The sequence below is a fragment of the Pristiophorus japonicus genome, chromosome 4 (assembly GCF_044704955.1).
Source record: "Pristiophorus japonicus isolate sPriJap1 chromosome 4, sPriJap1.hap1, whole genome shotgun sequence".
Taxonomy (NCBI): domain Eukaryota; kingdom Metazoa; phylum Chordata; class Chondrichthyes; family Pristiophoridae; genus Pristiophorus; species Pristiophorus japonicus.
In genome coordinates, this window is record NC_091980.1 from 66,812,412 (window position 1) to 66,884,500 (window position 72,089).

The window sequence follows — 72,089 nt, forward strand, 5'->3', positions numbered from 1 at the left end:
CTCTCTGGGGCAGAGAATTCCATAGATTTACAACTCTCCGAAGAAATTCCTCCTCATCTCAGTTTTAAATGGATGGCCCCTTATTCAAAGACTATATTCCCTGGTTTTAGCTTCCCCTATGTGGAAATATCCTCTTTGCATCCACCTTGTCGAGCCCCATCATTATCTTATTAAGTTTCGATAAGATCACCTCTCATTCTTCTGAACTTCAATGAGTAGAGACCCAACCTACTCAATCTATCTTCATAAGTCAACCCCGTCATCTCCGGAATCAACCTAGTGAACCTTCTCTGAACAACCTCCAATGCAAGTATATCCTTCCTTAAATACGGAGACCAAAACTGTACGAGTACTCCAGGTGTGGCCTCACCAATACCCTGTACAGTTGTAGCAGGACTTCCCTGCTTTTATACTCTATCCTCCTTGCAATAAAGGCCAACATTCCATTTGCCTTCCTAATTACTTGCTGTACCTGCATACTAACTTTGTGTTTCATGCACAAGGACCCCCAAGTCCCTCTGTACTGCAGCACTTTGCAATTTTTCTCTATTTAAATTATAATTTGCTTTTCTATTATTTGTCAAAGTGGATAACCTCACATTTTCCCACATTATACTTCTAATGTCAAATTTTTGCCCACTCACTTAGCTTGTCTATATCCCTTTGCAGATTTTTTGTGTCCTCCTCACAATTTGCTTTCCACCCATCTTTGTATCAGCAAACTTGGCTACATTACACTCGGTCCCTTCATCCAAGTCATTAATATAGATTGTAAATCGTTGATGACCCAGCACTGATCCCTGCGGCACCCCACTAGTCACTGTTTGCCAACTGGAAAATGATCCATTTATCCCGATTCTGTTTTCTGTTAGTTAGCCAATCCTCTGTCCATGCTAATATATTACTCCCAACCCCGTGAGCTTTTATCTTGTGCAGTAACCTCTTATTTGGCACCTTATCGAATGCCTTCTGGCAATCCAAATACACCATATCCATTGGTTCCCCCTTATCCACCCTGCTCATTACATCCTCAAAGAACTCCAGCAAATTTGTCAAACATGATTTCCCTTTCATAAAACCATGCTGACTCTGCTTGATTGAATCATGCTTTTCCAAATGTCCCGCTACTGCTTCCTTAATAATGGACTCCAGCATTTTCCCAACGATAGATGTTAGGCTAACTGGTCTATAGCTTCTGCTTTTTGTCTGCCAACTTTTTAAAATAGGGGCGTTACATTTGCAGTTTTCCAATCCGCTGGGACCTCCCCAAAATCCAGGGAGTTTTGGTAGATTACAACCAATGCATCCACTTCTCTGAAGACCCGAGGATGTAAGCCATCAGGTCCAGGAAATTTGTCCGCCTTTAGTCTCATTATTTTACCTAGTACTACTTCATTAGTGATAGTGATTGTATTAAGTTCCTCCCTCCCTATAGCCCCTTGATTATCCACTATTGGGTTGTTTTTATTGTCTTCTACCGTGAAGACCGATACAATTTGTTCAATTTGTGCCATTTCCCTGTTCTCCAATATTAACTCCGCAGTCTCATCCTCCAAGGGACCAACATTTACTTTAGCCACTCTTTTCCTTTTTATGTATCTGTAGAAACTCTTACTATCTATCTGTTTTTATATTTCGTGCTAGTTTACTTTCATAGTCTATCTTCCCTCTCAATCATCTGCTGGCTTTAAAAAATTTCCCAATCCTCTGGCCTCCCACTAGTCTTGGCCACATTGTATGCCTTTATTTTCAATTTCATACCATCTTTATTTCCTTAGTTAGCCACAGATGATTATCCCTTCTCTTACAGTCTTTCCTTCTCATTGGGATATATTTTTGTTGAGTTCTGAAATATCTCCTTAAATGTCTGCCACTTCTCATCAACCGTCTTACACTTTAATCTATTTTCCCAGTCCACTTTAGCCAACTCTGCCCTCATACCTTTGTAGTCTACTTTATTTAAGCTTAAGATTCTGGTTTGAGAACCAAACTTTCTCACCCTCCAACTGAATTTGAAAATCAACCATATTATGGTCACTCATTCCTAGAGGATCTTTTACTATGAGTCATTTATTAATCCTACCTCATTACACAGTACTAGATCTAAGATAGCCTGCTCCCTGGTTGGTTCTGCAACATACTATTCAAGGAAATTATCCTGGATACTCTTTGAACTCCTCCTCAAGGCTACCCTGGCCAATTTGCTTTGTCCAATCAATATGAAAGTTAAAATCACCCATGGTTATTGCCGTTCCTTTATTACAAGCCTCCATTATTTCTTGATTTATACTCCGTCCAACAGTGTAGCTACTGTTGGGGGCCTATAGACTACGTCCACCAGCGATTTTTTCTCTTTATTATTCCTCATCTCCACCCAAACTGTGTCAACATCTTGATCCTCTGTGCCAATATAATTTCTCACTAAACGCACTGATCCCATCCTTTATTAACAGTGCTACCCCACCTCCTTTTCCTTTCTGTCTGTCCTTCCGAATTGTCAAATATCCCTGAATATTTAGTTCCAGTCCTGGTCACATTGCAACCACGTCTCTAATGTCTACCAGATCATACCCATTTGTATGCCGTCAACTCATCTATTTGGTTACAAATGCTACATGCATTTAGAGCTTCTAAATTTGTTTTTTTTTTAAACCCGTTTTTCCCGCTTGCTTCCTCTGTCCTTCAAACTCACTTTCTACATTTTTGCTTTCTAATTCCAGCTTTACTCCCTTCCCTACTGAATCTATTCTTAGGTTCCCATCTCCCTGCCAAGCTAGTTTAAACCCTCCCCAACAACACAAGCAAACCCCACCACCGCGAGGATATTGGTCCCGACTCCGTTGAGGCGCAACCCGTCTGGCTTGTACAGGTCCCACCTCCCCCAGAAGTGGTTTCAATGCCTCAGTAATCTAAAGCCCTCTCGCCTGCACCATCTCTCCAGCCACATATTCATGTGCTCTATCCTCCTATTTCTGTATTCACTAGCTCGTGGCACCGGGAGTAATCCGGAGATTACTACCTGAGGTCCTGCTTCTTAATCTCTCTCATAGCTTCCTAAACTCTGCCTGCAGGACCTCTTTCTACCTATGTCATTGGTCCCGATATGGACCACGACCTCTGGCTGTTCACCCTCTTTTCCCCCACCCCCCCCCCCCCCCCCCAAGAATGTCCTGCAGCCTCTCAGTGATATCCGTGACCCTGGCACCAGGGAGGCAACATACCATCCTGGAGTCACATCTGCAGCCGCAGAAACGCCTGTCTGCTCCCCTAACTAATACCCTACCACTATAGCTTTTCCATTCTTCTTCCTCCTCCCCTGTGCAGATGAGCCACCCGTGGTGCCGTGGATTTGGCTCTGGCTGCACTCCCCAGAGGCACCATCGTCCCCACCAGTACTCAGAACAGAGTACCGGTTGGAGAGCAAGATGGACTCAGGGGACTCCTGCACTACCTGCCTAGACCTCCTCTTCTGTCTGCTGGTCACCCATTCCCTCTCTGCCTGCGCACTCTTAAGCTGTGGGGTGACCACCTCTAGAAACATGCTATCCATGTAGCTCTTGATCTCGCGGATGCATCGCAGTGACTCCAGCCGCCGCTCGAGCTCCAAAACGCGGAGCTCGGGTTGGTGCAGCTGGAGACACCTCCTGCACACATGATCATCCAGGCTGCGCGAAGCGTCCAGGACTTCCCACATGCCACATGATGTACAATCCACAGGACTGAGCTGCCCTGCCATCTCTCTAGGTCAGACTCGGAACCATCAAGTAGAACTAAACTCTAAACCTTAGCAAAACATACCCAGCAAACATTAATTAGTTTTCTTTAGATAATAAATATCACATCTATTTAATTACAGCTCCTAACTTACACCAATGCCCAAGGTTTTAAAAAAAATACTCACCAATCAACCAGTCAATCACTTACCTGCTTGGCTGCGACGTCACACTTCGATTTCGATTCTTTTAAATTTTTGTCTCTTACTGTTGACGTTGCTGCAAATAGCTCCTCCCAAACTGCCGCCACCTTTTTAAGCCCCGCACCAAGCAGAACCATTCTCTTTGAAACAAACATTCAACTCAACAACAGTTTTGTTCTGTATACTCGAGTGGAACAAATGATGAAGTAATATTCCTCAAAGTTTTATCAAGCCTTCCATTGAAAAAAGTGGGACGATGCATAAAGTACTTGACACTAATACTTCATACTGTTTTCCTTCACACTTCTTACATTAAGAAACACTTGCATTTATATAGTGCCTTTCACGACCACCAGACATCTCAAAGCGTTTTACAGCCAATGAAGTACTTTTGGAGTGTAGTCATTGTTGTAACGTGGGAAACGCGGCAGCCAACTTGCGCACAGCAAACTCCCACAAACAGCAATGTGATAATGACCAGATAATAGTATTTTTTAGTTATGTTGATCGAGGGATAAATATTGGCCAAGACACCGGGGATAATTTTCCTGCTCTTCTTCAAAATAGTGCCATGTGATCTTTTACGTCTCATCTGAAAGTTAGCACCTCCAACGGTGCAACACTCCCTCAGTGCTGCACTGGAGTGTCAGCCTAGATTTATGTGCTCAAGTTCCTGGAGTGGGACTTGAACCCACAACCTTCTAACTCAGACGAGGGTACTACCCACTGAGCCACAGCTGACACCATTTTTTTTTTAAACTGAGTCTCTCTTCCAGGCTTCTACCAGTAGTTGGTAACCAGCACTAGCTATTATTTCTCTCCTTTCCTTCTGCTCAGTGTTGTCCCCAATCTGGAAATTATAGTCATGGCATGCCATAAATTTACCTATCAACAAATCATATCATTGGAATATCCAGTATTTTTTTCACCAATCATCTCCCCTCTCCTCTTGATGGACATGATTCCAGTCTCCCTTCAGCACCTTGCCCAAGGGACTATTTTTTAAACGAGTTTAGACAGTGAGTATCAGCAGGTATTAGAAGCTTTGTAGTTGGGCCCTTGCCTGACATCCATTCACGTTTTCTTCCAATAAGAATTGCTTGTCAGAGATCATTGGGAGTGATTGCTGTAATGTGGGATCAAAGGTGACAGTGACTACACTTCAAAAGTACTTCATTGGCTGTAAAGCGCTTTGAGACGTCCGGTGGTCATGAAAGGCACTATACAAATGCAAGTCTTTCTTCCTGTGATTCAAAAGTGCTGAAGCCAATTGTAGTGTCCCATAGCTGAGATCAGTTAAATCAGCACCCAATGAGGATCAAACTTGGTTGGGGTGGGTGAGGGTGGGTGGGGAGAGCGTGGTGGTGTGTATGGCTCAGCTATTTCACACATTAATCAGCTGAAACGTCAGAAGAGCTCAATTTCCATTTTGTAATAGATATACAATCAAATGTCTTGTTAAAATAAAACATGAGTTATAAGGTTTGCTTACCTCCTACCTGAAGACATCACATGCACAATGCTCAGGAATCATTTCCTCACCAGAGTATTGAGCTCAATGTGAATGGACACAGGTTGTTTTGACTATAGAAATATAAAATAGTTGATAGTAATAGGATCAATAAGGCCATTGTAGTGTCCCTCAGGGGTTTAGGTTTGTATTTACATTTGTGCTGCCCATATTAAATAGAAACATAGAAAATAGGTGCAGGAGTAGGCCATTCAGCCCTTCGAGCCTGCCCCACCATTCAATAAGATCATGGCTGATCATTCACCTCAGTACCCCTTTCCTGCTTTCTAAAAATCTAGAGAAAAGATCTTTCAGCCCATCAATAGTACATGAACCTTTCCATAATCATTGCATTTAATTGTATAACTCCAATATCTTTGCCCGTAATACTTTACACAGTAATTATTTCAAACATTATTCTGATTAAATAAGTTCTTCACAATATCAATTTTCAATTTTTCACAATCTCCATTTAAAATTCATCTATTTGGTACAGTCTCCAGCAATTAAGACACCCACATTTAAATCAGGCACTCATTAAATCAGCCAAAAAAAGCACTAAAAACAGGTGTTTACACAATAGTTGACTGTTTCAATAATGAAGCTATTTGAATATTTACAAATCGATGAAGTGTTGACTGTGATTGATAATGACATGATTTGATGAATTTATCTAGTTATTGTTTGATAGTGGTCTGTGTCTCACCTCATAACTTTTCATTCTCCTTGCTGAATCCTCAAACTGGTTCAATCTCTCTCAGAACAATGTGGCTTTCTTCCTTACAGCTGATACACCCATCTCCAGATGCCCATTTATCTTGCTCTATGTTGGGGCCTCAACTATTCATCGAATGTATTAACAACTTTGATGATGGGATAGAAAGCCACATATTGTATATTGTATTGTATTGTATTTTAAAATGATAAAATACAAATGGAAATAAATTAATGGTTTGTGAAAGGAGAAGCGGACGGGTTGATTTTGAAAGGATTATAAAGGCTGACACAAAGATAAGGCGGCATTATAAGCAGTGTAGATGGAAGCATAAAATTACAGAGAGATATTAATAGATTAAAATGGGTAAAGCTGTGGCAAATGGATTTCAATGTAGACGAATGTGAAGTTATTTACTTTGGACCTAAAACGGATAGAACAGAGTACTTTCTAAATGGTGAAAAGCTGAAAACGGTGGAAGTCCAAAGATACTTGGGGTCCAGGTACATAGATCATTAAATTATCATGGACAAGTACAGAAAATCAAAGAGGCTAATGGAATGCTGGCCATTATATCTAGAGAACTAGAATACAAGGGGGTAGAAGTTATCCTACAGTTATACAAAGCCCTGGAGTACTGTGAGTAATTCTGGGTACTACACATGAGGAAAGATATATCCCTTGGAGGGAGTGCAGCACAGATGTACCAGAATGATACCTGGACTCCAAGGGTTAAAATACAAGGAGAGATTACTCAAACTAGGTTTGTATTCTCTTGGAATTTAGGTTAAGGGGTGATTTGATTGAAGTTATCAAGGTGTTAGAGGAAACAGAGAAACAATTTCCGCTGGTTGGGGAGACTGGAACTGAGACATAGTCTAAAAATTAGAGACACTCCTTTCAAGAGTGGTTAGGAAACACTTCTACATGCGAAAGGTGGTAGAAGTTTGGAACTTGCTTCTGCAAATGGCAATTGATACTAGATCAATTGTTAATTTTAAATCAGAGATCAATAGTTTTGTGTTAACCAAAGGTTTTAAGGGATATAGGGCAAAGGTGGGTATATAGAGTTAGGTCACATCAGCCATGATCTCATTGAATGGCAGAACAGTCTCAAGGGGCTAAATGGCTTACTCCTGTTCCTATGTTCCCCATGCCAATTCTTTCTCTGTGGTTCAAATGCTTCTCTCAAATTCACACTAAATGGGAGCTCAGCTACCAGACACCATGAGTTTGTTGTTGGGCCTGTGCTCCCACTGGAAAAAACATGTGTATGAACCTTGGGCATTACTTAGATATCCCCACACTCAAATACTCACTCCCCAAGTTCAGGCATCAATTGCGACTTGGTGGCTGTAGTGTTTCCCTTTAAACCGTCCCAACGCGTATAGCGGGAAAATCATGTCAGCACCAATGTGTCTGCTATAAATTGGAGCGGGAATAGGCCATTCGGCCCCTCGAACCTGCTCCGTCACCCAACAAGGCCATGGGTGGTCTTCTACCTCAACTCCACTTTCCTGCACTATCCCCATTTCCCTTGATTCCCTTAATATCAAAAAATCTGTCGATCTCTGTCATAAATGTATGCAACGACTGAGCCTCCACAGCCCTTCAGGATAGAGAATTCCAAAAGACTCCCCACCCTCAGAGAAAACATTTCTCCTCATCTCAGTCCTAAATGGCCGACCCCTTATTCTGAGACTGTGACCCCTGGTTCTAGACTCCCCAACCAGGGGAAACATCCTCCCTGCATTTAACCTGTCAGGCCATGTAAGAATTTTGTACGTTTCAATGAGATTACCTTTCATTTTTCTAAACTCTAGGGTATAGGCCTAATCTACTCAATCTCTCTTAGGCCAATTCCCCCCATTCCAGGAATCAGTCTGGTGAACCTTCGCTGTATTCCCTCTATGGTAAGAACATCACTCCCCAGGTAAGGAGACCAAAACTCCACACAACATTCCAGGTGTGGTCCAACCAAGTCCCTACACAACTGCAAGACGTCCCTACTGCCATGCTCAAATTCTCCTGCAACAAAGAGCAAAATACCATTTGTTCCCCAACCGCTTGCTCCACCCGCACGTCAATCCCCAGCGATCCATTCACAAGGTCACCCAGGTCCCTCCGAACACCAAAACCTCCCAATCTCTCACCATCTAAAAGATATTCTGCTTTTCCACCTCTCCCACCAACCTCTCTTCTCCACACTAGACTCCAGCTGCCATGTTCCTGCCTACTCACGTAGACCGTCTACATCCCCTTGAAGCCTCTTTGCACCCTCCCCACAACCCACACCTAGCTTTGTATTGTCAGCAAACTTGGATATATTACATTTGGTCCTCTCATCCCAATTATTGATATAGATTGTGAATAGCTAAGGATTAAGCACTGATCCTTGCGGTACCCCACTTGAAACGGCCTGCCAGCCCGAAACTGACCTGTTTATTCCTACTCTGTTTTCTGTCCGTTAACCAATCCTCAGTCCATGCTAGTATATTACCCCAATCCCATGAGCCCTAATTTTATTTAATCTCATGCGGCATCTTATCGAATACCTTCTGAAAATCCAAATACATTACATCTGCGGGTTTCTCATCTATTCTACTAGTTACAACCTCAAAAAACTATCATAGATTTGTCAAACATGATTTCCCTTTCATAAATCCGTGTTAACTCTGTCCAATCCTATTATTTTCAAAATGCTGTTACCATGTCCTTATTAATATTCTAGCATTTTCCCTACTACTGATCTGTAGTTCCCCGTTTTCTCTCCCCCTTAAATAGCGGGGTTACATTTGCTATCATCCAATCCATGGGGACCGCTCTACAATCTATGGAATTTTGGAAGATGACAACTAATGCATCCATTATCTCTGTAGCCACCTCTTTTAAAACCCTAGAATGTAGGACATCAGGTCCAGGGGATTTATTGGCTTTCAGTCCTATTAATTACTCCGGTACTATTTTTTATTAATCCAAAATTTTTTCAGATCCTTATTCTCATTAGATCTTGGTTCTCCATTATTTTGCATCTTCTTCTATGAAGACAAAGTATTTGTTTCATTTACTGTCATTTCCTTATTTCTCCATTATAACTTCTCCTGTCTCTGCTTGTAAAGGATCCACGTTTACTTTTGCTAATCTTTTCCTTTTTACATACCTATAGAAACTTTTAGTCTGTTTTCTCGCTAGTTTACGCTCTTATTATATTTTCACTTTCAGTATCAATTTCTTGGTCCTCCTTTGCTGAACTCTAAAATCCTCCCAATCAAGCTTACTACTCTTTTTGGCAACATTATAAGCCTCTTCCTTTGATCTAATACTATCTTTAGCTTCTCGTTAGCCACGGTTAGACTATGGGGGCTTTGTGCCTTAAAAGGAATGTATATTTGTAGTAATTAATTCTTTAAATGCTAGCCAATGCTTGTCTACTATCATAACGCAGGTCGAGCTATAAAAAGAACTGGAACGGCGGGCCTGGAACATCATGGCCCCCTCCCCCAACCTGCGAGAGAACATCTCTGCAGGTCGGCTATAGAGCTGGAGCGGCGGGCCTTGAACATCATAGCCCCCGACCTACGAAAGAACACCTCCGCAGATCGGGCTATAAAAAGAGCTGGAGCGGCATACAACTTCCAGCACAAGTTGCTCCAAGTTTGCGACGATTTTGAGGTGGGCGACGTCATCAAAACCCAGGTCACCGTTTGGAATGTGGGCAGTAATATTGGCGGGGCCCAGGTACAGCGGAAAGGTCGGGGCGGATGAACGGCGAGAGATTGGGGCAGATGAGCTGAGAGATCGTGGCGGAGGTGTGGCAAATGAGGGCAATGAGGGTACGGGGCCTGGAAGAGCGGATGGCCCAGAGGCAGCACGGGCCAGCCCACACCGCGATATGTGTGCGCACAAGGTCCGTGCAGCAGAGCTGGTCTCCAGTCGTCCTGGTTAACCTGTGCCACTGGATAAAGGCCTAGCTCTGTCAAGGCCGTGTGGTGGCTGATGTGCAAAGGTCACCATCCATTAAAAAAATCCACACAAGCATTTTCCACCCCTTCAATTGGAGTTCAGGACTGGAATATCAGGTCCTTTATTGAAACATCTGTGAACTCATATGGAAGCAAGTCATCCTAATTTGAGGTACAGCCTATGATGATGATGATGACCGTCATACCTTTTAATGTAGTTCCCAATCTACCGTAGCCAACTCGCCCCTCATACCTACATACTTGGCTTTGTTTAGTTAAGACCCTATTTAACAAAATCACTTAATTGCAATGGGAACTGCATTTTATAAACAGTAACTGATGTGGAATCAGTAGTAATTAACATTTTTTTATTTCCCTAAAAAATACTATGGTTTTTTGTGATATTTAAAATTTCAGAAAGTAATGATAGTAACAGCCTCCTAAAGTACATTCAGTTAATATTTTTTTTAATGCATCTGAAGAAGTTTTGGAACTTTTGTTGTTTGATTCATATATCAGCAAGATATAGCTTTGCAGCAGTCTTATCTTTTACTCCTTAAGCATTATCATATTTCAAGACAAGTAATGTTTAATAAAGTGGCTTGAATTCTGTTCCACTACATTTATCAAATACTAGGTAGGCTACTGAAACAATATATGGAATAAAATATTGTTCTGACTTTACCATTTTGAAACAGCAACTTGCAAGGCAATCTGCTGGATAGTTTATCTTGGAGGAGTAGGACTCATGTCTTTATTAAATTGAGCAACTTGTGGATGGATGTCTGAGTGGTGCATGGAAGTTTACTTTGTTAAAAACTGGAATTATTTCAGGTTAAGTGTTAAGTAAATAATACAGGTGTGGAGTAGGTGTCCTATACTCTTAGTCGGGGATGTTTTGTGCACACCCAAAACCACAGAGTCAAGCATAAGTCGCATTTCTCTTCAGTGCCCCTTATCCTATTAAAGTGCTCAGCCTTCTTTCAGTTTGGCCTAGGCATATTACTGAGCTTGCAAACTTTGTTTAAAGGGCGACAGCAGCGAAAAAAAAAACTGTGGTCACAGAACACCTTCATGCCGCTAAATTCACTGCACTCAAATACACCACAGCTTCTATTTAGGCAGAATATGGTTACATAAGACTTGCATTTATATAGCACCTTTGACTACATTGGAATGCCTGAAAGCACTACATCCAGGCTTATATTCTTCTGTAGTCAAAAGATGGTGTAATATCACCAAAATCTCCTACTTAAGGGCTCTGTTGATGGCTCAGTAGGTTTATGCAATATGTAACTGAGCCATACAAACTAGGAAAATTCCAGGTTCAATCCGTGGTAGGTGCAGCACTTCTAAAAATCAGCTGCCAACAACTTCCATTTACACTGAACTTCTCACAGCTGGACAACATACAAAAGCACTTTACAGTAAAAGGAGGAAAGGGAAGAGGAATGGAGATCGAAGGCATGGTTGAAAGAAGGGTCTTGATAGCATGCTGCAAGCTGGTCAGGTAGAGGGAATTGGGTACAGAATTGTAGATTGCAGAAGCAAAATGGCTGAACAAGGGGCCACCCATTATAGAGTGGAAAGAGCGAGATTATGTCCAGCATTAGAAAAACAGAGGTTGTATATAGGGCCATAAGACAAGGGGAGATCACTGAAGCAGAGTGCGATGAGGCCAGAGATTTGGAAAAAAGGGTGAGAATGTTGAAAATCAACACAATGGAGCATGGAGAGGCAATTGGTAGAAATGCAGCCCATAGTGAAGTAAGGGTACATCTGCACTATTGTGTACCCGTTTGTGGAAGGTTGATGTGTGGAAGTTATTGGTGGACATTGGCAAAGTAATGGTTAGAACCAAATCCATACTCAGTCAGTTATCAGCAGAAGGGAAAGAGATGGCGGCAAAGGCATGCAATACCAGAGGAGCACAGACTAGTTCTGGAGGAAGCTGAACTCCGGTTCAACTGGAACGCTATGGTTATTCCCTCCACCACCAGCGCATCATGGCTGCATGGTGTACCATCTACAAGATGCACTGCAGCAACTCGCCAAGGCTTCTTCGACAGCACCTCCCAAACTTTACCTAGGACAATGGCAGCAGGTGCATGGGAACACCATCACCTCCAAGTCACACATCCAGATTTGGAAATATAGCGCTGTCCTTCATCGGCACTGGGTCAAATTCCTGGAACTCCCTCCCTAACATGGTTCAAGATGACAGCTCACCACCACCACCACCACCACCACCATCTTCTCAAGGGCAATAAATGCTGGCCTTGCCAGTAACTCCCATATCCCAGGAACAAATTTTTAAAAATTACACAGTTCCTGATTCCACTCAAGACCATAGTTGCGAAGGTTGATGGAATGAAGGCTAGAGCATCAAGGTGTTGACCGAGCTAAAGACAAAGGCCTGAATCTTGCCAAGAGTTGGCTCTTCCATGTCCCGATATTGGTTAAGCAAATTTCAGGAGACGACAACCACCTTTGGGCCAATGAAGGAAACTGTATATTAGAGGTGGGTATCGATAGCACATTTAGAAGCGGACCTTGTAGTTCAGGAAAATATCAGCAAGGGGTAGCATATAAATGTGAAAAGGAGAGGGCCATGGATAGACCCTGGGATACACTGGGAATAACCATGTGAGCAGAAGGCATGTAATGCCTGCAACAAGTCAGGAATGAACAATAGAAAGAACTTTATTTATATAGCGCCTTTCATGACCACCGGACATCTCAAAAGCACTTTGCAGCCAATGAAGTACTTTAGAAGTGTAGTCACTTATAATGTTGCGATGCTCAGAAATAGCTATAGCAGAGAAGTTAGAATAAAGGGAAGAGATAGAGGTGCATTTGTTACTTTGACCAGTGTGGTTTTGGTATTATCGATGGGGTGGAATCTAGACTGGAAGAATGCAAATAAGTAGTGGTGAGAGCATAATTGCAAAGTGTCAGTGCATTCCAAGACCTTAGGGAGGGAAAGTTTGAAACAACGGTGTAAAGCAAGGACTGTGTTGGACAAGTAGGTTAATACTCTGCAAGTCCAGGGGAAGGAGGTGAAGTTGGGTGGTTAGGAGCTGGAATGGAAACAGATCAAGAGAGCAGGTAATGGGCTTCAAGAAAAAAGGAGAAAATTTGCATAGAATAAGAATGGCAAGTATATGGTTAGATGGAGGACAATTAGGAGAATTGTATAGTGGGAACGGTCATGGCAGTTAGGAGGCAGTGAATGCCATGTGGACAGCTTTGAATCTAGACACAAATGTTCATAAATTCCTCATGTTTTGAGTGATTTGAGGCTGCAGACATGTCAGTTATACCAGGAACTGAAGGGAGCGACACCATCAAAATTGAGACAAGTCAGAAAAATCGAAAGGAATTAGAATTATTGCAGGGAATAAACCCGAGGCAGGAGTTAAAGAGATGTCACTAAAAAGATGCCGAAGAGGGGTAGTTTAATCCAGGGACAGAAAATGACAGTAGGGCAAGATGCAAGAAAGCAGAGATATGGAAGTGGTTAGAGAGGCTTATTAGTGAGATCACAAGAGTAGAGAGACCAAATGTGACAGCAAGTTTGAGGGGATGGCCACAAGTAGGTGGGAGAGTTGATTTGATGTTGAGATAAAGGCATGGAGTTCAATTGATCTGGCTCTTTCCTTCTGCTGAAGACTAAAATCAAGTACGATAAGCTGCGAGGTGTAAAGACAGATGGTAGAAATAAGGAAAAAGATTTGAGAGATACACAGGGTGGTAAGGTGGTGAAACAACAATTGGAGGATCTTTAGAATCAAGTGTCAGCTGTGGCTCAGTTGGCAGCACTCTTGTCATGAAGTCAGAAAGTTGTTGATTCAAGTCCAAATTCAGAGACTTGTGCACAAAATCCAGGCTCGACACATCAGTCCCATACAGAGAGAGTGCTGCATTGTTGGAGGTGCTGTCTTTTGAACGTTAAACTGAGGCCCTGTCTACCTGCTCAGGTGGATGCAAACGATCCCACGACACTATTTTGAAGAAAAACAGGGGCATTCTCCCCAGTGTCCTGGCCAGTATTTATCAGTCAACCAACACCTAAAAGACAAAATGATCTGGTAATTATTTCATTGCTGTTCGTGGGAGCTTACAGTGCCACAGCTGGCTGCTGCTTCTTACATTACAACAGTGACTACACTTCAAAAGTACTTCATTGGCCGTAAAGTGCTTTGAGACATCCGGAGGCTGTGAAAATGCAAGTTCTTTCTTCAAATAAGAGATGGAAGTGGTGAAACACCTCTAACAAAAAATCGAGTTAAGGCAAAAGCCTTTGCGGGATTTTTCACATGCTATGCTGCTGCAAACTCGGTGGAGGGGGAAAGAATCAGTGGAGAGATAGGTTTCAATTAGTGCCCAATATCAAAGAAACCTCCAGGATGAGATCATGGAGGCAAACATTCAAACATTTTACAGCATGATGTGGAAGGGGAAAGGATTGTGGAAAATCAAGTGGAAATTCAGTGCACATAGTAGTAAGAAGAGTTGAGATGGCAGAGGCTAGGTTGGGGGGGGTTTCTAGGGGATTAACACCTGGAGGTGGGCAACAGGAGAGGGAAATGAGGCGGTTAGGATGGAACCAACAGCAAGTGCTACTGTTTCCCAACTTGAGGCAGAAAGGCAGTGAGCTGAATCAGAAAGAACAAGAGGTTGTTGGCAAGAGCTGGGCTGAAAGAACGTAATTGGGGTGAAAAATAAGGATAGAGCTGTGAGGAATAAGGGGCGTATAGGTGCTAGGATCTGGCAACCATCAATGGAACAGTCCAACTTTTCCAAAAAGTGAACAGTCTGTATCCTGCGATGTGTCCCACTTGTAAAACATCTTTGCTGGCCTATGCTGTCATGTAAATCAGAAGTGGAAAGAGTTAGCCTTTGACAGGATTTTTGATAGCTTGAGAACAATTAATTTTTCATTTGAGCTTTTCTACTTCAAAAGGAAAAAAATTCACATACATCAAACATACACTTGGATTAGTAGCAGTATTCTTACCTCTGCCGGAAAGTAGAGTGTTTGAGTCTCATTCCACACAGCCCCGCCAAGTGGAGACAAGAATACGGTCTCTAAATACCGGATGAACTTCCAATGGGGTAATTGCCTAGACCAAATGACTGGCTCAATGATCTTATTCCTGCCTCAGCTTCAGATGGGTTGCGATCACACCCCGCTCCAGACTGCCCCGGAAAGCACACTGGAGTGCCGGCTCTGAATACTGGATTGATATTCAGTCGGGGTACTTGTCCGATGGCCAGGTGGCCCCGCCCATTGTAAAAGATAGGCGGGGCCTATTTAAGCCTTGATTGCAGCCCACTTAGGTAGATTCTGACAACAAAAACCAGGAAGCCAACAGAAAACCATCTCAGCTAGTCTTTCCTGGTAAGTGGCACAAGACACGTGTGCAAGACTGGAGTTAGGACTTACAACAAAAGGACAAACACACATATAAAAACTCAAGACGTCCCTCCGTGTTTGGTATCTTCTACATGAATCACCCCAGGATTGGCTAACAGAGCAGAGAGTCGGGATAAATGGTTCATTCTCTGGTTGGAAACCAGAATTAGTGGGGTGCTGCAGAGATCAGTGCTGGGACCTCAACTATTTACAATCTATATTAACGACTTGGAAGAAGGGACTGAGTGTAACATAGCCAAGTTTGCTGACGATACAAAGATGGAAGGAAAAGCAATGTGTGAGGAGGACACAAAATCTACAAAAGGTCAGAGACAGGCTAAGAGAGTGGGCAAAAATTTGGCAGATGGAGTATAATGTCGGAAAGTGTGAGGTCATGCACTTTGGCAAAAAAATAAAATCAAAGAGCAAGTTATTATTTAAATAGAGAAAGATTGCAAAGTGCTGCAGTACTTGTGCATGAAATGCAAAAAGGATAGTATGCAAGTACATCAAGTGATCAGGAAGGCCAATGGTATCTTGGCCTTTATTGCAAAGGGGATGGAGTATAAAAGCAGGGAAGTCTTGCTACAGCTATATAAAAAAGGTATTGGTGAGGCCACACCTGGAATAATGCGGCAGTTTTGGTTTCCATATTTACGAAAGGATATACTTGCTTTGGAGGCAGTTCAGAAAAGATGCACTGGGTCGATTCCGGAGGAGGAGGGGGGGGTTGACACGAGGAACGGTTGAGTAGGTTGGGCCTCTACTCATTGGGATTCAGAAGAATGAGAGGTGATCTTATTGAAATGTACAATATTATGAGGGGGCTTGACAAGGCTGGATGCAGAGAGGATGTTTCCACCGATTGTGTGGCGGGGGCGGGGGGGGGGAAGACTAGAATAGAGAGCATGATCTTAGAATAAGGGGCCGCCTATTTAAAAATAGATGAGAAATTTCTTCTGAGGGTTGTAAATCTGTGCAATTCACTGCCTCAGAGCTATGGAAGCTGGGACATTGAATAAATTTAAGACAGAAAAAGACAATTTCTTAAATGATTAGGGGATAAGGGGTTGTGGGGAGCAGGCAGGGAAGTGGAACTGAGTCCATGGTCAGATCAGCCATGATCTTATTGAAAGGCAGAGCAGGCACGAAGGGTCGTATGGCCTACTCCTGTTCCTATTTCTTATGTTCATGTTAGATGACAGGAAGCAACATTCAGAATATGCCAAATTTTCAAAGTAATATTATGTTTTAAAAAAAATAAAGAGCCAATTGAAGTCTGGACAAAAGGCCATAAACTAACAAGCCCACCCTTAAATCCTTAGTCAACTCGACAGGCCCTCTCCTTCTCTTCTCCCTCCTTCCCCCCCGCCCCCGTGAAACAGGTTTTTCTTTGCTATTTTCTATACCATTACTTTACAGATTAGCCTCCCCACTCAAATGTGTTTTTATGACATAGAACGTCAACCAGATTTGAATATAACCACCAATCATAAGCACTTCCTGCTTCTCCTCCTCCTCCTTTTCCAGTATGTCTTTGAACGCATGTTTATAGATTCAAATCAAATATCTAGTTCTACACTTTCAAATTCCAATCATAATGCAGAGGTAGGGAGACAAGTCGGGGTTTAGTCTCAGGATCTTAGATTCAATCAACATCACAATTTCTCAAAAGTATATGTTGTTTGCAGTCTTTCTTCCAACGAAAAGGGACACCTTCTGCTCCACGGGAGGTTTCTGTCCTCCCCGAGCTCGCTAGCTAATTAAAATGCTCATACTCCTAATCAAAAATCAATAATTTTTCCAGACTTACCAAGTTAAGCTAGACAGAATGTAAACTGAATTTTTTTTATTGTGAAAAAAGTATACAATTATCCTTGATTAGTTGAATACATTATGTAGCTTTACAGCTACTTCTGTGTACATATGAAATACGTCCCCCTTACACATTTTACACACAATTCACTTTTAGCTTCATAGCCATGTGTACAAATCAAATACTTCCCCCTTACACATTAACTTCATGCGCATGTTAAAAGGCACATCCACCAAAATCTCTGTTTCTGCTTCTATTGATACCATAATCTCCCCTATAGGGTCCAGCACCATATTTATCCATACCGCCCCGTCCTCTCATGGGACCGTAGTTGGACTGCTCAGGGGAATAGCTCCCAAAGTTATCATATGCATCGTCGAAATGTTCATTATTGTATCCTCTTTCTCCGCCACCATAGCTCGCAAAGCTATAATCCCGAATTCGATCACCGTAACTTCCGCCTGAAAAGGAACGATCACGTCGGGGATACCCCCCATCACCATAACCACCATAGACGTCGCTTCGATTTCCTCGATCATTGTAGTAGCTGCCTCCGCCGCCTTGGGCACCATATCCAGCTGAATTTCCGAAATTGCCATCACTCCGGCCGTTTCTTTGGGCAAAGTTGCCACCTCGACCGCGAGGTCTACTTCCGCTCTGCATTTCTAACTTCGACAAACCTTTCTTGACTTCACACCGGTAGCCATTAATCATGTGGTACTTCTGTATAACAGCTTTATCAACAGAATCATGGTCATCGAAGTACACAAAGGCAAAGCCTCTTTTCTTGCCAGTGTCTCGGTCACAGATCACATCTACTTTTTCAATTATACCATAGCTTGAGAAGTAGCTTTGTAAATCACTCTCGTCAAGGTTATCTTTTATACCGCCAACAAAGATCTTCTTTACCTTAATGTTGAAGCCAGGTTTGTTGGAGTCTTCCCTCGGCACAGCTCGCTTGAGATCCACCGTGCGGCCATCTAAGACATGAGGCCTAGCAGCCATTGCAGCATCCGCCTCGCTCGGCGAAGAGTATGTGACAAAGCCAAAGCCTCGGGGGCGCCTGGTGATTGTATCTTGTACTACAACACAGTCAGTGAGCTGCCCCCATTGCTCAAAATGGTTTCTCAGGTTGCCTTCGACCGTTTCAAAGCTGAGCCCGCCAACAAATAGCTTACAGAGCTGTTCCCTCGCCATGTTGTACAACGGCTTTCACTTCACACTGCAGGAGACTGACTGCCTGCCTAATGAGCGCTTTATAAAGCGGCTGCGCGGGGGGCGGGGCCTCGCCCAAGCTGCGTCCTCCTGATTGGACAGTTTCTGGCTGCTAGGTAACCCCGGCCCCATTCTGTGCTGCAGTTCACCAGCCTGTCTGTTCCATTGTCCTCAGCAGAAATATTAGCGGCAGATAGATAGATACTTCGGAATGATTGCCTCAAACTGCAACATTTAGTACCGTACTATAATAGCAAAAAGTAAATTTTAACCTTTAACAGGTATGGTTAACTGTTCAGACTTAACAAGTTTCTTTTTGCGATTTGTTGTAAATTAACCCTGCCTGATTAGTTTGTAGTTCACTTTTCCTGAATCAGTACGAGCATTATGGTTACAAAAAATAAAGCGATATTATGCATTGCCTTTCTCTGATCGGTTTTGTTTGGAGTGTAATTTAACATCTCTAGTTTGACGGCCAATGCTAGTGTAAAACCTAAATCATGAACAGCTCAGAAATCTGCACGTGTGCCGTTATTGGTGTGGGTGAGAACACAATCACCGCAGAAATATATTTTTCACTAGTATTTAGAGATATTCAGAATTACAGGTAATGCTAACAGTGTATTAGAAATGTAAATTTTATGTGGAACGCGTATATTCCAAAAAGGTGATTTCCTGAAATATCAATCTTTAATCCTCCCTCTCCTGGTACGACAATCATGTTTCCTGTAGTTTCTTTTTAATATTCTCCCCAAATGAATATACCAATATGCAGGATTTAACAGTTCATAATTTAAGTTCTATAGTAATAAAGACATTCTCCTTTACTTCTCAAATATTTAATAAAACCTTTTGCCTCCATTTTTTTTGCTGTAAAATGTCATGCCATCATTGGGGCATTGCCATCTTAATTTATGGAAGGAATTCAAATATCACCGAAAGCAATAAACTTTTACACATGCAGGGTAAAATATAAAATAAAGCAGTTGTGCTGTACACAGGCTGCAGATGTACTGATTGAAGTTTTTTTTTAAACTTTCAAAATATATAAAATAAGCTTAAAGTCAAGGACAGTTCATTGATCCACATGTGCCATTAACTTGGTTGAGAAGAACTGGAACTTCTGAATCATGGTCGAAACTTATTCTCATTGGAACAGATCAAGCTGCTGAAGTTAAACAGAAAATGTGTTAATAGAATGGGATTCAGGATAGACCATTTAACTTTGAAGGATAACTTTGGGATGGACTGGTTGGGCCAAATGGTCTATTTGTGCTGTGTAACAAATAGGAGCAGGAGGAAGCCATTTGGCCCCTCAAGCCTGCTCTGCCATTCAATAACCCTTCACTCCCTTATTCAAAATTTTATCAATCTCCACCTTAAATATATTCAATGACTCAGCTCTTTGGGGTAGGGAATTCCACAGTCTTAAGAAATTCCTCCTCATCAGTTTTAAATGGGTGACCCCTTATTCTGAAACTATGCCCCTGGTTCTAGATTCTCCATTCCCCCACAGGGAGAAACATACTCTGCATCTACCTTGTCAAGCCCCCTCTATCTTATGTTTCAATAAGATCACCTAATTCTTCTAAACTCCAATGAGTATAGGCCCAATCTACTCAACCTTTCCTCATAAGTCAACCCCTTCATCTCCAGAATCAACCAAGTGAACCTTCTCTGAACTGCCTCCAATGCAAGTATATCCCTCCTTAAATACAGAGACCAAAACTGTACGCAGTACTCCAGGTGTGGTCTCACCAATACCCTGTACAGTTGTAGCAGGACTTTTGCTTTTATACTCCATCCCCTTTGCAATACAGGCCAACATTCTATTTACCTTCCTGATTACTTGCTGTATCTGTATACTAATTGTGTGTTTCATGCACAAGGACCACCAGGTCCCTCTGTACTGCAGCATTTTGTAATTTCTCTCCATTTAAAATTTGCTTTATTTTTCCTTCTAAAGTGGATAATCTCACTTTCCCACATTATACACCATCTGCCAAATGTTAGCCAATCCGCTATCCATGCTAATATATTACCCTCAACTCCATGAGCTTTTATCTTGTGCAGTAACCTTTTATTTGGCACCTTATCGAATGCCTTCTGGAAATCCGAATACACCACATACACTGGTTCTCCCATATCCACCCTGCTCATTACATCCTCAAAGAACTCCAGCAAATTTGTCAAACATGATTTCCCATTCATAAAACCATGCTGATTCTGCTTGACTATTATGCTTTTCCCAAATGTCCTAAAACGGCTTCCTTAATAATGGACTCCAACATTTTCCCCAACGACAGATGTTAGGATAACCGGACTGTAGTTTCCTGCTTTCTGTTTGCCTCTTTAAAAAAATATATAAATAGGGGCATTACATTTGCGGTTTTCCAATCTGCTGGGACCTCCTCAGAATTCAGGGCATTTTGGTAGATTACAACTAATGCATCCACTATCTCTGCAGCCACTTCTTTTAGACCCTAGGATGCAAGCCATCAGGTCCAGGGGACTTGTCCACCTTTAGTCCCATTATTTTACCAAGTACTACTTCTTTAGTGATAGTATTAAGTTCCTTCCTTTTTATAGCCCCTTGATTATCCATTATTGGGATGTTTTTGGTGTCTACCGTGAAGACCAATACAAAATTTGTTTGAAGTCTGCACCATTTCTCTGTTCTCCAGTCTCATCCTCTAAGGGACCAACATTTACTTTAGCTACCTTCTTCCTTTTTATATACACGTGTAGAAAGTCTTCCTATCCATTTATATTTTGCTAGTTTACCCTCAATCTATCTTCCCTCTTTTAAAAAAATAAATAGTCACTTTTTTTAATAAATAAAGTTTCCCAATCCTCTGGCCTTCTAGTAAACTTGCCCACTTTGTATGCCATTGTTTTCAATTTGATACCATCCTTTATTTCTTTAGTTAGCCACAGGTTCTTCCTTCTCAGTCTTTCCTTCTCAGGAATATATTTTTGTTGAAAGTTATGTAATATCTTCTTAAATGTCCACCACTGCTCATCAACCATCTTACACTTTAATCTAATTTCCTAGTCCACTTTAGCCAACTCTGCCTTCATACCTTTGTAGTCTCCTTCATTTAAGTTCAAGGCACTGGTTTGAGATCCAACTTTCTCACCCTCCAACTGAATTTGAAATTCAACCATGCTATGATCACTCTTTCCTGCAGGATCCTTTACTAGATCATTTATTAATCCAGTCTCATTACACAATACCAGACCCAAGATAGCCTGCTCCCTGGTTGGTTCCACAATGTACTGTTCAAGGAAATCATCCAAACCTACTGTCCAAAGAAACTGGATACATGAACACCTCAAGGCTACCTTGGCCAATTTGATTTGCCCAATCAATAAAGATTAAAATCACCCATTATTGCTGTTTTTATTTTTACAAGTCTCCATTATTTCTTGATTTATAATCCATCCATCAGTGTAGCTACTGTTAGCGGGCCTATAGACTATGCCCACTAGTGACTTCTTCCCCTTATTTCTTTTTTCCTCCCAAATTGATTCTACATCTTGATCTTGAGCCAATATCATTTCTCACTACTGCACGGATCTCATCCTTTATTACCAGAGCTACCCCACCTCCTTTTCCTTTCCATCTATCTTTCTGAATTGTCAAGTACCTGAAGATTCAGTTTCCAGCCTTGGTCACCTTGCAACCATGTCTCTAATGGCTATCAGATCATACCCATTTATATCTATTTGTGCAGTCAACTCCTCTATTTTGTTACAAATGCTGTGTGAATTCAGATAGAGCTTTTAATTTAAAAACAAACATTTTTCCCTGCTTTGACCCCACTTTCATGTTTATATATTGTCCCTTCTGGTCACACCCTAGTTCATTTCTCCCAGTGTCACCTTGCTCTTTGACTTTTTAAAATTTCCACTCACCCTAACCCTCCCACCCACTAGTTTAAAGCCCTCTACAGCCCTAGTTATTTGATTCGCCAGGACACTAGTTCCAGCATGGTTCATGAAGCCCGTCCCAATGGAACAACTCCCGCTTACCCCAGTACTGGTGCCTGTGTCCCATTAACCAAAACCCATTTCCCCCCACACCAGTCTTTGAGCCATGTGTTTCTCTGATCTTATTTACCCTATGCAAATTTGCTTGTGGCTCAGGTAGTAATAGAGATCATCATCTTTGTGGCGCTGCTTTTTAATTTGGCCCCTAGCTGCTCATACTCCCTCAGCAGAATCTCTTCTACTTATTTTGCTGGTACTTACATGGACCATGACAACTGGATCTTCCCACTCACTCAAATTCCTCACCAACCAGAGATGTCCAGCCTTTGGGACTCATGCTCTCAGCTGCAGAGAACAGTATCTATACCTCTAATGATACTGTTCTGTCACTACAACTTTGCTTTCTCTTTCCCTACCCCCCCCCCAACCACAAATTTGAATGGCCTCCTGTACCTGTGTTGTGGTCAGTTTGCTCATCTTCCCTGCTCTCATTCACACAAGGAGTAAGAATCTCATATCTGTTAAACAATTGCAAGGGCTGAGGCTCCTCCATCACTACCTCTTGGGTCTCCAAACCTGTCTTGCTCATAGTCACACTTGTCGCTGACCACGGACCAAATTTGAATTAATTAATCTGACTGCCTTCTGTAACAGCGCCCAGGTAATTCTTCCCCCTCCCTGATGTGTTGCAGTGTTTGAATCTTGGACTCCAGCTCATCAACAGAGCTAAAGTTCCTCGAGCAGCCATCACTTACTGCAGATGTAGTCGTCATGGACCTCAATGGTATCCATCAGCTCCTACATGCTGCAGCAGTAACATCACCTGCCCGGCCATCTCTAATGTATTTAATTAAGTTTTGAACGTTTAGTTTTTAAATCCTGGCTCTTAAATTAAACCAATGCCCCAAAAAGAGAAATTCTGACCAATCACTTCCCTGCTTTGCTGTGACATCACACTGATTCTTTTTACTTCTTATCCCGTGCTGCTGCGGGGCTAGCTGTTTACTGCTGGGCTCTTCCGCTGTTTTATCACCGCTCCCAATCTCTCTTTACTTCTGTTCTCTGGTATTAAGCATCAAAAATATTTCTGAAGATTAGAACAATTAAATAAATTACAATTTTTAAATAAGCTTGTTCAGGCTGGACTTTACACATTAGATATTTAGAAATTATGTTTTTCTCCCCACTTTCACTTGTCTGATGATTCCCTTGCTACAAACTTCATTATGCCTTTGAACACTAGGATAAACCAGATAAGATCACATCACAAACAACATTTCACTTTAGACAAACATTTTTAAACATCTATTTATCACAACTCATCTTAAAAAAAGGGAAAAACTGTAACTCAATAATTAGAATTCATTTTTCACTATTTCCAGGTGAATTGTCTGCTTTTCAATACATTCTGCAACCACATACATGTCCCCAGGACAATTTGCAGAATGACTATGCTGCTTAATTAAAAATGTCTCCATCATCTTTATAGCTTTGTATGTGTTTTTTTTTTTAAAGTCACTTTTAAACTTAGCACCAAGGAGAGGGGGAAAGGTGGCCATAAACAGCAAACTGAGCCGTGGGGTTCATTTCTAAAGAGCTGGAAGTGAAAAGCAGAGAAATTATATTAAACGTGAGAAACTTTGGTTAGATTACACAATTCTAGGCTTCACATCATTAAAAAAAATGAGGCGGCACTGAAGGTGGTGCCAAAACAATTCAAAGATAACTAAGAGGATATACTCATCAGGCTGGGACTCATCTTTAGAAAAGAGAAGACGGAGGGGTGACTTAATCAAGGTCTTTGATGAGCTAGACGTAGAGATGTTTCTGGGGGGGGGGGGGGGGGGGGAGGGGTAAAGAGATCAAAACTGGAGGTCATAAATATAAGTCAACAATAAATCTAATAGGGAATTCAGGAGAAACTTTACCCAGAGTGGTAAGAATGTGGAACTTGCCACCACAAGGAGTACTTGAGGCAAATTGCGTAGACCTGTTGTGTCAAATGGCCCATTTCTGTGCCCATTATGTACCATCAGGAAGCATTAGTTCTAGCTTCTGTGGAAATCAGTCCGAGATTAGTTATTAAGGGGAAGGAAATGAACAAGAAACTGAACTCTGCAGTACAGAAGGAGACAAAGGAATTTTGGAAAAGCCAAAAGACATAGACTGGTGTATATTTCCACAGTCAACATCTTAAAGACTGGATAAAGTCTTACATGAAGACCCTTCACCAAAACAGTCCTTCATTTCAAGCACTTATTTATATTTGAAAATTCAGCATTCAATCTAAAAAAAACCTTAAATTATGTTACAGTAAATCATCACCTTTAGCAGTACCCTAGGACAGAAAACAGATTGCTCATCCTGTAAATATCGGCTTGTCATTTTGGCTGATAGGAAACTGGGGCATGGCCTGGGTTGCACCTGCACCATGTGTCAGATGCTGGCAGGATGGATCCAGAATTATAGCTCTAAGCAGAAGCTGCTGAAACACATGCTGGTGAGAGACCTCTGGTAGCATTATGAGAACAGGGTCCAAGACTGGAGCAGGAAAAGAGATAGGTCCAAGGTCTGTGCAGGGACAGAGCTGGATGAGAGCAGGAGCAGAGGCCTGGGTAGTAGTGGGGGTAGGAAAGTGAAAAAAGAATGGAGCCCAAGATTGGAAGTCATAGCAAGGAAGGGGGGGGGGGGGGGGGGGGAAGAAAAAGAGAGATTTTGTGTCTCCCTCGGTCACAGAATTACTCATAGCGAGTACAAACTGGTAGCTTGCTCCCAGTCCTCTACCATTAATCTAACCAGCTTCTAGCAGCTGTTCTGCATGGCCCAGAAAGAACTAATCATGGAAAGAACCCTTCTCATGGAAACATCTAGCTTCAGGTTCAAGGCTCTCGATGCTGATCTGGAGCTTCCCAACATCCTGGTCAGTTCCCTTTGCATACAAGAACATAAGAAATAGGAGCAGGAGTAGGCCATACGGCCCCTCGAGCCTGCTCTGCCATTTAATACGATGACTGATCCGATCATGGACTCCAGTCCACTTCCCTGCCCACTTCCCATAACTCCTTACCATTTAAAGAAATGTCTATTTCTGGCTTAAATTTAATCAATGTCCCAGCTGCCACAGCTCAGGCAGCAAATCCCAGATTTACAACCAGAAGAAATTTCTCATCAGTTTTAAATGGGCAGCCCCTTATTCTAAGATTATGCCCTATAGTTCTAGTCTCCCCCATCAGTGGAAATATCCTCCCTGCATCCACCTAGTCAAGCCCCCTCAATCTTATAGGTTTCAATAAGATCACCTCTCATTCTTCTGAATTCCAATGAAGAGGCCCAATCTAACCTCATAAGTCAACCCCCTCATTTCCAGAATCAACTTAGTGAATCTTCTCTGAACTGCCTCCAAAGTATGTATATCCTTTTGTAAATATGGAAACCAAAACTGCACGCAGTATTCCAGGTGTGCCCTCAACAATACCCTGTATAACTGTAGCAATACTTCACTGCTTTCATACTCCATCCCCTTTGCAATAAAGACCAAGATTCCATTGGCCTTCCTGATCACTTGCTGTACCTGTATACAATCCTTGTGTTTCATGCACAAATACCCCAGGTCCTGCTGTACTGCAGCACTTTGCAATCTTTCTCCATTTAAATAACTTGCTCTGATTTTTTTTCTGCCAAAATGCATGACCTCACATTTTCCAACATTATATTCCATCTGCCAAATTTTTGCCCACTCACTTAGTCTATGTTCTTTTGCAGATTGTGTCCTCATTACTTTTCCTCCCATCTTTATCATCAGCAAACTTGGCTACATTACACGGTCCTTTCTTCAAAGTCATTAATATAGATTGTAAATAGTTGGGGTCCCAGCACTGATCCCTGTGGCACCCCACTAGTTACTGGTTGGCAACTAGAGAATGAACCATTTATCCCCACTCTGTTCGTTAGCCAATCCTCTATCCATGCTAATATATTACCTCCAACCCGTGAACTTTTATCTCGTGCAGTAACTTTTTTTTTTTATGTGGCACCTTGTCAAATGCTTTCTGGAAGTCCAAATACACCACATCCACTGGTTCCCTTTATCCACCCTGTTCATTACATCCTCAAAGAACTCCAGCAAATTTGTCAAACATGACTTCCCCCTCATAAATCCATGCTGACTCTGCATGACTGAATTATATTTTTCCAAATATCCTGCTACCGCTTCTCCAATAATGGATTCCAACATTTTTCCAATCACAGATGTTAGGCTAACTGGTTTAGTTTCCTGCTTTTTGTCTGCTTCTTTTAAAAATAAATAGGGGCATTACATTTGCAGTTTTCCAATCTGCTGGGACCTCCCCAGAATCCAGGGAATTTTGGTAAATTACAACCAATGCATCCATAATCCCTGCCACTAATTCTCAAGACCCTAGGATGCAAGTCATCAGGTCCAGGGGATTTATTGGCATTTAGACCCATTATCTTACCAAGTACCACCTCCTTAGTGATTGTGAATGGTTCCTCCCCCCATAGCCCCTTGACAATCCACTGTTGGAATATTGTTAGTATCCTCTACTATAAAGACAGATACAAAATATTTCAGAGTTTCGACCACTCATGTTCCCCATTACCAATTCCCCAGTCTTGTCCTCGAAGGGACCAACATTTACTTTAGCGACCCTTTTCCTTTTTTATATACCTATAGAAATTCTTACTATCTTTTTATATTTTGCGCTAGTTTACTTTGTCTATCTTCCCTTTCTTAAATCAATCATTTTTTTGTTGTTTTTGCTGGCTTTTAAAAAAGCTTCCCAGTCTTCTGTCCTCCCACTATTTTTGGCCACTTTGTATGCCCTCATTTTTAAAATTGGATACCGTCCTTTATTTCTTTAGTTCGCCATGGATGGCTATCTTTTCTCTTATACCCCTTCCTCCTCACTAATATATTTTTCTTGAGTTGTGAAATATCTCCTTAAAATGTACACCACTGTTCTTCAACCGTCCTACACTTAAATCTATTTTCACAGTCCACTTTACCCTCATACCTTCATAGTCTCCTTTATTTAAGCTTAGTACACTGGTTAGAGATCCAACTTTCTCACCCTCCATCTGAATTTGAAATTCAATCATGCTATGATCACTTATTCCGAGGGGAACCTTTACTAGGAGATTGTTTATTAATCCTGGCTCATTACACAGGACCACATCTAAGATAGTCTGCCCCCTGGTTGGTTCCATTACATACTGCTCAAAAAACCCATCCCTTACACATTCTGAACTCCTCAAGGCTACCCTGACCAATTTGATTTGTCCAATCAATATGGAGGTTAAAATCACCCATGATTATTGCTGTTCCTTTTTACAAGCCCCCACTATTTCCTGGTTTATGCTCCGACCAACAGAGTTGCTACTGTGAGGGGGGCTTATAGACTACGCCAACCAATGATTTTTTCCCCTTATTGTTCCTTATCTCCACCCAAACAGTTTCAACACCCATATCATTTGAGCCAATATTGTTTCTTACTATTGCAGGGATTCCATCCTTTATCAATAGAGCTACCCCACCTGCTTTTCCTTTGTCGGTCCTTCTGGATTGTCAAGTACCCCTAAATATTTAATTCCCAGTCTTGGTCACCTTGCAACCACGTCTCTAATGGCCATCAGATCATATCCATTTGTGCTGTCAACTCATCTATTTTGTTACAAATGCTACATACATTTTGACAAAGTGCCTTTAAGTTTTTTTTTTAAAAACCCTTGTTTCTTCTCCTTCAAAACGCACTTTATTTTTGCTTTCTAATTCCAGATTTACTCCCCTCCCTACTGAATCTATTTTCAGGTTCTCATCCCCCTGCCAAGCTAGTTTAAACCCTCCCCAACAGCACGAGCAACACCCCCTGGATATTGGTCCCGGCTTTGTTGAAGTGCAAGCTGTCCGGCTTGTCCAGGTCCCACCTCCCCCAGAAGCAGTCCCAATGCCTCAGGAAGCTAAAGCCCTCCTGTCTGTAGTTAATATTCCTTCCTTCATTTATTTAACACTTTTTATTCCCACTGCTACCAAAAAAAGACAAAATGTAAAACTAACTCATGTCACAGCTTCTGGGGACATGTAAAACTGATAAACCATGAATAATACTGGGGAAGACAGAAAATTGAAATAAGCACAAGTCTTGCCTGCAACACTTCCCTCTTAAGAAATGTGTACAGAAGGCAGATTTAAAGAGATCAGGTTACAGTTGAGAGTCCAGAGTTTGATTCCAACAACAATGTTTTGAATCCTTCATCTTTTGGAGAGAAGGGGGAAGAGAATTACATTGAATTTACAGCACAGGAACTGGCCACTCAGCCCAACTGTGCCAATGTTAATACCCCACATGAGCCTCTCCCCTGTCCCACCCTACTCCAGTATTCTTTCTACCTCATGCATGTATCAAGCCTTCCCTTAAATGCATCAATGCCATCTGCTTCAACCACTCCATGACAGCAAATTGCACATTTCCCCCCCCCCCCCACTTTAAAGAAAGCATTCCTAAATTATTCATTTGACCAGTTAGTGACTTTTATATTCATGCCTTGTTTTGGGCTCACAAAGTGGAAACAGTTTCTCTAAATCCACCCCATCAAACCCTTTCACAATTTAAAAAAAAAAGGTCTCCATCGGGTACTTTGAGAAAAGAGCCCCAATCTTTCCTGATAATCTAGGAGATTACAAGGATGTTACCAGCATTGAGATGTAACTTTCTCCAGTGCTTCAATATCCCTTTTGTAACATGGAGCCTAGAACTGTACACAGTAATCCAAGTGTAGTCTGTCCAAGATCTGTATAAATATTAATTTATCTCCCTGTTTTTGTATTCTATTCCTCCAGGAATGAACCCCACTTTGTGGCCTTATCAATTCATTTAGTGATGTTTACACATATTCCCAGATCTTTGCTCATCTACCCTGTTGATTTCAAGGAATAATTGGCCACCTATCCCTCCTACAAAAAAATGAACCACCCCTCACTACTCCATATTGAATTTCATTGACCATTTAGCCACCCACTCTGCAAGATTATGTGTGTCTTTGTGTAATCATCCATATTAGCTAGATCAACCAATTTGGTATCTGCAAATTTCATCATAGCTCCAATTTAGAGTTGGAATTATTTGGGGAACAGTGGCCCCGACGGGACACCGCTTCACATTCTCTGCCAATCTGAGAAACATCCCTCAACTCCTACTTTCTTTCTATTTTGTAGCCATCTTTCAATCCATTCTGCTACCTAGCTCCTGACTCCACATGCCCCGACCTGGAGTATCTTATCAAAGGCCTTCTGAAATGTATGTATACCACATCGTGTTGCCCTGGGCTACACTGGTTATTTCTTTAAAGAAATAACAAAAGTTTGTTATACATTGCCTTCCTTTTAGGAATCCATGCTGACCAATTTTTACTATATTCTCCACATCTAGATGCATGGTTATCTTATAGTAAAGATTCTAGTATCTTTCCTACCACTGATGTTACACTAGCTGGTCTATAACTCCATGGATTAGTGTTCTCACTTTGAAGATAGCAATTACATTTCTTGTTCTAGTCCTCTGGCACTATTCCTTTTTCCAACTGAACATTTATACTACTACATCTGCTATCTCCTCCCAATTTATTGGACTATGCTATGCCCTCCTTAAATAGCTAGTTTGTCTTGTATCTCCTTTCTATCTTAACTATTGTAATATCCCTCGACTTGGTTTTTTTCATTTCTTTTGTTATCCTCTTCAGGTGAAAACTGAAGCAAAGTATCTATTCAGTATCCCTGCCATTTCAGTATCTCATTTGATTTTATCTTGCTCATCCTTATCTTAATTCTTGTGTTACTTATGTGCCTATTGAATACTATTTCTTTTTAAGTGCTTATACTTATTTTCTTTGCCTTCCCAATTATCTTTTTAACCTCTTTCCTAGCCTGAAATATTTAACCACCAATCCTGTTCTGTCTGCAGCCATGTTTCAGTTACCCCATCACAGAATCATAGAATGATACAGGCCATTTGGCCTACCCTGCCTGTACCAGCACTTTGAAAGAGCGATCCAATTAGTCCCACTACCTTGCTCTTTCCTCATAGCCCTGCAAATTTTCCTGTTCAAGTATTGATCCAATTCCATTTTGAAAATTTCTATTAAATCTGCTTCCATCACCTTTTCAAGCAGCACATTCCAGATCATAACTCGCTATGTAATTGCCCAACCCCCACCTAATGTCATCTCTGACTCTTACCAATGACCTTAAATCTATGTCCCCTGGTCACCAAACCATCTGCCACTGGAAACAATGTCTCTTTATTTACTCTATCAAAACCCTTCATGTTTTTGAACACTTCCATCAAGTCTCCAGTTAACCTTCTCTGCTCCAAGGAGAACAACCAGTTTCTCTAGTCTCTCCATGTAACTGAAGTCTTTCATCCCTAGTACCATTCTTGTAGATCTCCAAGGCCTGGACATCCTTCCCAAAGTGTATTTCCTCATTATTAATTCCCTCCAATTCCCCAGTTTTGTTGTTAAGACTATGTTGCTGTACAGGCAATTTAATTATATTTTTCCATTACTGCTACTTTGATATTTTATATACTTTCTATAACTGTTTGTTCCCCAAGTACAGAATTTTTTTTGCACTCCAATCTTTGGTCTCATCCACTCTTAGTTACATTGACTACTTACTTGGAATCCAGACTTAAAATGATAAAGTTGGTCAATAACCACCAGGCAGGGAGGCTTCAGATTCAGGCCCAGGCCACGACCCACGGGACTCTGGCCAGGAACCAACTTGTTTCTACCAGCTTCCCACTGGATTTTAAACCAAGTTCTAAAAAGCTGCGAGAAAGGCCAGAGCTCTGTACAATCCAGGAAATCCCTGCAACAAGGACAGACGGTCGACCTGAAACATTAACTGTTTCTCTGTTCACAGATGCTGCCTGACCTGCTGAGCATTTCCACCATTTTGTGTTTTTATTGGGGATGTATTATTGCAGGCTGTTGCTTTGGGGTCTCCATCACATCTAACCAAATATTATAGGCTAATTTTACACATCTTACCATGGCAAATGAATAGCATGTTCAACCTCAGCTTAGTTGCGACTCGTTTTCCTTTGGACACAAATGCAATGAAGTGTTACTGTGTATCATCTGCAGTACATATGGAAATAGAAACAAAAAACAGAAAGCTAAAGAATCAGACACTAAAATAAGAGATTATAACTTTTCTAATACTAATTACAAACCTGATATTTAAAATTACAGCAAATAAGTCTGGAGATAAGCTAGACTCTGAATGATGCCAGATTTTTGATAATGCTAAGAGTTTAGGATTTATCTAGGGGAACATAAGTGTTGAGCACTTCATGCTATTTGCATTAATTTTATCCGACACATGAGCTAATACAGACACAAAAAAAAACTTGACAGCATGAGAACAGATTATAATGCATTGATGCACTCTTCCACATTACCATTCTGTTTCTGACTAGAGTGAAGGCCAAAATCTTCAGAGTATAAAGCAAGCTGGAACAAAACACAAGCTGTTACACTGGACCCATGACATCACCCGACATCAGCCTCTAAAATGTCAATGACTACTTTCAAATATTTAAAACAGTGTTATGTTAAAACTATAATATTTATACAAAGCCAACTATTTTGCTCAAATTCTATACAAAATTGGAAATCAGACTCAAAATTCCACAACAGAAGAAAGAATGACAAAATAATCCTTTTTTAAATGATGAAAGCAAAATATTGGCTAGGACACCATGGACAATTCCCTTACTCTTCAAAATAATGCCATGGGATCTTTTGCATCCCACCAGGAGGGCAGAAGGGCCTCAGTTTAACATCTCATCCAAATGATGACATTTGTGATCAAGTCTCTGGAATGGGACCCGAATCCAAAACTGGCTTAGTGGCAAGAATGCCCAAAATAAACTTCTGATGGCCTACAAAAGACCAGCTTTATTCTTCCATGGTACAATGGTCATAAGATTCACAAAAAAAAGTACTTCCATAGATTCTGCATCTAGTTGAAATAATCTAGTTTATATCCAATGCACCACCTGCAAAGCCTTCCACAAGGGGGCACAGATGCAAGCTCAGGAGGAGAGAAGTTGAACAGTTTAGATTTAACTACTATGCAGAGAGTGGTGAATGTGCAGAACTGACTGTGGAGGCAGTCAAGAGATAGCTAAATGGATTCAGCAGAGAAAACAAGTTGAACAGTTTAAAATAAATAGCATGGTACTTTTAAGATTTACTGGTGAGACAGATCACAATGATATCTTCTGATCCTTGCATTTGTATATTCTCAAGGAACTTGAATGACAGATCATCCATGTGTTGTGAAATTGTAAAATATACACAAGATTCAGAAACCTACAAATTTGAGATTGATTTGAGGATACTTAACTTTTAGAAGAGATAAGCAAAATGGAAAAGGAGAAGGGGCAGCCCTTAAAGGATGGGATAAAGACAGGAGAGAGAAAGGATCTTAGCTTGGAAAAATCAAGTGGTAGAATCAGTTTGGGTGGAGCCAAGAAACAGCAAGGGGCAGAAAACATTGGAGAGAGTTGTTTATACACCCCCAAACAGTAGTGGCAACATAGGGCACAGTATAAAAATCAGGAAATTACCAAAGGTAATACAGTAATCATGGGAGACTTTAATCTACATATAGACTGGGCAAACCAAATTTGCAGCAATGGTGTGGAGGACAAATTCATGGATTGTATACAAGATGGTTTTCTAGATCAGTATTTTGAGGAACCAAGAGAATAAGCAATTTTAGATCTAGTATTGTGCAAATGAGAAAAGGTTAATTAATAACCTTGTAGTAAATGGGCCCTTCGGGAAGTGTGACCATAAATGTAGAATTCTACATTAAGTTTGAAAGGTTTAGTCAAATCCAAAACTAGGATCTTAAATCTAAACAAAGAAAGCTATGTAGGTATGAGGGGAGAGCTGGCCAAGGTAGATTGGGGAACTACATTAAAGGGTATGATGACAGACAAGCAATGGCTAGCATTTAAAGAATTAATAAATCAAACATTCCTTTAAGGCACAAAAAACCCACAGGAAAAGTGGTTCAACCGTGGCTAATGAGAAGTTAGATAGTATTTGATCAAAGGAAGAAACTTATAATGTTGCCAAAAAGAGCAGTAAGCCTGAGGATTGAGAACATTTTAGAATTCAGCAAAGGATCAAGAAATTGTTAAGGGAAAATAGAATGAGTGTAAACTAGCAAGAGACATAACAGACTAACACCTATAGTATGTAAAAAAGGAAAAGATTAGCAAGAGTAAGTGTGGGTCCCCTACAGGGCGAGACAGGAGAAATTATAACAGGAATAAGAAAATGGCAGAGAAATTATATACTGTGTCAGTCTTCACAGAAGACATGAAAACCTACCGGAAAAAGAGTGGAGTACCAAGGGTCTAGCGAGAATGAGGAACTGAAAGAAATTAGTATTAGTAACAATTTTTACAAAGTACTGGAGAAATTAATGGGACTGAAAGCCAATAAATATCCAGACCTGATGGCCTACATCCTAGGGTTTTCAAAAGTGGCGATAGAGATAGTGGATGCATTGGTTGTCATCTTCCAGAATTCTATAGATTTGACAACTGTCCCCGCAGATTGGAAGGTACCTAACGTAACCCAGCTACTGAAGAAAGGAGGGAGAGAAAACAGAACTACAGACCAGTTAGCCTGACATCTGTAGTAGGAATAATACTAGAATCTATTAAGGATGTGGTAACAGGGCATTTAGAAAATAAGATTGGGCAGAGTCAACATGGATTTATGAAAGGAAAATCATGTTTGATAAATCTGTTGAGTATTTTGAGGTTGTAACTAGCAGGATTTTTTTTTGGGGGGGGGGCAGGGGAGAAAGTGGATGTGGTGTATTTGGATTTTCAGATGACATTCAATAAGGTGATTGAACAAAATTAGGGCTTATGGGATTAGGGGCAATATACTAGCATGAATTGACTGCTTTCTGTCTGTCATCCAGAGTGTAGGAATGAACAGGTCATTTTCAGGTTGGCAGGCTATAACTAGTGGGATGCCACAAAGATCGGTGCTTGGACCCCAGCTATTCACAATCTATATCAATGATTTGGACGAGGGGAATATATCCAAGTTTGCTGATGATACAAAGCTAGGTGGGAATGCAAGTTGCAAGGAGGATGCAAAGAAACTTCAAGGGGATATAGCGAGGCTGAGTGGGCAACATGGCAAATGGAATATAAATGGAGAAATGTGAAGTTATCCACTTTTGTAGGAAAAATAGAATAGAAAAGTAGAATTTTATTTATTTATTTTTTTTAAAAATGGAGATTGGGAAATATTGGTGTTCAGAGAGACCCGGGTGTCCTTGTACACAAATCATTGAAAGTTAACATGCACGTACAGCAAGCAAATGGTATGTTGACCTTTATTACAAAGGATTTAAGTACAAGAGTAAAGACATCTTACTGCAATTATATAGGGCCCTGGTGAGTCCGCACTTGGAGTATTGTGTACAGTTCTGGTTTCCTTACATAAGGATATTTGCCATTGAGTGTGCAATGAAGGTTTACCAGACTGACTCCTGGGATTTTTGGGGGCGGGGGGGGTGGAAGAAGGAGGAGGGAGAAGAGAAATTATCCTGCGAGAGATTGAGTAGACTAGGCCTATATTCTCTACGGTTTAGATGAATGAGGTGTAATCTCATTGAAACATTCAAAATTCTGACAGAGCTGATGTATCCTCTGGCTGAGGAATCTAAAACCAGGGGTCACAATCTCAGAATAAGGGATCGGCCATTTAGGACTGAGATGAGGAGACAATTCTTCACTTGGGGGGTGGTTAATCTTTGAAATTCTCTACCCCAGAGGGCTGTGGAGGTTCAGTCTCGAGTATATTTAAGATATTTAAAGACAGATATAGATTTTTGGATATTAAGGGAATCAAGGGATATTGGGATATAACAGCAAAGTGGCGTTGAGGCAGAGATCAGCCATGATCACATTGAATGGTGGAGCAGGTGCGAGGGCATGAATGGCCTACTCTTAATTCTTATGTTCTTATGTAATGTTACCAACTGCCCTTTAAAATCAGCTAGCTTAGAATCACCATGTTAAGAGTGGATTCATACACTCGATCAACACTGGGGCAGGCCTGGTATGCCATTACCTACATTCTTGCCTCCCCCCTAACTTCCATTTTGCTCCTGTCATTTTTCTAACCTAAATGTTAATCTTTGAATTCGAAAACAGTTGATGTTACCATCTTAACTGTCTAAATTAGGACATTCCACACCATCACTAACAAAAAGCGTCTGAACGAGACTACCAAACCAGAAAAATCAACCGATTTCCTGGTTCTACGGTAAACTCTGCTGCCACAAACACAGACCAGAATTCCATCATTTCAGAACACTGAAAATTCAGGTGTTTGTTGGTATTAGTATTTCTATGTCTGGTTCAAGTTTGTGCTCATTATTTTCCCACAAGATGCTCGAGTTAACAGCCTTGCATCTTTGGGGTGATATTCATGTAGGAAAAGAAAAAACTGGTAGTCATCAAGTTGCTTTCAATCTCATGAGCAAGATTAGAAGCTAGCCAGGAACTAAATACTTTCCTACTCCCTCTTTCAGATTCGTGGATAAGTGGACAGCAACATAATGGGGCAGAATTTATGCCTGTATGTGCCAGGTTTAGGCATGCACTGCGCACGTGCTGAAACCCGGAACTTGATCGGTCAAGAATCCTCTGACTTTCCAGTTTTGCACGCCGGTGGTCCGCTCCCCAGCGGTATTTCAAAACCGCCAGAAGACCAATGAATTTCTGGCCAAAACATGGCGGAAGATTGATGATTTCCAACCCGCAATGTTTTATAAAAAAAATATAGGTGTTAGTGTATTTAAGTAATCCCCATTCATACTTGTGGGATATCTGTATGGAGCTCCCATAAGTATGAAATGGGTTTCCCCCTTTATTGGTTGGGCCGGCCCATGTGATCCTAGGAGTGTTTGCAAACCACATGTGCCCCTGGGATGAACTGGGCCTCTACTGGAGAGGCCCAGGAGCACAAGTCTACAAACCTCCTGGACCACCAGGTAAATTTGTAGATTTTTTTTTTGGTAGGTCAGAGGCATCTGCCCACGGGAAACATCAGACTTCAAATTTTGGGCCATTATTTTTGAATTCTGTATTCAAATGAAGTCAGCCGGTTGGGCTACTTGGGTGGTGTGTTCTAAGTTTTAGTTATGGCTAGCAACATTGAATGACTTATTTATATAGTGCCTTTCACGACCACCAGACATCCCAAAAGTGCTTTACAGCCAGTGAAGTACTGTTGTAGTGTAGGAAAGTTTAGAAAGGATGAATTAACTTTCACTTATATTGGATATTCTGCAACTTGTATCAGTTAACTTTGGCGTGGGGACTGGGGCCCTCCAACACTCTGTTGAATCTTGCACAATTGCTTGCGATTGAATGTTGCAAAGGTCCACTGTGTACTACAGGCCCACAAATGTATTAAGGTGGGTTCTGTACCCAGTTCTTCAAAATCAGCAATAAAGTCCTCGCCTTGCACAAGCACTTTGGCTAGAGACCCAGAAGCCTTTCTCTCCCCCCCCCCCCCCCCATTCTAGTGTCCACAAATGTTGTGCGGACAGGTTGAAAAAAACCAAATGCGGCCTTTATTGCCTAGTCCTGGATTGTTTGTCGCATCGTAATCTGTGGCTGATGCAGTATGCAACAGGCTGGATTACCATATTCCAGTATTGGACAGATGCAGAGCTGGGAACTGAGTCCAGCCATTAGGCAAAACTTACAACTTGTTGTAGGCAAAAGTGGAAAGTGCTGTGCTCACTGACAGCGATTGTGTATAGTCAGGAAATTTGATATGAGTCAGCTCACTGGGAATCATAGCACATTATGCCAAACTTCATCAAAAAGTCTTTTCCACTTCAAACAATACGCATTCTTTGAGATAGCTGTCGCAAGTGGACATTGGTGCTTCTTTCTCTCCTAAACCCTGCTTGGCTCAAGTTCAAGAAGTCAATGCTTTGAAGGTGCATGAAAAAACTGCTTGGGAGAGTCATCAAGGCAGCTCATCATGCTGATAATGACCCCAGTAATTATTTGCTTAAGAGTTTTTGCCTGATTTGTGCATTGTTGTAACCACACCTCAGGAGATAGCCCAGCTGAAGACCTCGGCTGTTAGTCATCTCACCTGATGATGTCATCTTTTTCTGGAGCTTTCTCTCGCATAGCCTCATTTGGAGTTCAGCAACAGTAATTAGCTGGGCTAGGGCATTTGCATTTCTTCAGAATTCTCTTACTTGCAGAGGTTGTGCTCAAGATTGGAGAGAGAGAGAGAGAGAGAGAGAGAGAGAGAGAGAGAGATCCAATTACATTCATGCAATGCTCCATTTTCTTTTTAGACTGTTCAATTTTTTGATTTGGTTGACTGAGTAGTCGCAGTTCAACAGAATAGTTCAGCATGAACAGGATTGGTAGATAACTTCCCCCCCCCCATCCTCTAAACCTCAAAGTACATGCTGACTGCAGCTGGTGTTAATGAAGTTAAGCATGTCATGGGAATAAAAGCTGCTACAGTGAGTGGACTCTACAGGTCAAAATACTGTAGCCTAGATCATGGGTTACATTCAGTAACATTACTAGACTGACAGCACCACAGGGTGCTTTGCATTTAATTCCCCCAGGATCAGCGTGTTGTTTCATTGTAGAGTGTTCTTTGAGTAGGTCCCAAGGTGGAAAAGTGCCTAATGGGCAGTAGATAAGCAACACTTAATGCTCAGTAATTCAGGTAAAATTTAGCTGCTACTTTCTCCAATCAGCAGGTAGTACTGGATATGTAAATTTCAGTCCACTTCCAGCTGCACCTCACTTCCTGACTGATCCAACAATGCTGTAGTTCAGCAGGTTGAATCAGCTTTTGCTGGAGATAGGTCACATTTACAATGATGAGGACAATAATTATTCTAACCGCCTCATGTTCAATATGTAACATGTTTATTCGCATAGGCGACATCAGCAGGACTGAGTTTTCATGCAGCTAATTTGTTGCAGATATTAGCAATCCATGAGATTGCGAGCAATGCAAAGCCTTGCTTGATGAATGACAGTTGAAAATTTCAATTGTTTTGCAGCCCCATCATCACTATTGATGCTGCTTGCCCATGTACTTTCACAAGATACTACAATCAAGTTCTTTGATGCAGCCACCTTTGCACAAGCCTGTTTTCATGCTTCTTGCAGGCTAGATTTGTCCTCGATGTTTGCAGCTACCTTGAAAGGAACAGCTTTGTGCACTTGCTAGGTGTGGTCCACCACTGTTGGCATAGATGACATAATACTTTGGCCTAGAGCACTTTGGGATGCGGTGTAACCCACTCCATAAATCAGACATTTTTTTTTACTGTTATTGCACTCTATTGCTCTATGGATAAATCACTAACATTTGAAACATTAAAGTTGCCACAATTTTAATGTATCAAATGCTAGTAAGAAAGAAATAAGGAATGTGCGCAATAAAGGTACAGCAGTTATCATGGGTGACTTTAATCTACATATTGACTGGGCTAACCAAACTAGTAGCAATGCAGTGGAGGAGGAGGAGGATTTCCTGGAGTGTATTAGGGATGGTTTTCAAGACCAATATGTCGAGGAATCAACAAGAGCTGGCCATCCTAGACTGGGTGACGTGTAATGACAAGGGACTAATTAGCAATTGTTGTGCAAGGCCCTTTGGGGAAGTGTGACCATAATATGGTAGAATTCTTTATTAAGATGGAGTGTGACAGCTAATTCAGAGACTAGGGTCCTGAACTGAAGGAACGGTAACTTTGATGGTATGAGGCATGAATTGGCTAAAATAGACTGGCAAAGGATACTTAGAGTTGACGGTGGATAAGCAATGGCAAACATTTAAAGATCACATGAATGAACTTCAGCAATTGTACATTCTTTCTGGAGTAAAAGTAAAACAGGGAAGGTGACGCAACCGTGGCTAACAAGGGAAATTAAGGATAGTGTTAAAACCAAGGAAGAGGCATATAAATTGGCTTGAAAAAGCAACAAATTTGAGGATTGGGAGAAATTTAGAATTCAAAAGAGGACTAAAGGTTTAATTGAGGGGGAAAATAGAGTGAGAGGAAGCTTGCAGGGAATATTAAAAACTAACTGCAAAAGCTTTGATAACTATGTGAAGAGAAAAAGATTAGTAAAGACAAATGTAGGTCCTTTGCAGTTGGATTCAGGTGAATTTATAATGGGGGAAACAAAGAAATGGCAGACCAATTGAACAAATACTTCGGTTGTCTTTACAAAAGAAGACACAAATAACCTTCTGAATGCACTAGAGGACCGAGGGTCTAGTGAGGAGGAACTGAAGGATATCCTTATAAAGCAGGAAATCGTGTTGGAGAAATTGATGGGATTGAAGGCCGATAAATCCCGAGGGCCTGATAGTCTGCATCCCAGAGTACTTAAGGAAGTGGCCCTAGAAATAGTGAATGCATTGGTGATCATTTTCCAGCAGTCTATTGACTCTGGATCAGTTCCTATGGACTGGAGTGTAGCTAATGCAACACCACTTTTTTTTTTTTAAAAAAAAAGAGGAGAGAGAAAATGGGTAATTATAGACCAGTTAGCCTGACATCAGTAGTGGGGAGAATATTGGAATCATGAAATAGCAGCGCATTTGGAAAGCAGTGACAGGATCAGTCCAAGTCAGCACGGATTTATAAAAAAAAGGGGAATCATGCTGGACGAATCTTCTGGAATTTTGTGAGGATATAACTAGCAGAGTGAATGTGGTGTATTTGGACTTTACAAAGGCTTTTGACAAGGTCCCGCACAAGAGATTGGTGTGCAAAATCAAAGCACATGGTATTGGGGGTAATGTACCGACGTGGATAGAGAACTGGTTGGCAAAAGGGAACCGGAGAGTCAGGATAAACAGATCCTTTTCAGAATGGCAGGCAGTGACTAGTGGAGTGCCCCTGTGCAGGTTTCAATGCTGGGACCCCAGCTCTTTACAATATACATTAATGATTCAGATGAAGGAATGGAGTGTAGTATCTCCAAGTTTGCAGGTGACACTAAACTGGGTGGCGGTGAGTGCTGCGAGGAGGACACCAAGAGGCTGCAGAGTGATTTGGACAAGTTAGGCAAGTGGGGAAATGCATGGCAGATGCAGTATAACGTGGATAAATGAGGTTATCCATTTTGGGGGCAAAAACACAAAGGCACATTATCTGAATGGTGGCAGATTAGGAAAAGGGGAGGTGCAACAAGACCTGGGTGTCATGGTTCATCAGTCATTGAAAGTTGGCATGCAGGTACAGCAGACAGTGAAGGCAGCAAATGGTATGTTGGCCATCATAGCTAGGGGATTGGAGTATAGGAGCAGGGAGGTTTTACTGCAGTTGTACAGGGCCTCGGTGAGGCCTCAACTGGAATATTGTGTTCAGTTTTGGTCTCCTAATCAGAGGAAAGACATTCTTGCTATTGAGGGAGTGCAGTGAAGGTTCACCAGACGGATTCCAGGAATGGCTGGACTGACGAGAAGAGACTGGATTGTCTGGGGCTGTATTCACTGGAGTTAAGGATAAGAGGGGATCTCAGAAACGTACAAGATTCTGACGGGACTGGACAGGTTAGATGAGGAAGAATGCTCCCGATGTTGGGGAAGTCCAGACCAGGGGACACAGTCTTGGGATAAGGGGCAAGCCATTTAGGACTGAGGGAGAAGAAACTTCACTCAGTTGTTAACCTGTGGAATTCCCTGCCAGAGTTGTAGATGCCAGTTCATTGGATATATTCAAGAGGGAGTTAGATATGGCCCTTATGGCTAAAGAGATCAAGGGGTATGGAGAGAAAGCAGGAAAGATCAGCCATGATCTTATTAAATGGCAGTGCAGGCTCAAATGGCCTACTCCTGCACCTATTTTCTATATTTTTATGTTTCTAATTGGAATGTGTAGCTCCTCCACTTTGCAGTGGACAAAGCAAATGAAGCTGTTTTCAATCAGTTTAAGTCTGTTCAGATCAGTCTGGAGTAGGCTGATTTTATGGCTCACTATTCTGTTGAGCCAATGCACACTGCTTTTCAGCTTAAAGGTCAGCCTTCATCTCTTCCAAAAAGGTACTTCAATGCTGATACCCTTAATATCCACCGTCAGTCCTTGGCTGTTTGGCATATTTCTGGGAGCATTTTGACAAACCAGAACATAGCTGCCCACCAAATTAATCTTCTGCTCAAGGTTTTAAAACAGCATTTAGGTCCTTGATAACAATGTGCCAAGATCCCCTCCAGATAGGTGATGCATCCTTACAATACAAGACTTTTGTTGATAGTTAACAGTAGAAATCAATCAAACCACCGGTTTCCTGCCGGTGTGATTCCTTTTCACCGTGGCTTTGTCTGGAATAACTTCCAAGCTCTTGCTTAGCATTTTCATGACTTGCTTCCATTACTGCTGCTTCAGCACCCAACAGATTTTCCTTGGTTTTCTTACTCTCCTCTTAGCTGCACTTTTGGGTTTGCCTGCCTTATTCTTCTCCACTATCAAACCAATTGAACTAGTTGGATATCTTCTGTCAAATATCCTCCTTTTGAGTTGTCTCGCCAAATGACATCCGAATATAGTTCAGAATCTCCAATATAGTTTCTTTGCATTGCAAGCAGTTTTAGGCATCATCCTTCCCTCCCACCAACTTTCTATGGTGGAGCAGGAAGGAGGGAATCACTTGGTCATTTCAGCACTACAGGATTTAATTAGCAGCAGAAAGCTATGCAGCACTCAATGGTGTAAGCAGCAGCAAGAGCAGTCTCATCCCTGCAGAAGCTCATTTTCTATCAGCCTGGCAGACAGCAATGATGGGAGGTGTTTAAAAAGCATGTGACCCAAAATAGTCCACTCTCCTGCTCTGGGGCTACACGAGAAGAGTGTGCAGTTAGTGATCTAGAAGGGAAAGCATGAAAACATTAACCAATTGAAAAGCATTAATTTGACACTTGTTTTAAAGAACTGTACAGTCTTGTTGTATTGCAGTAAAGACATTTAGACAGCAACTTAATACAAAATCTTCATCTATGCAGATCATATTCATCTCATGGAACAAAACATCTAGAAAATCAGAAAAATTATGACAGAAGGTGGCCATTTGGCCCATTGTTTTAAGAACAATCTTGCTAGATTGGCACTTTTAGGAAACAGGTGAAGTGCAAAGGACTGCAGTGCAGCATACCATTCAAACTAAAAACAGTAGAGAACTAGACCACAAAATCAACTTGGTTAGTTGATGCACTTTCCTTGCTACCATCTACAAACGAGACATCAGTGCATGGTGAGCGAGTACAAAAACAAACATGGGAATTGCTAGGCACCACTCTGTCAGAAAGTCACAAGGACAATTTACACCTCCCAAATTTGAATGTTATTATGGAGATGGCTTCATTGGATTACTAGAAAGTTAGAAAACCATAATCTGGAATGAATATCCAAATTGACCAAACCTGTCCTTTGGATGAGATGTTAGAGGGGCCTGTCGTCCCATTCCACTGGTGTAGGTACGAGTTAAAGATCCCATGCCACTATCTGAATGGGGACATTCCAACCTCATGTGCACTTTGCTCTTCATCCTACCATTGGCAGTGATGTCAGGAACCTTACCTCCATATTCTGGAATTCCCTTCTTAGAAACCATCTCTGACCAAGATTTTGGTCACCCTTCCCAATACAGGTACTCTGCATCCATGTTCTTCCTTTACACCTCAAGTGCCATGCGGTATTTTTTCTAAGTTAAAAAGGTGCTATATAAATGCAAGCAGTAGTTATCTTGACCAACATTCCTCTTTTCAACTAAAAAAAGTCAACAGGTTATTCATTCTATTGTTTGTGCAGTCTTATTGCATACAAAATGGCTGCTGCATCATTGCAGCACAATGGAGCATGATAAAGGGGACAATATTACATCTTTATTTCAAGTCCTACATTAAACTATTTGAATTTTTAAAAAAAACAAATTGAGGGAATAGGACTAATGAAGTCACTTCACCTACCTCAAGTGCACTTTCCCTAATTTTTCTTATAACTTGCTTTTGCTTCAGTTCACTTCCTGTAATGTCTCATTCATCACTGCATAGCTTTTCATCTATGCTAACTTTATTGCTGCTTCACAAAACATACAACCTCACTACCTTGAGAACTGGTTTAGTACAGTTATGTACTTACCCAATATGTGATGACTAGTGGAGTGCCACAGGGCTCAGTGCTGGGACCCCAGCTCTTTACAATATACATTAACAATTTGGATGAAAGGAGAGAGTGTAATATCTCCAAGTTTGCAGATGACACTAAACTGGGTGGCGGTGTGAGCTGTGAGGAGGACGCCAAGAGACTACCTTGGACAGGTTAGGCGAGTGGACAAATGCATGGCAGATGCAGTATAATGTGGATAAATGTGAGGTTATCCATTTTGGGGGCAAACACACAAAGGCAGAATATTATCTGAATGGCAGCAGACTAGGAAAAGGGGAGGTGCAACAAGACCTGGGTGTCATGGTTCATCAATCACGGAAAGTGGGCACATGTACAGCAGGCGATAAAGGCTGCAAATGGTATGTTTGTCTTCATAGCCATGAGATTTGAAATTAGAAGCAGGGGAGTCTTACTGCAATTTTACAGGGCCTTAGTGAGGCCTCACCTGGAATAGTGTGTTCAGTTTTGGTCTCCTAGTCTGAGAAAGGACATTCTTGCTATTGAGGGAGTGCAGCGAGGGTTCACCAGACTGATTCCAGGGATGGCTGGACTGTCATGAGACTGGATCAACTGGGCCTTTATTCACTGGAGTTTAAAAGGATGAGGGGATCTCAAACATTGACAGGACAGGTTAGATGCAGGAAGAATGTTCCTGATGTTGGGGGAAGTCCAGAACCAGGGGATATAGTCTTCGGATAAGAGGTAGACCAATTAGGACTGAGATGAGGAGAAACTTTTTCACTCAGTTGTTAACCTGTGGAATTCCCTGCTGCAGAGTGTTGTTGATGCCAGTTCACTGGATATATTCAAGAGGGAGTTACGGTTAAGGGGATCAAGGGGTATGGAGAGAAAGTAGGAAAGGGGTACTGAAGGAATGATCAGCCATGATCGTATTGAATGGCGGTGCAGACTCAAAGGACCGAATGGCCTACTCCTGCACCTATTTTCTATGTTTCTATGACTGCGAACACATGGAACTACAAAGAACGTAATTTGCAGTCAGTGGCGAAGCGACAGCGCTCGCCGCTGACTATAGAAATTACCACGAACCTGGTTTGATCCTCCTGGAGAAAACGTAGAGAAAAAGCCCAGAAATCTGCCCACAGATTTGAGCAGCATTAACACGATTGCAAATCACACCAGATGGGTGCAAATACAAGAAATGCCCACAAAATGTCTCAAAACTGACAGGATAATTTTGGACTTGAGGCAATTAGTGTTTAAATGACCTTTAAAAACTTTTGTAACAGCAGAGAATTTTTAAAAAACTTAATAAAATGGCAAAGTAATATGGAGTTGTGTCAAAATTTGAATAAAGTTAAATTAAGTTCTAAAAAAGTGTGTAAAGTAATTAACTTAAAAAAACCATGCACTTACAGAAAAAAAATTGGCAGAAGAGATGTCACAGCCAATACTGGCAGAAGAGGGGGTCACAATCAACACAAGCTCAAGGAACAGCACCTCATCTTTTGTTTAGGCACTTTACAGCTTTCAGGACTCAGTTCAACAATTTCAAAGCATAACTGCTGCCAATCTTGGCTTTTCTTTCCCCCCCCCCCCCCCAACCAGTTTTTTTTCTCCTGGTCTCATAGCAGCTGGTCCATTCGCACCCTATCTCGACTAATTTTTTTAACTCCTGGCATTACCATTTGAATCTGGATCATCAGCCCTTTTGACTTCCACCACATCACAGACCTTCCTTCCCCTCCCCCTTCAGTGCTCCTTAAGAATCTGTTCTTTTTGAACACTCCCCAGTTCTGATGAAGGTTGGTCAACCTGAAAGGTTAACTCTGCTTCCTCTCCACAGATGCTGCCTGACCCGCTGAGATTACCAGCACTCTGTTTATTCCAGATTCCAGCATCAAAATTTTGCTTTTGTCACAACCAATGTTCTCTTCAAGCTATGCAGTCGTGTAGCACCTGTGCAGCCAGCTCTTAAATTTAAACCACACATGCAGTATTTTGAATGAGCCACACATCAAAAAAAAAGTTAAAGGGCGCATTGGTCACAACTGCAGGGAGGATGACTTCAACACACTCCCCAATGAGGTGGAGGCAAGGCATTGGAGCTCTGTCTTTGGACACTCTGGCTCCAGATGGCAGAGAGTCAAACAGCTGCAGAGGATGTTGACAGGGGTTTCACAGCCAGTTGACATGGTGATGCGGAGGAGGAAGAGGAGGTTTTCACCTTGGGTGTGAGGGCAGGCGACGTGGCGTCATCTTCAGATCACCACTCTTATCCCCTCTGACCCCGTGCGAGACACTACTGCCCTCCCAATGCTGCAGGGCCAGTTTAAGGAATTGAGATGGCTATGTCCGACCAGGCAGGAGCTGAAGGATCTCCCTCGTGGTAGATGTATTCCCTGTCTTACTGCAGACTGGGGTGCATCAGCCCCATGAGTTAGGGGAGGCCTTCATTACTGAAGGAGTGAGGCAAACATTGATGGATCAGTATAACAAGCACCTTGACTCTTGCCTCCAGGAGACAGGAGGGTCTTTGGAATTAACGTGCATGGTATTGAAAGTCTTGCACTAAGCACCTAATGTTTATACAATGCTCAGCAATAACTACTTCAAAAAGTATTGTAATAAGTATTTGCTGTTACAATAAAAATTCACTTTCAATTCTGGGATTCTGGTGAGGGAAGCACCTTGCCACTCATTGGCCAAATGCATGAGCCATCAGCTGTTCTCTGCCCAATGCAGTCATGGCTTCCTCAGGTGACCCTCAAAGCAAAGCCCCAGCGACATCTATGTTGGGATCCTCCAAGTCATCCATTTCCGCCAGATTAAGGGCTAGTCCTTCCCGCAGGGAAAGTTGTGCAATGCGCAACAGACCACCACAATCCACTACTTTCATAGGTGACTACTGAAATGTCCGACTTGTCCAAACACCAGATGCATGATTTCACCACCCCATTGCCCTCTCCACTATTTGGCACGTATACACAATTGTATCTTTCCCATGCTTCACTATTGGTCCTGGGGTAGGGCAACATCAGCCACCGTTTCAGCAGATAGTCCAGGTCACCCAATATCAGATCTGGACACAAGTAAAGCGAACAATTTTTTTTTGTGAAGCATAAAGGTTATAAAACAAAAAGTGTAAGTGAATTAAAATTGAAAAGATTTGATACCTGTGATTCGCAGCCATGTCGGGTAGATTTATTCCATGCAAGAATCTCCTTCCAGTATAAATCGCTCCATAAAATATTTGCAAATGCTAAACAGGCTCCTTACACCTACCCAAGCCCCAAAATTTTCTAACGGTTAATTTGTTAGAAGTGGGCAATTAGCCCAAGTTCTTGCCAGTACATTAATGTAAATTTCAATATCCGAATTAAACAGCACACCCTATGGAGAATCGCAGAATGACTGACCACAACTTCTGGCTTGCTGTGCATCCGCTAAAGTCCAAAGTTGCTGTCTGTTCAGAAGTGTAAGTTTCATTACTACTGCAAAATTTGGACCAATGCTGCCAGATCGAGACAAAAAGGTCTACAATACTGAGGGACCAGCTACCTTTGCATTTCCAAGATTGTCTTTCCCCCTTCATGTTCCAGGTGTCCATCTAATCTGTGCATTATTCAAATTTTGCTACATCTGGTCTACCCCTTCAACTTTTTTTGAAGCCAGATAGTCTAAATAATCCCAATAAAACAATGCTCAATACATGCAGTCACACAAGGAAAAGTGCAGGCTGCAGCAACGCTTCCTGCCAATTCCCAACATACATACCTGCTGCTGTGGAATCTGTAATTCCATTATGGGATGGGATTTTCTCCTTTGCACAATTCTCATCTTAACTTCCACCCACGCCCATTTTCATCCTGATAGACTATGGTTACATCGGTGTGCACACAAGTGCATATAGTATGGTTTAAAGGGCCACTGAAGCAGTTTGGGGCAGGGAAGAAAACAGAATGACCTTTTACAACAGCAGGAATACATGCAGGCACGAGGAGAGGATAAAAAGCAAGCTCAACTGTTGTGTGCTAATACTCTTACAAAGAATTGCCCACCAACACTGCTTAAGCTACATGTATGAAGTAGCCTCTTTGGTCAAGTTGGCAGAGAGCTTCAAGCAGTCCTCTCCCCTCCCACCAGCAAGATTTAGCAGCACGAGTTCCTGTTTTCAAATTGGGGGCAGATAGATTGGAACACCAAACTAGGTAATAGCATTTCCTACTACCTTCAAGTTTATACTCCCACAGAACATCTGTCCAGAAATTTGCAATGCAAGATCAGGCTGTTCAATTTTGAAAATAGCCATTTTAAGAGGTGGAAAGAACATAACAGACCATTTGGCCCTTTGAGCCTGCTCTGCCATTCATATGCCTATGTTTAAGTACTGGATCTTACAATCACATTTGATGTGCAGTCTCAGCTTCACAAATTCAAAGTATGGAATCAATAAAGTTGCAGGTGGCACCATGGGGGAATTCAGACAGGTGGGGGCAGGAAGAGAATTTGGCTGCCAGCATACAAGTGCATTTTCAGCAGTAGATAAATAAAGACAATCCAATCATAGGCAGAATCAATGACCACAATCTTGCCTGGACCCCCCTGGTTCAGGCACAAGAGATTATTCTTGAAAAGTTGAATATTGCTATTGAGGGAGTGCAGCAAAGCTTCACCAGACTGATTCCAGTGATGGCTGGGCTGACATATGAGACTGGATCAACTGGGCCTTTATACACTGGAGTTTAGATGGATGAGGGGGATCTCATAGAAACATATATGATTCTGACAAAACAGGTTAGATGCAGGAAGAATGTTCCCAATGTTGGGAAAGTCCAGAACCAGGGGACACAATCTTAGGATAAGGGAGAGGCCTTTTAGGACTGAAAATGAGGAGAAACTTCAGAGATGTGTTATCTTATGGAATTCCCTGCCGCAGAATGTCAATGATGATAGTTCATTGGATATATTCAAGAGGGAGTTAGATATGGCCCTTATGGCTAAGTGGATCAAGGGGTATGGAGAGAAAGCAGGAAAGGGGTACTGAGGTGAATGATCAGCCACAATCATATTGAATGATGGTACAGGATAGAAGGGCCAAATGGCCTTCTCCTGCACTTATTTTCTATCCAAGCAAAAACTTCAATAGGGTCAGACCTCAAAAACAAAGCTCAGTACAATGACTTACCAAAAACAAGCCCTTTTTGGAATCAAGGTATAGGGAGATGGTGTAGGAAGATGGAGCGGAGAGAGATGATCAGCAATTATCTTATCGAATGACAGACCATTTGAGCCTGCTCTGTTATGTTATGTTCTTTCCAGCCCCTTTAAAATATCCAAGAATAGGAATACATAGCAACTACCAGGTGAAGATTAAGGAAAAATGTTTTTACAAAAAAAGTGGTTTTGTTAAAGTCCTCAATTTAAAAAAAAAAGTCCTGAACATTAAGTGGGGCTCAGAACCTCAAATGAAAATCAGTAGCAGAATAAAAGCCCCAATTCAATTACTGGAAATTGATAAGTGAAGACATGGGAAAAGGAGAGGAGAATTTATCAAGGTTAATGGATCCACTGCAACACATTCTCTCCCAAACCCCACCAGGAATCTTTTTTTAAAACAATGGTTGAAAACTGACAAGAACTACATGCATTCAAAATGTGTCTGGGAACAAGTTAGAGGTCATAATTCATAGGGTGAACAGGAAACAAAGTTGCAAGTAAACTGCTATACAGACATCACAGGGTTAAAACCCTCAGCATCTTCAGGTAGACTACCCAGAAAGACTACAGACAAAAAGATAAATTCAATGTAGTTTATTATGAAAAAAAGTTAAAACAAAAGTATGCAGTTTTCTTGGTGTGCATTACTTGAATACATTTTGTAGCTTTGCTGCCCCTTTCTTAAACCATCACCCCGCCCCAAACAACAAGCTAAAAGGCATATCCTCCCAAATCTCTGTTTCTACTTCTATTACTAACACCATAATCTCCCCTATAGGGTCCAGCACCATATTTATCCATACCGCCCCCTCCTCTCATGGGGCCATAGTGGGACTGCTCAGGGGAATAGCTCCCAAAGTTATCATAGGAATCCTGGAAATTTCCACGATCGTATCCGCTACCACCTCCTCTATAGCTCCCAATTTGATCGCCATAACTTCCGCCTGAAAAGGAACGATCACGTCGAGGATGTCCACCATCACCATAACCACCATAGACGTCGCTTCGATTTCCTCGATCATTGTAGTAGCCGCCTCCGCCGCCTTGGGCACCATATCCAGCTGAATTTCCGAAATTGCCATCACTCCGGCCGTTTCTTTGGGCAAAGTTGCCACCTCGACCGCGAGGTCTACTTCCGCTCTGCATTTCTTCCTTCGACAAACCTTTCTTGACTTCACACCGGTAGCCATTAATCATGTGGTACTTCTGTATAACAGCTTTATCAACAGAATCATGGTCATCGAAGTACACAAAGGCAAAGCCTCTTTTCTTGCCAGTGTCTCGGTCACAGATCACATCTACTTTTTCAATTATACCATAGCCCGAGAAGTAGCTTTGTAAATCATTCTCATCAAGGTTATCTTTTATACCGCCAACAAAGATCTTCTTTACCTTCATGTTGAAACCAGGTTTGTTGGAATCTTCCCTCGGCACAGCTCGCTTGAGATCCACCGTGCGGCCATCTAAGACATGAGGCCTAGCAGCCATTGCAGCATCCGCCTCGCTCGGCGAAGAGTATGTGACAAAGCCAAAGCCTCGGGGGCGCCTGGTGATTGTATCTTGTACTACAACACAGTCAGTGAGCTGCCCCCATTGCTCAAAATGGTTTCTCAGGTTGCCTTCGACCGTTTCAAAGCTGAGCCCGCCAACAAATAGCTTACAGAGCTGTTCCTTCGCCATGTTGTACAACGGCTTTCACTTCACACTGCAGGAGACTGACTGCCTGCCTAATGAGCGCTTTATAAAGCGGCTGCGCGGGGGGCGGGGCCTCGCCCTAGCTGCGTCCTCCTGATTGGACAGTTTCTGGCTGCTAGGTAACCCCGGCCCCATTCTGTGCTGCAGTTCACCAGCCTGTCTGTTCCATTGTCCTCAGCAGAAATATTAGCGGCAGATAGATAGATACTTCGGAATGATTGCCTCAAACTGCAACATTTAGTAGTGCTTGCTTGAGATGAAGTACAGTATTATAAAAACAAATCCCTACCTCTATAACAGTCTGCACTGGCACTGACCCTGACCAAATTTATGGGGCCTACTGAATTTGCATATCGTGTGCAGCCTCCCACCGTCGTGATGCCTCTCATTGGAAGCTCAGAACTTCTTTGGCGGCAGGAAACCATCATGTCTTCCTGCAGCTGCTTAAAGGGCCATGCATAAAGAAAACACGTTATCTTTGAAATTGGATGGAGCTGAGCACATTTTACAGGCATAAAATGGGCGCCTACAGAACCAATACGCTAGGCAGTGTGCACGTGTTCATTCCGCGCCAGAAATGCGCCACCTGCCTTATTAGTTAATGCTCCTTCCAGGTGTTTCATCAGGCATAAAAATGTAACAGGATTACATTGGATATATGGCATAGAAACAGGCCATTCAGCCCAACAAGTCCATGCTGGATTTATGCTCCACTCCAGCTTCTTTCCATCTTTCCTCATCTAAATCTTTTAACATAACCATCTATTCCCTTCTCCCTCATGTGCTTGTATAGCCTTCCTTTAAATACATCTATACTATTCGCTTCAACCACTCCCTGTGGTAGCGAGTTCCACGTTCTCACCACTCTTTGAGTAAATAATTTTCTTCTGAATTCCCTATTGGTTTTCTTGCTGACTATTTTATATTGATGGTCTCTAGTTATGCTCTTTCCCACAAATGGAAACATTTTTTCTGTATCCAGTCTCAAAATCTTTCATAATTTTAAACACCTCTATTAGATCATCCCTCAGCCTTCCTTTTTCATCTTTTCCTGAAACGTATTCCCTCGCATTTCTGGTATCATCCTTGTAAATCTTCTCTGCACGCTCTCCAGTATCTCTATATCCTTTTTATAATATGACAACCAGAACTGTACACATTACTCGGTAAGAGTGATCTAACGAAGGTTCGATACAGGTTTAGCATAACTTCCCTACTTTTCAATTCTATACCTCTAGAAATAAACCCTAGAGCTTGGTTTGCTTCTTTTATGGCCTTGCTAACCTGTGTCACAACTTTCAGTGATTTGTGTATTTGTACTCCAAGATCTCTTTGTTTCTCTATCTCACCTAGACTCGCATCCTCCAAGTAATAAGTGACCTCCCTATTCTTCCTACCAAAATGTAATACCTCACATTTATCTGTGTTGAAATTCATTTGCCAATTATATGCCCATTCTGCAAGTTTATTAATGTCCTCCTGTAATTTGTTGAAGTCCTCCTCAGTATTGACTATCGCCCCCAATTTGGTGTCATCTGCAAATTTAGAAATTGTGTTTTTGATTCCAAAGTCTAAATCGTTAATATAAATTGTGAACAACAGTGGTCCCAGCACTGATCCTTGTGGAACACCACTACCCACCTTCTGCGACTGTGAATAGCTACCTTTTACCCCACTCTCTGCTTTCTGTCTTGAAGCCAGCTAGCTATCCATTCTGCTACTTGACCCCTGACTCCACATTCTCTGACCTTGTTCATCAGTCTATTGTGCGGTACCTTATTGAAGGCCTTTTGAAAATCTAGATAAATTACATCTACTGCATTATCATTGTCTACTCTCTCAGTTACCTCTTCACGAAATTCAATCAGGTTGATCAAGCAAGACTTTCCCTTTTGAAATCCTTGCTGACTATTCGTTATTATATTTTTGGTTCCCAGATGTTCTTCTATTTTCTCCTTTGGTAGGGATTCCATTATTTTTCCTACCACTGATGTTAAGCTGACTGGTCTATAATTCCCTGGACATGTTCTAGTCCCCTTCTTAAATATAGGTATTGCATTAGTTATCCGCCAGTCCTCTAGCAGTACAGCTTTTTCTAACAAATTATTAACTATGTGTAGTAATACCTCTGTTATCTTTTCCATAGATTCTTTTAAAATACGTGGATGCAATCTATCTGAACCAGCGGTTGTATACTCTTTGAGTTTGGTTAGTTTATTTAGTTTATTTTAGTTTATTTTAACACATAGGCATGACAAAACTGTGACGCAGGAAGTAAGTATAAACAGAAAGGAAGTTAACACTAGACACAAGTGTTTTAATATATTTGATCTCCCATGGCGTTTGTTACATTACAACAGTGACTGCACTTTAATGAAAGTATTTCATTGGCTGTAAAGTGCTTTAGGAGGTCCTGAGGTTGTGAAAGGTGCTATATAAATGCAAGTCTTCCTTTTTTATGACATGTGGATTCAAGACAGAGTGTAATCCCAGTTGAAGCAGGATTAGAGGGTGGGGATAATCGGACTAGAACACATGGATGTAATTCAGTCCTTATTTTAAAGTATTACATTCTGTCCTTAATTTTATATAAATTCCTATGTTATAATGAAAACAGTCTATGTAAACATGTTACATGTAATTACAGCAACCATCAATGATGGCACTGCAGGAGGGCGTAATGACAACAAGTTTATCTATTGTGGACGTAAGACATTTCACAAGAGAAGTCCGTAGGGTGTCTTCTATATGGGTAACTTTTATTGCTCTTTCCAGATGATCCCCTAGTGTGTCAAGACCGGCAATGGCAAAGTCACATCCTGTTGGCTCATTGCACAGTTTGCACCCACCAGATTTAATGAGCAATGATCCCACCATAATTTCTAGGTTTAGCCTTGTTAAAATATTTTGGGTGAGTTCTGATTGGTAACTCCCCCATTTTGGGGAGGGGAAATAGTGTGCTGCTACAGGATTTAAAAGCTTGTAGAAAATAAAATAAATAGGCATAATTTCTATACCTTTTTTGCACAGGAAAAGAGATCTGACATTTTAGAATTGCTGCCACACTTTCTAACATTATACTCCATCTGCCAATTTTTTGCCCACTCTCTTAGCCTGTCAATGTCCTTTTGCAGATTTTTTGTGTCCTCCTCACACATTGCTTTTCCTCCCATCTTTGTATCATCAGCAAACTTGGCTACATTATATTCAGTCCCTTCTTCCAAGTTGTTTATATAGATTGTAAATAGTTGGGGTCCCAGCACTGATCCCTGCGGCACTCCACTAGTTACTGGTTGCCAACCAGAGAATGAACCATTTATCCTGACTCCCTGTTCTCTGTTAGTTAGGCAATCCCTTATCCATGCTAATATATTACCCCCAACCCCGTGAACTTTTATCTTATGCAGTAACCTTTTATGTGGCATCTTGTCAAATGCCTTCTGGAAGTCCAAATACACCACATCCACAGGTTGCCCTTTATCCACCCTGTTCGTTACATCCTCAAAGAACTCCAGAAAATCTGTCAAACATGACTTCCCCTTCAATTCGTGGAGGCGGGAGTTCGTTGGTGAGGCAGGAGATCGAGGAGCCAGAGGCCTATAAGACCCGTGAGCGAGGAGTCCGGGGAGTTCATGGAGGCGGGAGTTCATTGGTGAGGCGGGAGATCGAGGAGCCAGAGGCCTATAAAGGCCCGTGAGAGAGGAGTCCAGGGAGTTCGTGGAGGTGGGAGTTCGTTGGTGAGGCGGAAGATTGAGGAGCGAGAGGCCTATAAGGTTCGTGAGCGAGGAATCCGGGGAGTTCGTGGAGGCAGGAGTTCGTTGATGAGGCAGGAAATCGAGGAGCCAGAGGCTTATAAAGGCCCATGAGCGAGGAGTCCGGGGAGTTCGTGGAGGTGGGAGTTTGTTGGTGAGGCCTACCGGTGCAGCTGCATCAGGGAAGCAAAAAAGAAGTAGAAAGAAATCGAAAGGTGACGTCACAGCCAACGGGGTAAGTGATTGACTGGTGATTGGTGAGTAGTTTTTCTTTTTCTTTTCTTTATCAGAAAATAACCTTTTAACATTGTTGTTGCCCAATCAAGTTAATCTAAGGGTTAAGTCATGGCAGGAGAGCTCGGACACGTGTTATGCTCCTCCTGTACTATGTAGGAACTCAGGAACGCTTCCGGTGTCCCTGACGACTACATATGCAGGAAGTGCATCCGCCTGCAGATCCTGACGGACCGCATTGCGGAACTGAAGTTGCGGGTGGATTCACTCTGGAGCATCCACGATGCTGAGAATGATGTGAATAGCACGTTTAGTGAGTTGGTCCTACCGCAGGTAAAGGGTCCACAGCCAGATAGAAACATAGAAACATAGAAACATAGAAAATAGGTGCAGGAGTAGGCCATTCGGCCCTTCTAGCCTGCACCGCCATTCAATGAGTTCATGGCTGAACATTCAACTTCAGTACCCCATTCCTGCTTTCTCGCCATACCCCTTGATCCCCCTAGTAGTAAGGACCTCATCTAACTCCTTTTTGAATATATTTAGTGAATTGGCCTCAACAACTTTCTGTGGTAGAGAATTCCACAGGTTCACCACTCTCTGGGTGAAGAAGTTCCTCCGCATCTCGGTCCTAAATGGCTTACCCCTTATCCTTAGACTGTGACCTCTGGTTCTGGACTTCCCCAACATTGGGAACATTCTTCCTGCATCTAACCTGTCTAACCCCGTCAGAATTTTAAATGTTTCTATGAGGTCCCCTCTCATTCTTCTGAACTCCAGTAAATACAAGCCCAGTTGATCCAGTCTTTCTTGATAGGTCAGTCCCGCCATCCCGGGAATCAGTCTGGTGAACCTTCGCTGCACTCCCTCAATAGCAAGAATGTCCTTCCTCAGGTTAGGAGACCAAAACTGTACACAATACTCCAGGTGTGGCCTCACCAATGCCCTGTACAACTGTAGCAACACCTCCTTGCCCCTGTACTCAAATCCCCTTGCTATGAAGGCCAACATGCCATTTGCTTTCTTAACCGCCTGCTGCACCTGCACGCCAACCTTCAATGACTGATGTACCATGACACCCAGGTCTCTTTGCACCTCCCCTTTTCCTAATCTGTCACCATTCAGATAATAGTCTGTCTCTCTGTTTTTACCACCAAAGTGGATAACCTCACATTTATCCACATTATACTTCATCTGCCATGCATTTGCCCACTCACCTAACCTATCCAAGTCGCTCTGCAGCCTCATAGCATCCTCCTCGCAGCTCACACTGCCACCCAACTTAGTGTCATCCGCAAATTTGGAGATACTACATTTAATCCCCTCATCTAAATCATTAATGTACAGTGTAAACAGCTGGGGCCCCAGCACAGAACCTTGCGGTACCCCACTAGTCACTGCCTGCCATTCTGAAAAGTACCCATTTACTCCTACTCTTTGCTTCCTGTCTGACAACCAGTTCTCAATCCATGTCAGTACACTACCCCCAATCCCATGTGCTCTAACTTTGCACATCAATCTCTTGTGTGGGACCTTGTCGAACGTCTTCTGAAAGTCCAAATATACCACATCAACTGGTTCTCCCTTGTCCACTCTACTGGAAACATCCTCAAAAAATTCCAGAAGATTTGTCAAGCATGATTTCCCTTTCACAAATCCATGCTGACTTGGACCTATCATGTCACCTCTTTCCAAATGCACTGCTATGACATCCTTAATAATTGATTCCATCATTTTACCCACTACCGATGTCAGGCTGACCGGTCTATAATTCCCTGTTTTCTCTCTCCCTCCTTTTTTAAAAAGTGGGGTTACATTGGTACCCTCCACTCTATAGGAACTGATCCAGAGTCAATGGAATGTTGGAAAATGACTGTCAATGCATCCACTATTTCCAAGGCCACCTCCTTAAGTACTCTGGGATGCAGTCCATCAGGCCCTGGGGATTTATCGGCCTTCAATCCCATCAATTTCCCCAACACAATTTCCCGGCTAATAAGGATTTCCCTCAGTTCCTCCTCCTTACTAGACCCCCCGACCCCTTTTATAACCGGAAGGTTGTTTGTGTCCTCCTTCGTGAATACCGAACCAAAGTACTTGTTCAATTGGTCCGCCATTTCTTTGTTCCCCGTTATGACTTCCCCTGATTCTGACTGCAGGGGACCTACGTTTGTCTTTACTGACCTTTTTCTCTTTACATATCTATAGAAACTTTTGCAATCCGTCTTAATGTTCCCTGCAAGCTTCTTCTCATACTCCATTTTCCCTGCCCTAATCAAACCCTTTGTCCTCCTCTGCTGAGTTCTAATGGAAGACCAACAGGAAGAGCAGTGCAAGGAAGGTGGTGCAGGGATCCCCTGTGGTCATCCCCCTGCAAAATAGATACACTGCTTTGAGTACTGTTGAGGGGGATGACTCATCAGGGGAGAGCAGCAGCAGCCAAGTTCATGGCACCGTAGCTGGCTCTGCTGCACAGGAGGGCAGGAAAAAGAATTGGAGAGCGATAGTGACAAGGGATTCAATTGTAAGGGGAATAGATAGGCGTTTCTGCGGCTGCAACCGAGACTCCAGGATGGGTATGTTGCCTCCCTGGTGCAAGGGTCAAGGATGTCTCGGATCGGGTGCAGGACATTCTGAAAAGGGAGGGTTAACAGCCAGTTGTTGTGGTGCACATTGGTACCAATGATATAGGTAAAAAATGGGATGAGGTCCTACGAGACGAATTTAGGGAGCTAGGAGTTAAATTAAAAAGGCCCTCAAAAGTAGTAATCTCAGGATTGCTACCAGTGCCACGTGCTAGTCAGAGTAGGAATCGCAGGATAGCTCAGATGAATACGTGGCTTGAGCAGTGGTGCAGAAGGGAAGGATTCAAATTCCTGGGGCATTGGAACCGGTTCTGGGGAAGGTGGGATCAGTACAAACCGGACAGTCTGCACCTGGGCAGGACCGGAACCAATGTCCTAGGGGGAGTGTTTGCTAGTGCTGTTGGGGAGGAGTTAAACTAATATGGCAGGGGGATGGGAACCTATGCAGGGAGACAGAGGGAAATAAAATGGAGTCAGAAGCAAAAGATAGAAAGGAGAATCGTAAAAGTGGAGGGCAGAGAAACCCAAGGCAAAAAACAAAAAGGGCCACATTACAGCAAAATTCTAAAGGGGCAAAGTGTGTTAAAAAGACAAGGCTGAAGGCTCTGTGTCTCAATGCGAGGAGTATTCGGAATAAGGTGGACGAATTAACTGCGCAGATAGCAGTTAACGGATATGATGTGATTGGCATCACGGAGACATGGCTCCAGGGTGACCAAGGCTGGGAACTCAACATCCAAGAGTATCCAGCATTTAGGAAGGATAGACAGAAAGGAAAAGGAGGCGGGGTGGCGTTGCTGGTTAAAGAGGAAATTAATGCAATTGTAAGGAAGGACATTAGATTGGATAATGTGGAATCGGTAGGGTGGAGCTACGGAATACCAAAGGGCAGAAATCGCTAGTGGGAGTTGTGTACAGACCACCAAATAGTAGTAGTGAGGTTGGGGACAGCATCAAACAAGAAATAAGGCATGTGTGCAATAAAGGTATGGCAGTAACCATGGGCGACTTTAATCTACATATTGATTGGGTTAACCTAACTGGTAGCAATGTGGTGGAGGAGGATTTCCTGGAGTGTATTAGGGATGGTTTTCTAGACCAATATGTCGAGGAACCAACCGGAGAGCTGGCCATCCTAGACTGGGTGATGTGTAATGAGAAGGGACTAATTAGCAATCTTGTTGTGCAAGGCCCCTTGGGGAAGAGTGACCATAACATGGTAGAATTCGTTATTAAGGTGGAGAGTGACACAATTAATTCAGAAACTAGGGTCCTGAACTTAAGGAAAGGTAACTTTGAAGGTATGAGGTGCGAATTGGCTAGATTAGACTGGTAAATGATACTTAAAGGGTTGACGGTGGATAGGCAATGGCAAACCTTTAAAGATCATATGGATGAACTTCAACAATTGTACATCCCTGTCTGGGGTAAAAATAAAACGGGGCAGGTGACTCAACCGTGGCTAACAAGGGAAATTAAGGATAGTGTTAAATCCAAGGAAGAGGCATATAAATTAGTCAGAAAAGGCAGCAAACCTGAGGACTGGGAAAAATTTTAAATTCAGCAGAGGAGGACAAAGGGTTTAATTAAGAGGGGGAAAACAGAGTACGAGAGGAAGCTTGCCGGGAACATAAAAACTGACTGCAAAAGCTTCTATAGATATGTGAAGAGAAAAAGATTAGTGAAGACAAACGTAGGTCCCTTGCAGTCGGATTCGGGTGAATTCATAATGGGGAACAAAGAAATGGCAGACCAATTGAACAAATACTTTGGTTCTGTCTTCACGAAGGAAGACACAAATAGCCTTCTGGATGTACTAGGGGACCGAGGATCTAGTGAGAAGGAGGAACTGAAGGATATCCTTATTAGGCGGGAAATTGTGTTTGGGAAATTGATGGGATTGAAGGCCGATAAATCCCCGGGGCCTGATAGTCTACATCCCAGAGTACTTAAGGAAGAGGCCCTAGAAATAGTGGATGCATTGGTGATCATTTTCCAACAGTCTATCAACTCTGGATCAGTTCCTATGGACTGGAGGGTAGCTAATGTAACACCACTTTTTAAGAAAGGAGGGAGAGAGAAAACGGGTAATTATAGACCAGTTACCCTGACATCAGTAGTGGGGAAAATGTTGGAATCAATCATTAAGGATGAAATAGCAGCGCATTTGGAAAGCAGTGACAGGATTGGTCCAAGTCAGCATGGATTTATGAAAGGGAAATCATGCTTGACAAATCTTTTGGAATTTTTTGAGGATGTAACTAGTAGCGTGGACAAGGGAGAACCAGTGGATGTGGTGTATTTGGATTTTCAAAAGGCTTCAATCTCACACACAAGAGATTGGTGTGCAAAATTAAAGCACATGGTATTGGGGGTAATGTACTGACATGGATAGAGAACTGGTTGGCAGACAAGAAGCAGAGAGTCGGGATAAACGGGTCCTTTTCAGCATGGCAGGCAGTGACTCGTGGAGTGCCGCAGTGCTCAGTACTGTGACCCCAGCTCTTTCCAATATACATTAATGATTTAGATGAAGAAATTGAATGTAATATCTCCAAATTTGCAGATGACACTAAACTGGGCGGCGGTGTGAGCGGTGAGGAGGAAGCTAAGAGGCTGCAGGGTGACTTGCACAGATTTGGTGAGTGGGCAAATACATATCAGATGTGGTATAATGTGGATAAATGTGAGGTTATCCACTTTGGTGGCAAAAACAGGAAGACAGAATATTATCTGAATGGTGAGAGATTAGTAAAAGGGGAGATGCAACGCTACCTGGATGTCATGGTACATCAGTCATTGAAAGTTGGCATACAGGGACAGCAAGCGGTGAAGAAGACAAATGACATGTTGGCCTTCATAGTGAGAGGATTTGAGTATAGGAGCAGGGAGGTCTTATTACACTTGTACAGGGCCTTGGTGGGGCCACACCTTGGATATTGTGTACAGTTTTGGTCTCCTAATCTGAGGAAGGACATTCTTGCTATTGAGGGAGTGCAGCGAAGGTTCACCAGACTGATTCCCGGGATGTCAGTATTGACATATGAAGAAAGACTGGATCGACTAGGCTTATATTCAATGGAATTTAGAAGAATGAGAGGGGATCTCATAGAAACATATAAAATTCTGACGGGATTGGACAGGTTAGATGCAGGAAGAATGTTCTCGATGTTGGGGAAGTCCAGAACCAGGGGTCACAGTATAAGGTTAAGGGGTAAGCCATTTAGGACTGAGATGAGGAGAAACTTCTTCACTCAGAGAGTTGTGAGCATGTGGAATTCTCCACCACAGAAAGTTATTGAGGCCAGTTCATTAGCTATATTCAAAAGAGAGTTAGATGTGGCCCTTACGGCTAAAGGAATCAATGGGTACGGAGAAAAAGCAGGAAAGGGGTACTGAAGTGCATGATCGGCCATGATCATATTGAATGGTGGTGCAGGCTCGAAGGGCGGAATGGCCTACTCCTGCACCTATTTTCTATGTTTCTATGTCCTGCTACTGCTTCTTTAATAATGGACTCCAACATTTTCCCAACCACAGATGTTAGGCTCACTGGTCTATAGTTTCCTGCTTTTTGTCAGCCTCCTTTTTTAAATAAGGGCGGTACATTTGCAGTTTTCCAATCTGTTGGGACCTCCGCAGAATCCAGGGAATTTTGGTAAATTACAACCAATGCATCCACAATCCCTGCCGCTACTTCTCTTAAGACCCTAGGATACAAGCCATCAGGTCCAGAGGATTTATCTGCCTTTAGTCCTATTATCTTACTGAGTACCACCTCCTTAGTGATTGTGATTGTGTTAAGTTCCTCCCCCCCATAGCCCCATGACTATCCATTGTCAGAATATTGTTAGTGCCCTCTACCATAAAGACTGATAGAAAATATTTGTTCAAAGTTTCTGCCATCTCCATGTTCCCCATTACTAATTCCCCGGTCTCGTCCTCTAAGGGACCATCATTTACTTTAGCCACCCTTTTCCTTTTTATATACCAAGAGAAACTCTTGCTATCTGTTTTTATATTCTTTCATAGTCTATCTTCCCTTTCTTAATCATTTTTTTAGTCGTTCTTTGCTGGCTTTTAAAAGCTTCCCAGCCTTCTGTCCTCCCACTAGTTTTGGCCACTTTGTATGCCCTTTGGATACCATCCTTTATTTCTTTAGTTAGCCACGGATGGCTATCTTTTCTCTTACACCTTTCCTCCTCACTGGAATATATATTTTTTGAGAGTTGCGAAATATCTCCTTAAATGTATGCCACTGTTCATCAACCGTCCTACACTTTAATCTATTTTCCCAGTCCACTTTACCCAACTCTGCCCTCATACCTTCATAGTCTCCTTTATTTAAGCTTAACTATCAAGGCAACCAATTGCTGCACACATTCTAAGAGAGAGAATGCAACAGATGGTCCCCCAATATCACCTCAGTATCTGGCTTTTAACTGCCTATTCGACAGAAGCCCTCAAACTCCTGGGCAGCAGATAGTGTGGATATTGGGCGGTGAGGAGAAAGGAGGGCAGATGACAACTGTATGTTAGTCATAGCATTCATGTTCGCTTCCCTCCTTTGTTTATGCAGCACACATAATTTGTTATCCAAATAAGAAAGTAAACCATCATCCAACTCAACGTACTGAATTGTATTGCTGACCTACCTACACTTCCCTTTTTTCTTATCCTTTCGAGATGGTTTTCAGAAAGAAAGAGAAGGAGCAGAAAGAGGAGCCTGGACTCTCGATTTCATATGCTGCCAACACTTCTTTACGTGTGAGTCAATGATTAATTCCCTCCCAAGAAACAGGCCAGGCGCATTAGATGGTGAATCAGAAGAAGTGGTTCTCTGAATTGGCCTAGGTTTTTTAAAATCAGTTTTTTTGCAAGACTCGACGTACCATCAGTCGATTACTGTCTGTCTTTATCATATGTGTTATGTATTTAACCCCATGTAACCTTGTAACCTGCATCACACCTGTCCACCAGAGGGCCTACCTGTTGGAGTCCCAAGGGATCCCAGCATCCCTTGGGAGCACAGTATATAAGCAGGCCACCCACGAGGTACCTGCCCTCTGAAACTACAATAAAGGAGCTAAGGTCACACTTGCTCATTACACACAGTACTCGGTCTGACCATTTATTATGAGTATAACAATTGGCGACGAGGTAACGAACTGTGCGAAAATGCAAACAACAGTCGGCATCCTGGAGAAGTTCTCAGAGGGGGACGATTTGGAGGCCTTCGTGGAGAGACTCAACCAATACTTCGTAGCCAACGAACTGGAAGGGGACGAGAACGCGACCAAACGAAGTGCGATCCTCCTAACTGTCTGTGGGACAACAACCTATGGCCTCATGAAGAATCTCCTGGCCCCGGCTAAACCAACAGAGAAATCCTGCGAAGAACTGTGTACGCTGGACCAGGAGCAGCTAAATCCTAAGGAAAGTGTTTTGATGGCGAGATATCGGTTCTACACATATCAACGATCTGAGGGCCAGGAAGTGGAACTAAGGCGCCTTGCAGGACATTGTGAGTTTGAGGGATTCCTAGAACAAATGCTCAGAGACTTTTTGTACTGGACATCGGACATGAGACAATCCTTCGCAAACTGTTGACTGTAGAAACTCCGAATCTGAGTAAAGCCATAACGATAGCCCAGGTATTTATGTCCACCAGCGACAACACTAAGCAGATTTCGCAGAACAAAGAAGTTTCGGCCAGTACTGTGCATAAAGTAACGTTGGTTTTGAGTAGAAATGTACAGGGCAGAACGTACACGCCGGCTGCTGTGGCCCGACCTCAACTGGCCCAGATTCCGCCATTATCTGTTAATGCGAGGCAGTTAACACCCTGTTTGTGCTGCGGGGGTGATCATTGGCCCCATCAATGCCGCTTTAAGCACTATGCGTGCAATGGCTGCAGAACAATGGGACACCTCCAATGAATGTGCAGGCGAGCTGCAAACCCTGCAAACCACCACGCTGCAGAGGAAGATCGGTCCACGGTGGATCAGACGGAATTGGAAACTCGTACGGAGGAGGCAGAGGTGTACAGGGCACACACATTCACGACGAAATGCCCACCGATAATGTTGAAAGTTGAACTGAACGGTATTCCAATGTCTATGGAGCTGGACACGGGGGCTAGTCAGTTCATAATGAGTAAAACAGCCTTTGACAGGCTGTGGGGGAAGAAGGCACACAGGCCCAAGCTCAGCCCCATTCACACCAAACTATGGACTTATACAAAGGAACTAATCCATGTAATTGGCAGTGCTGAAGTCAAAGTCTCCTGTGATGGAGCAGTACACGAACACCCATTGTGATTGTGCCAGGGGATGGCCCCACGTTGTTTGGCAGAAGCTGGCTGGGGAAAATCCGCTGGAACTGAGACAACATCTGAGCGCTCTCGTCAGTCGACGACACCGCATGTACCCAGGTTCTAAGCAAATTCCCTTAATTATTTGAGCTAGGCATTGGAAGTTTCTCGGGAGCGAAAGTGCAGATGCATTTGGTTCCCGGTACGCGACCCATCCACCACAAGGCTCGGGCGATACCATACATGATGCGTGAAAAAGTGGAAATCGAGCTGGACAGGCTGCAACATGAAGGCATCATCCCGCCGGTGGAATTCTACAACTAGGCCAGCCCGATTATTCCGGTACTCAAGGAGGACGGTGCGGTTAGAATTTGCGAGGACTATAAAGTAACGATTAACCGTTTTTTGCTGCAGGACCAGTACCCGCTACCCAAGGCAGACGATCTATTTGCGACCATGGCTGGAGGGAAGACGTTCACCAAGCTGGACCTGACCTCGGCCTACATGACGCAGGAGCTGGAGGAGTCTTCAAAAGGCCTCACCTGCATCAACATTTACAACCGGTGTCCGTTCGGGATTCGGTCAGCTGCAGCGATCTTCCAGCGGAACATGGAAAGCCTGCTAAAGTCGGTTCCTTGCACAGTAATTTTCCAGGACGACATATTGGTTACAAGTTGGGACACCATGGAGCACTTGAAGAATCTGGAGGAGGTTCTTAGTTGGTTGGATCGCATGGGGCTCAGGTCGAAACGCTCGAAGTGTGTTTTCCTGGCACAGGACATCGAATTCTTAGGAAGATCGCAGCAGATGGCATCAGACCCACCGACACCAAGACGGAGGTCATCAAAAACGCGCGCGACCACGGAACGTGACGGAGCTGCGGTCATTCCTGAGACTCCTTAACTGCTTCGGTAATTTCCTACCTGGGTTAAGCACCCTGCTAGAACCCCTGCATGCGCTACTGCGCAAGAGAGACGACTGGGTGGTATTCACATGAGGCTGCCTTTAAGAAAACCAGAAATTTACTGTGTTCTAACAAACTGCTTGTTCTGTATAACCCATGTAAACGATTAGTGTTAGCTTGCGATGCGTCATCATATGGGGTCAGGTGTGTGTTACAACAGGCTAATGAATCAGGAATTTTGCAATCAGTTGCATATGCATCCAGGAGTTTGTCCAAGGCCGAAAGGGCCTACAGCATGCTTGAAAAAGAGGCTCTGGCGTGCGTTTACGGGTTAAAAAAAATGCACCAGTTCTTGTTTGGCTTCAAATTCGAGCTTGGAACTGACCACAAGGCGCTCATATCGCTATTCTCGGAAAGAAAAGGGATTAATACCAATGCCTCTGCCCGCATCCAAAGATGGGCGCTCACGCTGTTGGCATACAACTATGTAATTCGCCACAGACCGGGCACAGAGAACTGCGCAGATGCTCTCCGTCGGCTACCATTGCCCACCACCGGGGTGGAAATGGCACAGCCAGCGGTCTTGCTTATGGTCATGGAGGCATTTGAGAACGAGAAATCCCCCATTACAGCCCGCCAGATCAGGATCTGGACCAGCCAGGATCCTTTACTGTCCCTGGTAAAAAACTGTGTCCTCCATGGGAGCTGGTCCAGTGTCCCAGTGGAGATGCAGGAAGTGATTAAGCTATTCCACAGACGCAAAGATGAGCTGTCCCTGCAGGTGGACTGTCTCTTGTGGGGCAATCGTGTGGTCTTGCCCAAGAAAGGCAGAGACACATTTATTTGCGAACTGCACAGCACCCACCCAGGCATCGTGATGATGAAAGCCACAGCCAGAGCCCACGTGTGGTGGCCTGGCATCGACTCAGATTTAGAGTCATGTGTACGCCAGTGCAACACTTGCTCTCAGTTGAGCAATGCACCCAGAGAGGCACCGCTAAGTTTATGGTCATGGCCATCCAAACCGTGGTCGAGGATCCATGTAGACTATGTGGACCCATTCCTAGGCAAAATGTTTTTGGTTGTTGTGGATGCTTACTCAAAGTCGATTGAGTGTGCAATAATGTCTGTAAGCACGTCCACGGCCACCATTGAAAGTCTACGAGCCATGTTTGCCATGCACGGCCTGCCCGATGTCCTAGTCAACGAAAATGGGCCGTGCTTCACCAGTGTCAAATTCAAAGCGTTCATAACCCGCAACAGGATCAAACATGTCACATCTGCGCCGTTCAAGCCTGCGTCCAACGGCCAGGCAGAATGGACAGTTCATACCATCAAGCAAAGCTTAAAACGCGTGTCGGAAGGCTCCCTGCAGACCCGGTTGTCCCGAGTACTGTTCAGCTACCGCACCAGACCCCACTCACTCACAGGGATTTCCCCAGCCGAGCTGCTCATGAAAAGGGCGATAAAAACAAGGCTCTCTCTGGTCCACCCTGATCTACATGATCATGTGGAGGACAAGCGGCATCAACAGAATGTGTACCATGACCGCGCAAACTTGCACGCGATATTGAGATCAATGATCCTGTGTTTGTGCTCAGTTATGGACATGGTCCCAAATGGCTCGCTGGCATGGTCACAGCCAAAGAGGGGAGAAGGGTATTTCGGGTCAAACTGACCAATGGACAGAAAACACTTGCACCAAATTAAACTGCGGTTCACCAACAGCTACGTACAACCTGAAGAGGACACCACCAACTTTGACCTTACAACACACACACAAGTGACAACTGACATCACAGTTGACCACGAAACAGAACTCATCATTCCCAGCAGCCCGGCAAGGCCAATGAAGAACTGACCAACCCAACCACACCAGCATTTGTACCGAGACGATCGACAAGGGAGCGCAAAGCCCCAGATCGTCTCATAGAAACATAGAAAATAGGTGCAGGAGTAGGCCATTCGGCCCTTCGAGCCTGCACCACCATTCAATAAGATCATGGCTGATCATTCACCTCAGTACCCCTTTCCTGCTTTCTCTCCCTTGATCCCTTTAGCCATAAGGGCCATATCTAACTCCCTCTTAAATATATCCAATGAACTGGCATCAACAACTCTCTGTGGTAGGGAATTCCACAGGTTAACAACTCTGAGTGAAGAAGTTTCTCCTCATCTCAGTCCTAAATGGATTACCCCTTATCCTTAGACTTTGTCCCCTGGTTCTAAACTTCCCCAACATCGGGAACATTCTTTCTGCATCTAGCCTGTCCAGTCCCGTCAGAATTTTATATGTTTCTATGAGATCCCCTCTCATCCTTCTAAACTCCAGTGAATACAGGCCCAGTCGATCCAGTCTCTCCTCATATGTCAGTCCAGCCATCCCAGGAATCAGTCTGGTGAACCTTTGCTGCACTCCGTCAACAGCAAGAATGTCCTTCCTCAGATTAGGAGACCAAAACTGAGCACAACATTCCAGGTGAGGCCTCACCAAGGCCATGTACAACTGCAGTAAAATCTCCCTGCTCCTATATGCAAATCGCCTAGCTATGAAGGCCAACATACCATTTGCCTTCTTCACCGCCTGCTGTACCTGCAGGCCAACTTTCAATGACTGATGTACCACGACACCCAGGTCTCGTTGCACCTCCCCTTTTCCTAATCTGCCGCCATTCAGATAATATTCTGCCTTCCTGTTTTTGCCCCCAAAGTGGATAACCTCACATTTATCCACATTATACTGCATCTGCCATGCATTTGCCCACTCATCTAACCTGTCCAAATCACTCTGCAGCCTCTTAGCGTCCTGTTCACAGCTCACACCGCCACCCAGTTTAGTGTCACCTGCAAACTTGGAGATATTACACTCAATTCCTTCATCTAAATCATTAATGTATATTGTGAATAGCCGGGGTCCCAGCACTGAGCCCTGTGGCACTCCACTAGTCACTGCCTGCCATTCTGAAAAGGATCCGTTTATCCCGATTCTCTGCTTCCTGTTTGCCAACCAGTTCTCTATCCACGTCAGTACATTACGCCCAATACCATGTGCTTTAATTTTTCACACCAATCTCTTGTGTGGGACCTTGTCAAAAGCCTTTTGAAAGTCCAAATACACCACATTCACTGGTTCTCCCTTCTCCACTCTACTAGTTACATCCTCAAAAAATTCCAGAAGACTTGTCAAGCATGATTTCCCTTTCATAAATCCATGCTTACTTGGACCAATCCTGTCACTGCTTTCCAAATGCGCTGCTATTTTATCTTTAATAATTGATTCTAGCGATGGCATGCAGGTGCAACAGGCGGAAGCCTCCTATCAACAAGAGCAGGCATTGACGACAAGATCCAGCACCGCCTCCAGTGCGCCTGTGCAGCCTTCGGTCATCTGAGGAAAAGAGTGTTTGAAGTCCAATCCCTCGAAACTGTCACCAAGTTCATGGTCTACAGGGCTGTAGTAATACCCGCCCTCTTGTATGGCTCAGAGACGTAGACCATGTACAGTAGACACCACAAGTCGCTGGACAAATACCACTAGTGATGTCTCCGCAAGATCCTGCAAATCCCCTGGGAGGACAGACGCACAAACGTTAGTGTCCTCGTCCAGGCCAACATCCGCAGCATTGAAGCACTGACCACACTTGATCAGCTCTGCTGGGCAGGCCACGTAGTTCGCATGCTAGACACGAGACTCCCAAAGCAAGCGCTCTACTTGGAACTCGTCCACAACAAATGAGCCAAAGGCGGGCAGAGGAAACGTTACAAGGACACCCTCAAAGCCTCCCTGATATAGTGCGACATCCCCACTGACACCTGGAAGTCCCTAGCCATAGACCACCCTAAGTGGAGGAAGTGCATTCAGGAGGGCGCTGAGCTCCTCGAGTTTCGTCGCCGAGAGCATGCAGAAATCAAGCGCAGACAGCGGAAGGAGCTTGCGGCAAACCAGGCTCCCTGCCCACCCTTTCCCTCAATGACTACCTGTCCCACCTGTGACAGAGACTGTGGTTCTTGTATTGGACTGTACAGCCACTTAAGAACTCATGCTAAGAGTGGAAGCATGTTTACCTCGATTCCGAGGAACTGCCTATGATGATGAATAATTGATTCCAACATTTTCCCCACTACTGATGTCAGGCTAACTGGACTATAATTATCCGTTTTCTCTCTCCCTCCTTTTTTAAAAAGTGGTGTTACATTAGCTACCCTCCAGTCCATAGGAACTGATCCAGAGTTGATAGACTGTTGGAAAATGATCACCAATGCATCCACTATTTCTCGGGCCTCTTCCTTAAGTACTCTGGGATGCAGACTATCAGGCCCTGGGAATTTATCGGCCTTCAATCCCATCAATTTCCCTCGCACAATTTCTCACCTAATAAGGATATCCTTCCGTTCCTCCTTCTCACTAGACCCTCGGTCCCCTAGTACTTCCGGAAAGTTATTTGTGTCTTCCTTCATAAAGACAGAACCAAAGTATTTGTTAAACTGGTCTGCCATTTCTTTGATCCCTATTATAAATTCACCTGAATCTGACTGCAAAGGACCTACATTTGTCTTCACTAATCTTTTTCTCTTCACATATCTATAGAAGCTTTTGCAGTCAGTTTTTATGTTCCCGGCAAGCCTCCTCTCATACTCTATTTCCCCCCTCCTAATTAAACCCTTTGTCCTCCTCTGCTGAATTCTAAATTTCTCCCAGTCCTTAGGTTTGCTGCTTTTTCTGGCCAATTTATATGCCTCTTCCTTGGATTTAACACTGTCCTTAATTATCTTGTTAGCCACGGTTGAGCCACCTTCCCCGTTTTATTTTTACTCCAGACAGGGATGTACAATTGTTGAAGTTCATCCATGTGATCTTTAAAGGTTTGCCATTGCCTATCCACCGTCAACCCTTTAAGTATCATTTGCCAGTCTATTCTAGCCAATTCACGTCTCATACCATCGAAGTTACCTTTCCTTAAGTTCAGGACCCTAGTCTCTGAATTAACTGTGTCACTGTCCATCTTAATAAAGAATTCCACCATATTATGGTCTCCCTTCCCCAAGGGGCCTCGCACAACAAGATTGCTAATTAGTCCTTTCTCATTACACATCACCCAGTCTACGATGGCCAGCCCTCTAGTTGGTTCCTCGATATATTGGTCTAGAAAACCATCCCTAATACACTCCAGGAAATCCTCTTCCACCATATTGCTACCAGTTTGGTTAGCTCAATCTATATATAGGTTAAAGTCGCCCATGATAACTGCTGTACTTTTATTGCACGCATCCCTAATTTCTTGTTTGATGCTGTCCCCAGTCTCACTACTATTGTTTGGTAGTCTGTACATAACTCCCACTTGCGTTTTCTGCCCTTTGGTATTCCGCAGCTCCATCCATAGAGATTCCACATCATCCAAGCTAATGTCCTTCCTTACTATTGCGTTAATTTCCACTTTAACCAGCAAAGCTACCCCACCTCCTTTTCCTTTCTGTCTATCCTTCCTGAATGTTGAATACTCCTGGATGTTGAGTTCCTAGCCTTGGTCACTCTGGAGCCATGTCTCCGTGATGCCAATTATAACATATTCATTAATTGCTGCCTGTGCAATTAATTCATCCACCTTATTCCAAATACTCCTCGCATTGAGGCACAGAGCCTTCAGGCTTGTCTTTTTAACACACTTTGCCCCTTTAGAATTTTGCTGTAATGTGGCTCTTTTTGATTTTTGCCTTGGTTTCTCTGCCCTCCACTTTTACTTTTCTTCTTTCTATCTTTTGCTTCTGCCCCCATTCTACTTCCCTCTGTCTCCCTGCATAGGTTCCCATCCCCCTGCTATATTAGTTCACCCCCTCCCCAACAGCCGTCTCACCTTGTAAATATGTGTATTGTTGACTTCACGGGGGATGATGTTATGTATTTAACCCCATGTAATCTTGTAACATGCATCACACCTGTCCACCAGAGGGCCTACCTATTGGAGTCCCAAGGGATCCCAGCATCCCTTTGGAGCACAGTATTTAAGCAGGCCACCCACGAGGTACCTGCACTCTGGAACCATAATAAAGGACCTAAGATCACACTTGCTCATTACACACCGTACTCTGTCTGACCATTTATTATGAGTATAACAATATGTTCATATGTTTAATTACACAGGGAGATATACAGAGCAGTGGGCAGGAGGAGCTGGGGTAGGAACATAACATGGCAGACTCTGGTGCCTGAAAGGTCATGAGACATCTGGCTCAGGCTGTGGAGTTGCGAGACCCTGTTCTTAGGTGTTCATCTATTAAAATAAGGATATTGTCAGAGCATGCAATAATTGTGAAGACACTCAGGAATAGTGTTTAAGAACGTGCATCAGGTATTGAGTGTTTCAGAGGAGTCTACAATCTTTATCGGAGTCACCATGATGGATATGAGTTCAGCCTGGCCTATCTGCAGTGGACACAAAGGCCCTAATAACATTCTTAGTTTCTGCCATGGATGTTGGAACTGCAGCCTTTGAGGCCTGGGCTGACAGTATAGAGAGGGCTTACGATCAGTTTCAGAGTCCTGCAGACAATTCAGGGCTTCAGTAATCTGATTGCAATCATTCAGTTTATTCTCTTGTTCAGCAGTGGCCAAACAGAGCCAGTGCCCAGTGGTAGTGGCAGGAATGAGATTTTAACATGGCGCTATCTCACAGGGTATCAGCACATGCGTCCCCTCTCAACAGTCCCCTCCGATACATGCTCATGTGTTTCAAAGGAGGCATATGAAGGCTGACTTTGTAGTGGTGCGAGAAAAGAAGCCTTCAGCAGTTTATTCATCCATGAGTTGTGTCACATGCTGGAACCTGACTTGCTGACTACTTTCACAATAGGTACTGCACTGTCAGTACTGCACTGTCAGGCTGTGAAAGTCAACACAGCTCTGAATTCTTATGTAACACAGTGATTTCATGCTGCATCCGAGGACATCTGCAACATTAGCCAATTAGATGTGTATAGAGCCGTTAAACAAATGACTGATGCATTGTTTGCCAGAGATAATTGCCACGGATCCCCAGAACCAAAGTGATATAGCACCTTGATTTACAGTGTCAGATTTCCCCAAAGTATAGAGAGTCATTGATTGCACACATGTAGCCGGATCGGGCCGCACGCTGCTCCTTTGAAGGCCCTGACCTGCTGATGGTTCTTGCAGGTCGGGGCCGCCACGCTGAATTCGGTGCGGCGGCCCCGATCTGCAAGGACCATCAGCAGGTCGGGGCCTTCAAAGGAGCACACCACTTCAAGGTACAGCGCTTCGGCTGTGAAGAGGGCGACAGGATTGGACGCCACCAAGGTCCAGGTCGCTGATTGGAGCGTGGGCAGGTACAGCAGGAGCGGCGAGTGATCATGGAGCGATGTGATCAGGGCCCAGGAGAGGCGTGAGTTCAAGGCTCAGAAGAGGCGAGGGCCCAGGAGCAGCATGGGCCAGCCCACACTGCAATATGTGCGCGCACTAGGTCCATGCAGCAGAGCTGGTCTCCAGTCATCTTGGTTGCCACTGGACCAAGACCTAGCTCTGTCAAGCCCATGTGGTGGCTGGTGTGCAACGGCCACCACACGTTA

The 72,089-nt window shown here is 43.0% G+C and overlaps 2 protein-coding genes and 1 long non-coding RNA gene across 4 annotated transcripts; all 3 read right to left on the minus strand.

Moving 5' to 3' along the window:
- Positions 1-17,356: 17,356 nt before the first annotated feature.
- LOC139262935 (heterogeneous nuclear ribonucleoprotein A3-like) lies at positions 17,357-18,722 on the minus strand. The gene has a single exon (XM_070878258.1). It carries the CDS (start codon positions 18,533-18,535, stop codon positions 17,555-17,557), a length of 981 nt encoding a protein of 326 aa, XP_070734359.1. The 5' UTR covers positions 18,536-18,722; the 3' UTR covers positions 17,357-17,554.
- A 4,253-nt stretch (positions 18,723-22,975) lies between these two features.
- On the minus strand, positions 22,976-42,538 carry LOC139262936 (uncharacterized). 2 transcript variants are annotated; one of them, XR_011593002.1, is made up of 4 exons: positions 41,916-42,538; positions 32,026-32,077; positions 31,613-31,663; positions 22,976-23,608 (listed from the first exon to the last, which is right to left on the minus strand). It is a non-coding gene; the product is annotated as an uncharacterized lncRNA (long non-coding RNA). The 2 variants fall into 2 exon arrangements; XR_011593001.1 differs by lacking the exon at positions 41,916-42,538 and having other exon boundaries at positions 32,026-32,209.
- Positions 42,539-49,604: 7,066 nt separating this feature from the next.
- On the minus strand, positions 49,605-50,750 carry LOC139262076 (heterogeneous nuclear ribonucleoprotein A3-like). The gene has a single exon (XM_070877231.1). The coding sequence runs from the start codon at positions 50,703-50,705 to the stop codon at positions 49,737-49,739; it is 969 nt and encodes a 322-aa protein (XP_070733332.1). The 5' UTR covers positions 50,706-50,750; the 3' UTR covers positions 49,605-49,736.
- Positions 50,751-72,089: the final 21,339 nt, after the last annotated feature.

Excerpts from the sequence above, each read along its gene's own strand:
- LOC139262935 (XM_070878258.1), bottom strand. The coding sequence starts at position 18,535 with ATGGCGAGGGAACAGCTCTGTAAGCTATTTGTTGGCGGGCTCAGCTTT.
- LOC139262076 (XM_070877231.1), bottom strand. The coding sequence starts at position 50,705 with ATGGCGAAGGAACAGCTCTGTAAGCTATTTGTTGGCGGGCTCAGCTTT.